This window comes from Nyctereutes procyonoides, unplaced genomic scaffold, assembly GCF_905146905.1.
Source record: "Nyctereutes procyonoides isolate TBG_1078 unplaced genomic scaffold, NYPRO_anot_genome, whole genome shotgun sequence".
NCBI lineage: Eukaryota > Metazoa > Chordata > Mammalia > Carnivora > Canidae > Nyctereutes > Nyctereutes procyonoides.
Window position 1 is genome coordinate 16,153,408 of NW_026575037.1, and position 72,089 is coordinate 16,225,496.

General features: G+C 40.4%; 1 protein-coding gene and 1 pseudogene across 2 annotated transcripts; one reads left to right on the forward strand and one right to left on the reverse strand.

Annotated features, from left to right (window-relative positions):
* Positions 1–5,503: 5,503 nt before the first annotated feature.
* FLVCR1 (FLVCR heme transporter 1) lies at positions 5,504–44,679 on the reverse strand. Of its 2 annotated transcripts, XM_055319407.1 has the most exons (11): positions 43,921–44,679; positions 38,583–38,727; positions 37,936–38,052; positions 31,659–31,799; positions 21,891–21,958; positions 20,543–20,646; positions 11,262–11,372; positions 10,603–10,708; positions 10,299–10,410; positions 8,646–8,713; positions 5,504–8,493 (listed from the first exon to the last, which is right to left on the reverse strand). In XM_055319407.1, exons 1-11 carry the CDS (start codon positions 44,656–44,658, stop codon positions 8,416–8,418), a joined length of 1,788 nt encoding a protein of 595 aa, XP_055175382.1. In that variant the 5' UTR covers positions 44,659–44,679; the 3' UTR covers positions 5,504–8,415. The 2 variants fall into 2 exon arrangements, with proteins under 2 accessions (XP_055175382.1, XP_055175383.1); XM_055319408.1 differs by lacking the exon at positions 37,936–38,052.
* LOC129506001 (60S ribosomal protein L38-like) lies at positions 23,125–23,380 on the forward strand (annotated as a pseudogene).
* Positions 44,680–72,089: the final 27,410 nt, after the last annotated feature.

The window sequence follows — 72,089 nt, forward strand, 5'->3', positions numbered from 1 at the left end:
TTTGCAGGATTCAGGCTTTTCACTGAAAAAGAAATCACTGCCACTGTCATTTCGCTTCACTTCTATGCATGATGAGGCTTTAGGAAAATTAATCTTATCAGTTAATCTCGGGGGTTAGGGGGTCACTTCAGTCCTTGGAGGAATCAGATATTTCTCTATGAGCCCTTCAGGCAGCCTTTATTAATCAAGACCTAGGGGCTCAGACCCGAAATCAAGTTTCTACTGGCTTCTAACAGTTCGCTCTCAAGACAATGACCATTTCATCATGTAACACATGAAAGGGGAAGAGGAAATGAATACATAAAACAAGATTAGGCAGGGGCCTAATACATCGTTTCTCTAAGTGGAAAATGAAGCTCACTTACCTTGTCTTAATGAGTCACCCCCTCCCTCCATATGATTCTCCTCCTTTGTCAAGGTTTTAGGGCCTCCGGACCACATCTCCTCCTCCCTTCCATTCAGACCTGCTCAGGGACATCTCTAGACCCTAGGAGAGATCGAAGATAAGGTGTGCCCTCTAGGTGGTCAGTGTGCTTTGAAACCCTACCTCTCTGTAGGGACTCAAAGACCCAAAGATGTATTATCTCCTGTGAGGGGTCATAAAAGCATTTTCCAGGCACAGGATCCCATCAAGAACCCTGAAGTCACTTCAGGGCAGGTTGTCACCTGCACAGATGACAGAGGGGGAGGGACAGTGTGCCATAGGCAGTTTGTCTGGGCTCCTTGGTCCGAAGACTGAGACCCGACAGATGGGTTACAGGAAAAATCAACAGACTTCAGAAATGTGTCACTAACCTCAATAGCTTTGCCTGCTGTGGAAAATAAGAGTTTTTTTTTTTCTCCCTGTATGGAAGTCATTTTTTTTTCCATGGAAAATCTAAATGTCATTCTAGTGAAAGGTCTTAGATTTTAAAGCCCCTGTTTATTATAGGGTGATGGTAACAGATACAATGCTATGGACTCATTTATCTTTCAGTTTCATGACTTTGTCCTCTCATTTAGCTACTTTAAATAAACTGGAAAGTTCATCTTGAAATAGGGCACTAATTATAATTAAAATTGTATGAGAAGAGGTACTGGTAACATTTTTATGGCTTCCAGTTTGTATATGGGGTAGAGTCTTTGCAGCTGCCAATTCTCTTCTCTCAGGCTTCATTCACACAACTACCCAGTTTTTGCCTTTCTTTCCCACAGGCTCTTTCTGTCTCCAGTGACTCTTCTTCCATTCCATCCAGGCTCCTCTTGAGAGGCCTTTGAACTTTGATCCTATTCAACTGTCTACTCTCCCTAGTTTCTCACACTGCCAATCACTGATCTGTGTTGATGACAGCCAATCTCTTTTCTAGAAGAGTGGTTCTCCCCTTTCATGAAGATGGCCCCGAAGGCGAAGAAGGAAGCCCCTGCCCCTCCCAAAGCCGAAGCCAAAGCAAAGGCTTTGAAAGCTAAGAAAGCGGTGCTGAAAGGCATGCACAGTCACAAAAAAAAAGAAGATTCGTACATCACCTACATTTCAATGACCCAAGACCCGAAGGCAGCCCAAATATCCTTGAAAGAGCGCCTCAGGAGAAACAAGCTTGATCACTATGCCATCATCAAGTTCCCCCTGACTGAGTCAGCCAAGAAAATAGACAACAACACACTTGTGTTCATTGTGGACGTCAAGGCCAATAAGCGCCAGATCAAACAGGCTGTGAAGAAGCTCTAATGACGTTGATGTGGCCAAGGTCAACACCTTGATCAGGCCTGATGGAGAGAAGAAAGCATATGTTCGACTGGCTCCTGACTATGATGCTTTGAACGTTGCCAACAAAATTGGGATCATCTAAACTGAGTCCAGTCGGCTATAAATCTAAATATAAATTTTCTCACCATAATAAAAAAAAAAGAAGAAGAAGAAGAAGAGTGGTTCTCAAAGTGTGGTCAGTAGAACATTGAGAGTCCTCAAGAACTTTTTGGGGGAATTCATGTCAAATTCTTTATTTATTTTTATTTTTATTTTTTTATTTATGATAGTCACACACAGAGAGAGAGAGAGAGAGAGAGAGAGAGAGAGAGAGGCAGAGACACAGGCAGAGGGATAAGCAGGCTCCATGCACCGGGAGCCCGACGTGGGATTCGATCCCGGGTCTCCAGGATTGCGCCCTGGGCCAAAGGCAGGCGCCAAACCACTGCGCCACCCAGGGATCCCCGTCAAATTCTTTAAAATATAAAGAAGGGATTTCCCAGGGCACTTGGGTGGCTGTCAGTGAAGCATGTGCCTTCCACCCAGTCACGCTCTTAGTGGCCTGCTCAGTGGGGATCCTGCTTCTCCATCTGCCCCTTCCCCTGCTCATGTTCTCTCTCATAAATAAATAAATAAATAAATAAATAAATAAATAAATAAATATATATAAATAAATAATCTTTTTTTAAAAAGGGGATTTGCCTTTTTCCTAGCACTGACATATGCTCTGATGGTGCAAAAGCAGTGCTGGATGCAACTGCCGATACCTTCGCACACAGGCAAGGTCGAGGCATGAACCTGCACTGGTGCCCATGGGATTCTTCACCATCATGCATCGACAGTTAAAAAAAGAAAGTCAGCTCCACCAAAGAATATCCTTGCTGAAAAAAGTAAAAGCTATTGAATTCGGATCCTTGAGCACATGGCTTTTAATATTGTGTGACGAAATGGAAAGCACACATGACACACTCCTGCACACACCCAAGTATGAGGGGTGTTTCAAGGAGAAGCACTTACCTGTACATTTATTTGAGATGCAAGCTGAAGCAGAGGTTTATTTTCACAGAACATGATTTTTACTCAAAAGGATGGTTGACAGAAAAATTATGGTTATTCAGATGGCTGTTTGGCAGGTATTTTTTTCAAAAAGCAATGGAGCGAGTCCATCACTTTGAGAAACAACTGACAGGTTGTTTTTCTTTTCCTCCGATGGTAGGAATCAAATTTTCAAATTAAAATTAGCATCCTGGAAAACCTGCATCTGCCAAAACAAGTTTTAGGAGACTTGTATGAGCTTGACTGCTTCCCAACACTTAAAATACTGTCTGATGAGACCAGATGTATAAACGAATGTGATTTATCTGACATATAATGATATATACCAATATTTGGAAGAGCTGCATAACTCAAGTGAAATACGTTGAAGTACAAGACAGACCATTAGATTTAATGTTAACAAAGTAGTAAGAGTTTATTGATATGGCTCCAGAGTCACATAGCAACTAATCTTTAAGATACTACCAGTTCCAACTTGCTATAGTATTAAAGAATATCCACAATCATCTGAAAAGGCTATTAAAATACTTCTCCTTTTCCAATTGCACATGTGTGCAAGGCTTTTCTTCAAACATGTCAAAATAGCCTATCTCTGGGCTGCCTGGGTGGCTCAGTCAGTTGAGCATCTGCCTTCGGCACAGGCCGTGATCCTGGGGTCCTGGTATCGAGACTCACATCGGGCTTTTTGTTCAGCAAGGAGTCTGCTTCTCCCTCTGCTCCTCACCCCTGCTCTTGTGCTCTCTCTGTCTCATCTTGCTCTTTCAAATGAATAAATAAAATCTTAAAAAAAAAAAATAACCTATCCCTACAGATTGAATGTAGGATCTGGTATGAGAATCCAGTGGCCTTCTATGAAGCCAGACATGAAGATTTTTGCACATTTTTTTTTGCATATTTTTAAAAAATCTTTATTTTTTTAAAGATTTTATTTATTTGTTCATGAGAGACCCAAAGAGAGAAGCAGAGACACAGGCAGAAGGAGAAACAGGCTCCATGCAGGAAGCTCGATGTGGGATTCAATCCCAGGACTTCAGGAACACACCTTGGCCCAAAGGCAGGCACTAAACCTCTGAGCCACCCAAGTGTCGTCCCTGCACTTTTTTTTTTTTTTAAGGTTTTATTTATTTATTCATGAGAGAAACAGAGAGGCACAGACACAAGCAGAGGGAGAAGCAGGGTCCCTGCAGGGACCCAGACATGAGACTTGATCCTAGGACTACAGGATCATGACCTGAGCCAAAGGCAGACATCCCTATTTTTGCACTCTTCAAACATTAAAAAGTGTTACTCTTCTCACTGTTTGTTTTGGAAAAGTTATTTTTCATAAAAATGTAATTTATTAGGATGTAATTAAGTGGGTGCCTGGGTGGATCTGTCAGTTAAGTGTCTGCCTTCAGCTCTGGTCCTAATCCCAGGGTCCTGGGATGGAGCTCCATGTCAGGCTCTCTGCTCTGGGGGGGGAGCCCACTTCTCTCTCTGCCTGCCATTCCCCCTGCTTGTGTGCTCTCTGTCAAATAGGTAAGTAAAATATATATTTTTTAATGTAATGGAGTTATTTTTAAATGAATGAAATAGTTCTTGGGATGCCTGGGTGGCTCTTGGTGTCTCTCATCAATAAATATATAAAATATTTTAAAAAATGAAATAGTTCTGTTTTAGTTTCTAGTATGATATTGACAGCTGTAACTCAGAAAAACAAGTTGATTCTTTTTTTAAAAAAATATTCAGTATCTTTTTCTTTTTAAAGATTTTATTTATTTATTCATGACAGACACACAGAGAGAGAGAGAGGCAGAGACACAGGCAGAGGGAGAAGCAGGCTCCATGCAGGGAGCCCGATGTGGGACTCAATCCCGGGTCTCCAGGATCACCCCGGGCTGAAGGCAGCGCTAAACCGCTGAACCACCTGGGCTGCCCAAGTTCTTTGATTCTTAAGCTAAAAGAATCCAGAGACCAGAACCTTTGGGAGTCACAGTCCTAGACTAATCTCTCCTCCAGGCTCCAGGCTCAATCAATGACAATTTCCTTAAATGTTGCCAACCAGTTTATTTGCATGCAGGACTAGCTTCAGGGGGAGGTCCAGTGGGCAGCCCCCTGCCTGGTCCCATGTGGACAATGTGGCTACCGCTCTCTTCCTCCCTAAATATCTTCTCTACTGTCCTTCTCTAGGACCTCAAATTTTCCTCATTGGTATTCTTTTGATGTAAGTCACTTGGAACTTCTCTCTTCAAATCCAAATACTTTTAAGTGGTAATATGTTGCTAGTTTCCAATCATCAATGCATAAAAATAGTAGCCAGAACTTTTGAGTGTTGGCTACATCAAGCTTTCTGCTAAACATTTTGTATATATTGGGACGCCTGGGTGGCTCAGCAGTTGAGCATCTGCCTTTGGCTCAGGGTGTGATCCCGGGGTCCTGGGATCAAGTCCCACATCAGGCTCCTGCAGGGAGCCTGCTTCTCCCTCTGCCTATGTCTCTGCAAATCTCTCTGTGTCTTTCATGAATAAATAAATAAAATCCTAAAAAAAAAAAAAAAAGCCCTTACTATGTTGCTGTGTTGGCCCTGACCCAGGTGGTCTTTGTCTCCTTGTGTTCCACAAAACACCTCACTCTCCCCCCTTGGCTCATTTTGAAATATTCTAGTCCCCATATGTACCTATGTACCTAAGCATCAGACCTAAAAAAAAAAAAAAAAAAAAAAAAAAAAGCCATACAAAATTAGCATTAAAAAAATAAGTTTATTTCAGGTCTGTAACACTGAAGAATGAGCATACAGACAAATAGTACAAAAAGCAAAACTTAGAACATGAAAGATGACTTAATACAGACATACATTCTTCTGGCAATTCTCTTGAGTTTACACATAAACATATTTTTAAATTTTTTCCCAACCTTCACAAAAGGCAAAAGCTAGTGTTTTTGTTTTTGCAACATTTATAAATGAAACTGCTTTTGAAAGCATCCAATTTCTTTCTAAAATCATTTCATTAAAATTCACTCAAGTGCTGGTTACCCAACTCCATTTTCCAAGACAGAATTATGACATTCTTGTCTGACATGTTATAGACAACTTTAACTCAAAATATAGAAAAAACTATTAATCCATTTTGTGTTTTATGATATCATATTTCATCCTTTTTCTAATCAACAAAGATACACATGACAGATATGTATGCTTTTCAGAAACAAAGTCTCCTAACTTTTATTTGTAATTTTTGTCAAAAGCTCAGAAACTCAAAAAGTACATGATTATTTTAAACAATTGATGGTTTAAACATAAAAATAATTATTTAAGAGGGATCTTAGAATATATTTTTGGCCATAAAACCTGCGATATAATTGTCTAAGGAAGTTAATGATTCAGCATATTATGCTTGAGCTATCATCAACTGAATAAAAAAGCAAAAAAACCGATTGTAAATTCCCCAAATCCACAAAGTATCAATCACAGCTGTTCATTCAATTCTCCAGGGGATACTTCTCTGGCTAGATTTAAGTTCCTGTGGCTCAGTGATTTGGTCTACCGCATGGTGAACAGTATTTAAGACTCAAGATCTTTATTTATTTATTTTTTTCAAAAAAGATCTTTGAGATCAAAGTGAATACATTCATTTTATGGAGGAGAAAAATGCTGGCCGGAGAGTGACAGGGACACCTAGAAACAGATCCAGGTCACAGACCCAGAGCTCCTGATTCCCAGCTGGGTTCTTCCAGTGACAGATTCTCCAGGGTAAAATTCTACATAATTTGCTGTCTCTTGATTAAAGAGAACGTTATAATTTCAATGTAAGGTGATGCATATAAAATGCCCAAATCAGAATCGCTAATTTGCTTCCAAGAATATTCAAGGGTATCCCCTGACCAGCTTTTTTTAGGGTTGATGTGGACATAATGTACATATTATGGTTGTGTATATGTCATTATTGTAAAGATATTCCCTAGCAGCTTAGAAAGTCAGGACAGGAACAACATTTAAATTCTTATTGTAAACAAAACGCAGTGGTAGGCACTGTAGAAAGACATTTGGTCCTATGTTCCTTACCCTGAGCATGTAAAACAGCAGACTTTTTTCCCAACAGTATGGAGACCGGGTACACTCTGGTGAAGAAAAGAATACAATCCCCCAACACACTGAGGGAGCATGCACCTGGACACAGTGTATTCCTCGAAGGGGAACGGTCATACAAACGATAGTGCAGGACAAAGACACCCTTTCAAGAGGTCTCCACCAAATGAAAACACCAGGGCTATGTTACCATCAATTTCTTTATCTCCACAACCTTCAAGCCAAAGTATTACGCTATGAGGTGCGATACAAGAAATCACGAGAAAGCCAACAACACAGAGGATGGAATTTTCTTGCTTGAAAGTCATACACAGGCATACCTCATCTTATTGTGCTTTGATGTATTGCCCTTCACAGATGCTGCATTTTTTGTTTTTTGTTTTTTTAAACAAGTTGGAGATTTGTGGCAACCCTGTATCAAGAAAGTTTTTGGTGCCATTTTTCCAAAAGCTCTTGCTCGCTCATGTCTGTGTCACATTTTGGTAATTCTTGCAATATTCCAAACTTTTTCATTATTATTCTATTTATTATAGTGATCTGTAATCAGTGGTTATGACTTGCTAAAAGCTCAGGTGATGGTTAGCATTTTTTAGCAATAAGTCTTTTTTCATATAAGGTATGTACATTGTTCTTCCAGGCTACCACACACTTAATCGACTACAGAAGAGTGTAAATCTGACTTTTATATGTACTGGGAAACCAAGGAACTCATTTGAATCACTTTATTGTGATATTTGCTTTATTCTGAATGGTCTGGAGCTGACCCTGCGATATCCCCAAGGTATGCCTGCATTGAAAAAAAGATAGTGGACAAGGCAGTGGGTACAAAATCCCTCTATTTCAAGTTGGAGTGAAAAAATAGTATTTGCATATCCAACCATGATAGGAAGGTAGTGCAGAGAGCTCAAGACAATGAGCCTATGTCTGCACTCCTTAGCTTAATTAGAACACAAGTCTAAGACCAAAGTCATGGGTTCAGTGTGTACACAGAACAGTTTTGACAGCCATTGACAGTACATGTTACAAAGCCTTGTTTAACAAGAATATAAGAAAATGGAAAAATCTTAGAGGTTCTGTGGAAGTCTCATCCCAGTGCTATCCTTTAGGGGGTCGGAAGTGCCATGTTGGTATCTCCCACTGAGGCAGATTGGACAGTTGGTCAGAATAATGGAAAGGGAGCTAATTAGGAATATAATGCACATTTGGTTCTAAATTCTACGTACTCCTATGTGACTTAAAGGGATTAGACCTCCACATTATCATTTTAGAAAGCCTTTTGACCTTCCACTTTCTATAAAAAAGAAAACATTTTTGGAAAGTACACATTAAGAAGCTTACATTCTGATCGACAATAGATTAACAATGGGATGCTTGGTAGATAAATGGTAGTGTTATTACGATGTGAGCCAAAATATTTTAAGCAAAATCTTGCTCACGTTAATATGAAGGTGAAAACAGTAACTGTATTCAGAGGTCACATAATAATTTTCAAGTTAAGTATCCATCTCTCGTACATATAAACCAAGCCTTACTACTCATCTACCACATGAGGTTAACTTCTTTTTTCACTTCAGATTGCCGATTCTGACTGCTTGGACATCATCATGGTTTTTGATTCTTGATCTGTGGGACTATCTTCAACTGGTACCTAGAAAGAATCAGGAGATAAAAGAAACTTACAGCATCTGGTATATGCCATTATGACAGATCAACAATTGGCTCGGAAACCCAAACTAGCTGTCTAGACAGATTGATTTCACACATTCCTCAATAGCATAATCATAAAAAATTATTACTTACAGCTTTAATATCACCGTTTGCAATTCCTATATTTATATTGTGTCTTTTGAGATCAGACTTGATTAATGCTGAAACAGAGAAACATCAATGGAGTTACCAAAGAGTCTTTGGAAGAGTCTTTGTACTGTAAACAGAACAAAGTCTTTTTTGATACTGTCACATTTAGCACACTGTAGTACCATAATATTCAATAGCAGCCTTGTAGCATGAAAAAATGCCAGTGCTTCTCTAAGCCACTAACCTAATTAGCAAGTCACTCATTAGTGAACAAATACACGATGCTAGGAACCAAAGATACAAAGATGAAAAACACAATTCTTTCCCTAGAGCACCCTCTAATCTAAGGGAATATTGACATGCAAACAATTATACACTGGAGGATAAAATGCAACAACACAGGTATGTAGAAGGTATAGTAGGAGCATGCGAGAAAAAAAAAATGCCTATGTCAGTCCAGAGAAAATCCAGGAGGGCTTGCCAGAGGAGGGAGACACATGCAAACTGACACTTGAAAAATGAGGGACGCCTGAGTAGCTCAGTGGTTGAACATCTCCCTTTGGCGTAGGGCATGATCCTGCGGTCTCAGGATCAAGTCCAGCATGGGGTTCCCCGCAGGGAGCCTGTTTCTCCCTCTGCCTCTGTCTCTGCCTCTTTCTGTTTCTCATGAATAAATAAACAAAATCTTAAAAAAAAAAAAAAAAGAAAAGAAAGAAAGAAAGAAAGAAACTTGAAAGATGAGAAGGAACTTGTCAAGCAGATAAGAGAGAGGAAGGCATTCTAGGCCGGCAGGAAACAGTATATGCAAAGAATGCGAGACAGGAATAGAATAGCCAGGAAGCTGGACCCAGAGGTAGTTTGGAATCACTGGAGCAGCAAGTACAAAGGGGAGGCAGGATATGTGGCTTGGCTGGTAAGTACCGTGTAGCCTGCACAAGAGAGTTTATACTGCCGTCTGAATAGGGAAGAGGAATCCAGAAAGAAATTAGCAAAGTGAGATGAATGATAGGAGAAGCCTACGTGAGTGTCTAAATCCATTTTTACGCTAATGTGCCTGGACAAACCACGGATAAAAGTCCTTTTACGTGCTCTTCCTCCAGCAGTTGGGCACTATCTTGTTCCTGCCCATGTCTATTCTGATAATACCTAAGAAATAAGAATTGGCTGAACATTCCCTGTGCCATTTCCACCACCACACATTATAATAATTGCTAACATGATTAGGCACATTCTAGGTGCCAGACACTATGCTAGGAGTTTCATGAACCACCTTTTCAATACCCTATTATATGAATGAGAAAAGGAGGATCTGAGAGGTTAAATAACTTGTGTAAAGTCACACAGCTAGTGCGAAGCAGGTCTGCCCACTTCAGATCTTTATTGACTTTTGATACAATGGTTTTGTTTTTTATGCATGGTGACAGTACTGAAGTTAAAATATGAAAAATGAATTAATAGATTCATATCCTTGGAAAAAAGTAATATCCTATTTTTTAATCTTTTTTCCCCCTTGAGTTCTGCTAAGCCACTGAGAATCAATATACATGAGAATTAAATATAAAGACAATATGACATAAGTACTTTTGCCAGGAAAATTTACCTGTTAAATGCCCTAATTTACCTGTTAAAATTTACCTGTTAAATGCCCTAATTTACCTGTTAAAATGATGCCTAGAAACATCCAAGTACAGAGGAAAATGTTCCCTGCCTTGGGACCATAGTCTGACGTGAGCTTCCCTTGAGCCAATGTGAACAAAATTCCAAATATCTAAAATAAAGTAGGAGAAATTATTGTTAAATTTGCTTCTTTGAAATAAGTGCAAATGTTTTCCCCAGAACTTTTCCTATTTTATTCATATGATCTAGCTTCTAGAAGCATTCATCGAAAGGTGAAATTTTTCATCCACTATATTACTTAGCAAATGAATCACCTCAGATTTAAGAGAACTCAGAGATTTACCTGTGCAGAAGCATTAAGAAGACCAGATGAGGTACCTTCAGATTCAGGGTAAGTGATTTCAACAGCAAACTCAAAACCCAATGGGAGGTAACCAGTCATGAAGAAACTGGGAAGATAAATCCAAAATTATAGAGAAAATTCACTGAGGGACAGTATCACATGTTGAGGCAATCATTCTCCTTCTCCGGCCTAGTCTAGTGATCAAATAACGGAATATTTTGAACTTAATGTGTCTAAGTAAAGCCCTATTATTATTCACCAATCAGCCCAAAGACAAAAGAACTGAGAAATAAAGCAGTTCCTGAATTTTTCTTTTTTTTAAGAAAAATGTACCTCTGATTTGCTAAGTCAATTGTTTTTCTAACTAAATAGAGTTACCCGGACTAAGTAAGGCTAATCCATTTTTCACTTATCATATATACCAAAAAAACATAAACAACTTTTTTTACTCCTAAAAATTACTCATATATATGCATAGGATAGATTCTTAAAACTTAAAATATTTATATGCATGGATAGATTTATACGCACAGGATAGATTCTTTAAAGTTTAAAATATTAAAGGGCATTTGAATGAACTAAAAATTTAAAACCACAGTAGTAATACTTCAGAATTGTAACAGCATGCTATCACCCTCCTAAACACATATGATGCTTACCCGAGTACCCCTCCAGTAATAAACACAATGATAATGTATCCAAGGTCCAACGTGAAAGTAAATACAACCATTCCCAGAAAAGACAAAATGTAAACTACCAGAGTAGTCTGTCTAAAACAAAAACAAAATTGTTAGTATTTTGTCCGATTTTCCTAGGTATATAAAAATCATGTCACTAACCATTGCTCTGTTCATACAGTAACAAATTCCTTTGTTTTCAAGATTGGGTTTCCCTAGGGATGCCTGGGTGGCTCAGTGGTTGAGTGTTTGCCTTGACTCAGGGCATGATCCCGGAGTTCCGGGATCGAGTCCCATATCAGGCTTCCTGCATGGAGCCTGTTTCTCCCTCTGCCTGTGTCTCTGTCTCTCTCTGTGTGTGTTTCTCATGAATAAATAAATAAAATCTTAAAAAAAAAAAAAAGATTGGGTTTCCTTTGTATGGAAAATGTTTCCACCAAAGCATGGACTTTAAAGCTTACATTTAAGATTCAACAGCAGCAACCAACAAAACATATCCTATGTTCAGATAGGAAGGAACATTCATATGGATAAAATCATTTTTGTGTCACTGAGTGGGATAGTTCCCTATCTATATCTCACCATCACGGTCAAATTCCATCTCTTCCAAGATGCCTTTCCTAATCACTGCAACTTAGAAAATTGTCTTTTCTTCTAAACTCCCTTACCATCTTAGTATCTACATAATTGTCTAATGACAGACATCTATTGGGCATATGACATCTATTTTAGGCTGTTATATTATTATTTTTCATATATGAATGCTTTATTTTCCCCATTTACACCACAAATGTCTCAAGGACAGAGACCCTATACTGTTTGTCACAATCCCTAGCTGAACTATGTCCACAAAACAAGTTTGGTGAATGAATGGCAGTTACTCTGAGAACAAAATCTGGGCAAGAGAAAACACATTGCTATGCCTATCAAGTTTTCTAATTGTAAAGTGGACCAAAGACTAGTAATAACTTTAAACCTTTACATATGTTCCCTTCATCTACAGATTGAATGGGTTTAGGCTACCATTTCATAATAATAAAGCCACAGCAAGTGCTGTCTTAAATTATGGGAGAGCTATCTTGGAGAATTCCAACATGAGAGGGCTTTGGAAGAGCTTCCATGATGATATCAACTATATCTTGGGCCTTGAAAGCATATAGGATACATAGGTGACAGTTCCTTATTTCATTCATTCATTTTATTTCATTCCATTCATTTATTCACAGTTCCATTGATTCATTTCACTCAAGCAGATGAGAATATTCTGCCTGCTAAAAAAATGTAGCTATTTTTGGCTAAAGAGCCCAAGATGGCAGCCTAGGAAAACCCTGAATTCATGTCCTCCCACAGACACACAGACTGCAGAGAAAGAAATTCCTCCTGAAGAAGAACTGAGGACTGATTGAACAGCTTCTGCAGAATAAAGGGTAGAGGGACCACAGAGAGAACAGCAGGAGAGACAGGGACAGGATGACAATGGCAACCCCACTGCAGACCCTATGACCTACAGGAGGGAGAGATATCACTGAGCTGTCCTTGCAGATTCACCTGCCTTGGGGCACAGCAAAAACCAAAACCAAAACCAAAACAGCAGTTTAGAGGGCAACAAGACTATGAGTGAAGGAAATCCATTTAGTAATCCTAGAGTATCCACCAAAGAGTAGGAGAACTTGTAGAATTCACTCTGGGGATGGAGATGCTGGTGACAGCCACTGTTTACATTTCTCCTCCCCCTTGAGAGCATAGAAGGGAACAGAGTTGAGGCCCCTAGCCATCTGTCCTACAAGGGGAGACTTCCCAGACTGCATCTGTTCCAGGTCTAATTGTCACACCTGGGCAGCCCCAGTACAGAGAACCCCAGCCAGCACTCACTCTAGCTCCAGCCACCCTGCCAAGACAGCTAGGACACAGAGTTCCCTACAAATGCCCCAGGACCCCTGGCTCATGCCTACTCCAGGTCAAGCTATCCTGCCACGTGGACTTGGCATGAAGGCCCTGGCACCACCCAGCCCAAATGTGCTTCAGCTCCAGCCATCTCACCAGGATGGCCTCCAGCATGGAGTACCCCAGGACCTCTGGCCTAGACAAAATCCAGCTCCTGCTGACCATCCAAAGCAGCCAGCACACACAGTCTGCACAGGGGACGTTCCTACATGAGGCCACTCCTTCAAGGCCGGAAGAGATAGCTGTTCCACCTCATACATAGAAACAAACACAGGAGGACAGACAAAGTGGGAGAGAAGAATATATTCCAAAAAAAAGAACAAGACAAAAATCTCAGAAAAAGAGCTAAATAAATCAAGTAATGTACCTGATAAAAAGTTCAAAGTAATGCTCATAAAGTTACTCATTAGACTTGAGAGAAAAAGTGGACGAACTCACTAATAACTTCAACAGAGATAGAATATATATATAAAAAATCAGAGGTGAAGAATGTAATAACTGAAATGAAAAACAAACGTGACGAAATCAACAGCAGATTAGAGGATGCAGAAGAATGAATCAGCAATCTGGAAGACAGGGTAGTGGGAAGCACTCAAGCTGAAAGACAAAAAACAATTTTTAAAAATAAGGAGGTTAAGGGACCTTTGGGACAACATCAAGCATACTAACGTTTGCACTATAAGGGTTGAGAAGGAGAAGAGAGAAAGGAGACAAAAACGTATTTGAAGAAATAATAGCTGAAAACTTCCCCAACCTGGAGAAAAAAAAAACAGACATCCACTTCCAGGAAGCAAAGAGAACCCCAAAGAATATGAACCCAAGGAGGACAACACCAAGACACATAATAATTAATGTCAAATAATTCATGTCAAATGTGAAAACTAAAAGATAAAGAATCTTAAAAGCAGCAACAGAAAAGTATATACTGAGGTACATGGGGAACTCCATAAAGCTATCAGCTGATTTTTCAGCAAACATTTTGCAGGGCGGAAGGAAGTAGCCTGATATATTCAAAGTGCTGAAAGGAAAACACCCACAATGAAGAATATTCTAGCTGGCGAGGCTGTCATTCAGAATTAAAGGAGAGATAAAGAGTTTCCAAGACAAACACAAGTTAAAGGAGTTCATCACCACTAAATGAGCCTAACAAGAAGTTTCTCTAAACAGAACAGAAAACGCCATAACTAGAAGAAAACTATGAAAGGAAAAAATTTCATTAGTAAAAGCAAACATATAGTAAAGGTAGTAGATCAATCACTTATAAAGCTACTATAAAGGCTAAAAGACAAAAGTAGCAAAATCAATTATATCTACAAAAATTAGTTGAGGGATACAAGAATAAAAAGATATAAAACATGACTTCATATACACAAAACATGGAGGGTAGAGTAAAAATGTAGTGCTTCTAAAATGTATTCCAACTAAGCAACCATCAACTTAAAATAGCAACCACCAACTGGACATATATACATACACACACACACATATATATATATGTATATATGACGTTATACAGAAATCTCATGGTAACCACAAACCCAAAACCTATAGTAGATACACAAAAAATTTAAAGGAAAGAAATCCAAGCATAACACTAAAAGAAAGTCATCAAATTACAAGGGAAGAGAGCAAGAGAAGAAAGGAACAGAGAACTACAAAAATAATCATAAAACAATTAACAAAATGGCAGTAAGTACATAAAGTACAATCACTTTAAATGTAAACGGACTGGGCAGGGGACACCTGGGTGGCTCAGTGGTTGAGCGTCTACCTTTGGCTCAGGTCATGATCTTGGAGACCCGGGATCAAGTCCCACATCGGGACTCCCTGCAGGGGGCCTGCTTCCCACATCGGGACTCCCTGCAGGGGGCCTGCTTCTCCCTCTGCCTGTGTCTCTGCCTCTCTCTCTGTGTGTCTCTCATGAACAAATAAATTAAAAATCTTAAAAAAAAAATAAAATAAATGTAAATGGACTAACTGCTCCAACCAAAAGACAAAAGTTGAATGGATAAAAAAACAAGACCTATTTATCTGCTGTGACCAAGAGATTCATTCCAGACCTATGAAACATACAGATTGAGGGTGAAGGTATGGAAAAATATATTCCAAGCAAATGGAAGCAAAATAAAATGTTGGAATAGCAATACTTAGGTCAGAAAAAATACTTTAAAACAAATGTGATTAACAGGAGACAAACAAGGGTACTACATAATGATAGAGGGATCAATCCAACAAAAGGATATAATAATTGCAAGTAACTATGCACCCAAGATAGGAGCACCTAATTATATAAAGCAAATATTAACAGAAAAAAAGGGAGAAATTGACAGTAATACACTAATAGTAGGGGACTTTTCAATGCTCCTTCTAACATTAAACATTAAACAGAAACTTAATAAGGAAACAGTGGCTTTGAGCGACATATTTAAACCAGATGAACTTCCGATATAGAGAGAGCATGCCATTCAAAACCAGAAAAATAGATTCTTTTCAAGTGCACATGGAAAACCCTCAAGATGTATCACATGTTAGGCCACAAAACAAGTCTCAAAAAACTCAGGAAGACTGAAATCATATCAAGCATATCTCTTCTGACTACCACGGTATGAAACTAGAAATCAATTACAAGAAAAAACTGGAAAAAAACACAAACACGTGGAAGCTAGGCAATATGCTACTAAACAACAAATAGGACAATGAGGAAACCAAAAATAAAATTTTTAAATATCTAGAACAAATGAAACACAATGGTTCAAAATTTTGGGGACATAGAAAAAGCAGTTCTAAAAGGGAAGCTTATAGTGATAAAGGCCTACCTCAAGAAGCAAGAAAAATTCCAAACAATCTAACCTTATACCTAAAGGAACTAGAAAAAGAACAAAGAAATCCACACTGAGTAGAAGGTGAAGAATAATAAAGAACAGAAAAAATAATAATAATAAAGAACAGAACATAAATAAAAGACATAAAGACTATGAAAACATCAATGAAACTAAGAGTTGGTTCTTTGAAAAGATATACAAAATTGACATACCTTTAGCCATACTCATCAAGAAAAGAGAACACTCCAGTAAATAAAGTCAGAAATGAAAGAAGTTACAACTGACCCCAGAGGAATATGAAGGATTTTAAGAGAATACTATGAATACGTGAAAAATTATATGCCAACAACTGGAAAACCTAGAAAAATGGAGAAATTCCTAGAAACACAGAATCTTCCAAGATAGAATCAGGAGGAAATAGAAAAATGTAAAGACTAACTACTAGTGACAAAATTGAAACAGTAATAAAAAAACTCCCAGCAGGCAATGGACTAGAACCAGAGGGCTTCACAGGTGAATTCTACCAAACATTTAAAGAAGAGTTAATATCTATACTTCTCAAACTATTCCAAAAAATATAAGAGGAAGGAATGGTTTCCTTTTTTATTTTTTTTTAATTTTTATTTTATTTATGATAGTCACACACAGAGAGAGAGAGAGGCAGAGACACAGGCAGAGGGAGAAGCAGGCTCCATGCACCGGGAGCCGGATGTGGGATTCGATCCTGGGTCTCCAGGATCGCGCCCTGGGCCAAAGGCAGGCGCCAAACCGGTGCGCCACCCAGGGATCCCAGGAATGGTTTCCAAATTCATCTTTTAAGGCCAGCACTACAATGCTACCAAAACCAGACAAAGGCTTTCCAAAAAAGAAATTTACAGGCTAAGATCCCTGATGAACATAGTTGCAAATCTTCAACCAAAATATTAGCAAATGAAATTCAACAGTATGTGGTCAATATGTGATCAAGTAGGATTTACTCCATCGATGCAAGTATGATTCAGTATCTTCAAATCAATGTGAGGTACCACATTAACAAAATGAACAATTAAAATGTATGATCATAGTTGCAGTAAAAGCATTTGATGAAATTCAACATTCGTTCATGATAACTCTCAATAAAGTGGCTTTAGAGGGAATATACTTCAACATAATAAAGGCCAAATATGAACAAAACACAGTTAACATCATACTCAGTGATAAAAAGCTAAAAAGTTTTTCTAAGATGAGAAACAAGAGAAAAATATCCACTCTCACCACTTTCATTCAACACAGTATTGGAAGTCTTAGCCACAACAGACAAGAAAAAGAAATAAAAGGAATCCAGGAGGCCTAGATGGCTCAGTGGTCGAGCGTCTACCTTTGGCTCAGGGCATGATCCTGGAGTCCGAGATCAAGTTCCTCATCAGGCTCCTTGCAGGCTCCTTGCAAGGGAGCCTTATTCTCCCTCTACCTTTCTCTCTCTCTCTCTCTCTCTCTCTCTCTCTCTCTCTCTGCCTCTCATGAATAAATAAATAAAATCTTTAAAAAAAAAAAAGAACTAATACAACTCAACATCAAAAAAAACAAACAAATAATTCTATCAGGCTCCTTGCAGGGAGTCTGCTTCTCCTTCTGCCTAGGTCTCTGCCTCTCTCTGTGTGTCTCTCATAAATAAATAAATAAAATCTTAAAGGGGATCCCTGGGTGGCTCAGCGGTTTGGCGCCTGTCTTTGGCCCAGGGCGCAATCCTGGAGTCCCGGGATCGAGTCCTGCGTCAGGCTCCCGGCATGGAGCCTGCTTTTCCCTCTGCTTGTGTCTCTGCCTCTCTCTCTCTCTGTGTCTATCATAAATAAATAAATAAATAATAATAAATAAATAAATAAATAAATAAATAAATCTATCTTAAAAAGAAAAAAGCATAAGCTTATTTAAAAAAAAATAAAATTTAAAAAAAAATGCAAGAGGGCAGCCTCGGTGGCGCAGCGGTTTGGGGCCGCCTGCAGCCCAGGGCGTGATCCTGGAGACCCTGGATCGAGTCCCATGTCAGGCTCTCTGCTTGGAGCCTGCTTCTCCCTCTGCCTGTGTCTCTGCCTCTGTGTCTCTATGAATAAATAAATAAAATCTTAAAAAAAAAATGTCGTAAAAAAATGCAAGAAATATCAAGTGTTGGTAAGAATATGGAGAAAAGGGAACCCTCATACACTGCTGTTAAATGTAACTTGGTGCAGCCACTATAGAAAACAGTGTGGAGGTCCCTAAAAAAATTAAAAATAGAAAAAAATTAAAAATAGAATTACTGGCGGCAGCCTGGGTGGCTCAGCGGCTTAGCGCCGCCTTCACCCCAGGGCATGATCCTGGGGTCCCGGGATCCAGTCCCCACATCGGGCTCCCTGCATGGAGCCTGCTTCTCCCTCTGCCTCTCTCTCTCTCTCTCTCTCTCTCTCTCCCTGTGTGTCTCATGAATAAATAAATAAAATCTTTTTAAAAAAATAGAATTACTAATAATCCAGTAATTCCACTTCTGGGTTTTGCCCACAGAAAAGAAAAATACTCCTGTTTACTGTAGCATTATTTACAACAGCCAAGACATGGTAGCAACCTAATTGTCCATTGATAGATGAATGAATAACATATATACATTTTATGTATATAAGTGAATAAAGAATACACACACGATAGAATATTAGCTGTAAAAAAAGAATGAAATCTTGTCACTTTAAATAACATCAATAGGCCTTGAAAGCATTATGCTAAGTGAAATGAGACAGACAGAAATATAGAAATAACATATGATTTAACTTCTATGTGGCATCTAAAAAGCAAAACAATTGAACAAACAGAAACAGACTCATAAATACAGAGAACAAACTAGTGGTTGGTTGTGGGAGTCAGGGGCTATAGGCAAAACAGGTGAAGGAATTAAGAAATACAAACCCTCAGTTATAAAATAAATAATTCATGGGGATGAACTATAGCATAGGAAATATAGTCAATAATACTATAATCATTTGTATGGTGACCGATGGTAGCTACATTTATCATGGGGAGCATTTAGTAAAGAAAATAATTATTCTCCTATGTTTACTGCAGCATTATTTACAATAGGCAAATTATGGAAGCAGGCCAAGTGTCCATCAATAGATGAATGGATAGGGGATCTCTGGGTGGCTCAACGGTTTAGCGCCTGCCTTTGGCCCAGGGCGTGATCCTGGAGTCCCAGGATCAAGTCCCACATCAGGCTCCCTGCATGGAGCCTGCTTCTCCCTCTGCCTGTGTCTCTGTTTCTCTCTCTCTCTCTGTCTCTCATGAATAAACAAAATCTTTAAAATAAATAAATAAAATTTAAGAAAACAAAAAACAAAACCAAAGAAAAAACCATTACCAACCCTCAGAAGATCCCTCCAGTCTTACAGCTTCCCTGCCTCCAAGAGTAGCCACTCTCTTGACTTCTAACAATATAAATATGCTTTATATAAATGGAATAATACATCATAAATAAACATATATGGCTATTCTTTTAAGGCCCAATGCAAAACATGCTGCCCCTGAAGCCCCTTTCTCAGTCTCCTCATTTGTATTACTAAGTTCTTCTTTTGTATTAGCATTTTGATCATATAAATGTATAATTAATATAGCATTTTCATATTATGTATTATATTATAGTTAAGTGGTGCTATAGTGTGGGGCACTTTAGGCAAATACTTTTTTTTAAAGATTTTACTTAAAAAAATAAAATAAAAAATAAAGATTTTATTTATTTGAGAGAGAGAGAGAGAGAGAGAGAGAGACAGCATACAAGCAGGGGGAACAGCAGAGGGAGACGGGAGAAGCAGACCTCCAACCCCAGCAGAGAGCCAGATGTGGGGCTCGATCCCAGGACTCTGTGATCATGACCTGAGCCCAAGGCAGATGCTTAACCAACTGAGCCACCCAGGTGCCTTGAGGCAAAGACATTTAAAGACTTTTTTTTTTCTCAGATTTACTTTATGTATGTATTCGTATATGTATGTATGTATGTAAACTCTACACCCGATGTGGGGCTCGAACTCATAACGCTGAGATCAAAAGTCACATGCTCCACACGGAGCCAGCCAGGCACTCCTAGGCAAAAACTTCTTACCAAAAATGTCTTATGCTCAATAACAATTTTTTGGTAGGAAACACAACTTTCTGTTTGCTTTTAAGCCTATAAAATGAGAAAAGAACAAGATAAAGTCTCTATCAGAAGTCAAATGTTTCTTAGAAAGGGCTTCTGTAGAACAGCAATGATCCCTTCTGAAGACATATGTGTTATTATTAGAGGGGAAGAATCTTCATAAAGTATCTAAATTCTCAAAATCAAAGTATGACTGATAAAATATATAGACTTTATTCAGAAGTGAAGAGAATCCAAGAATGTCTAGAATCCATGTCTTACAGTAATAACACTATTTAAATGTGTGAAAATAAAAAGCAAAGTTTCCGTTAAATCCAAAATACCCTAGGTTGTACATCATACATTTACCTACTATCACTTACTTGTATGTTTTGGTATGATCTAGCCATAAGCCACAAAGAATAGAACCCACCATTCCAGCTACTACCAGTGTTAGCCCAATCCTTCCAGCATTGACTTCTTCTCCCTTAAAAATGTTTTTCATAAGAAGTTAGTCAGATACTTATTTCAAATAGATCTTTCACAGTCCCATACATTTCATAGTCAAAAGAAATAATCAGATAAAGTTAAGCATACGATATAATAGGAAATTTAGAACATTTGTTAGGGTAAGGGGATGGAGGGCAAGTAAAGCACATATGAAGGACATTCTATTTTCAAACCAGAAAAAAAAGAAAACCTAAAATATGGGAGAAATAAAAGAAATTTTTCTTGATCCTCCATGGCTGTTAGAAAGTACAATGATTTTTGTTAGAATTCTCCTGTAATTCACAGAAGTCTAAGAAGGAGATTAATCTGATAGTCTTTATATATTACAATTGCTCTCTCCTTTCAAAAGTGAAGAGACGTCACAGCTTGATATTTACTTCTTATATTTGGGTTGGTTTCTTTTAAAATTGTTTCTTTAGCTTTTCCCATATAACCAGACATATTTCTTTTAAAAAGTATTTTTAAAAGACTTAGGTATTGGGGTAGCCCTGGTGGCTCAGTGGTTTAGCGCCACCTTCAGCCCAGGGCCTGATCCTGGAGTCCCGGGATCGAGTTCCACGTCAGGCTCCCTGTGCTTCTCCCTCTGCCTGTATCTCTGCCTCTCTCTCTCTGTGTCTCTCAAGAATAAATAAATAAAATCTTCAACAACAACAACAAAAAAGACTTAGGTATTATCACAGCAATAATAACTTCTCTCCATTCTGTGTGTTTTATAAATTGGATGAAATGTATTCTCAATTAGGTGCGCCTGGGTGGCTTAGCCAGTTAGGCATCTGCCTTTGGCTCAGGTCATGATCTCATGATCCCAGGGGTCCTAGGATGAGTCTTGAGTCTCATTGTCAGGCTCCCTGCTCAGTGAGGAGCCTGCCTCTCCATCTCCCTTTGCCTACTTTTTCCCTCTCTGTCTGCCTGCCACTCCCCCTTGCTCATGCTCTCTCTCTCTGTCAAATAAATAAATAAAATCTTTAAAAAAATGTATTCAGTTAAAACAAATACAAATCTTTTAAAGCAACAAAGTCATTAACCTTTTTAAAAAAGATTTTAAGTAATCTCACAACTGATGTGGGGGGCTTGAACCTACAACCCTGAGATCAAGAGTCCTTATGCTCCACCAACTGAGCAAGCCAGGTGCCCAATAAATCTTTAATTGTATGATCATGCTAACAGGAAGTACACTGCTTAAGAAACATTCTTAACCATTCTGTATAAACAGAAACTTACCTCATAATGCATCAGTATCATTTGATTTAATAATGTTGAGACTGAATAAAATGCTCCAGTCATGATACCTATAATAAGAAACAGAAAATTATCAATGTACCATTTACTAGTTTGGTTTTTTAGACTTATTTATTTATTCATGAGAGACACAAAGAGAGAGAAGCAGAGACATAAGCAGAGGGAGAAGCAGGCTCCTTGCAGGGAGCCAGATGTGGGACTCGATCCCGGATTCCAGGATCACGCCCTGGGCCAAAGGCAGGCGCCAAACTGCTGCGCCACCCAGGGATCCCAAGATTTATTTATCTTAGAGACAGAGTGTGCATGAGTAGAAGGAGGGTCAGAGGGAGAGAGAGGTAAAGCAGACTCCCCACTGAGCTGGGAGCCCGAAACTGGGCTTGATCTTAAGACCCTGAGATCATGCATGACCTGAGCCAAAACCAAGAGTAAGACGCCCAACTGAACCACCCAGGTGCCCCAGTGCTTATCATTTTAGATATTACAATATGTGTATCCATAAATAACAATTAGAATTATTCTGCATGTAATTGAACTTTATACAAATAATGTATTTTTGTATCTATCTGTAGCTTGCTCTTATCACTCAATAATACAATTTTGAGATTTATGTGAGTCAGTACTTTAAATTCTAGTTTATTAATTTTCTCTACTATAGGATAGCCCATTATGTGAATATACTTGTTTATTTTTTTTAAATTTTATTTTATTTTATTTATTTATGATAGGCACACAGTGAGAGAGAGAGAGGCAGAGACACAGGCAGAGGGAGAAGCAGGCTCCATGCACCGGGAGCCCGACGTGGGATTCGATCCAGGGTCTCCAGGATTGCGCCCTGGGCCAAAGGCAGGCGCCAAACCGCTGCGCCACCCAGGGATCCCCAATATACTTCAGTTTAATTACCTCTTGCCCAGTCAGTAGACACTTGTCTTTTTCCAGTTTTGTACTCTTTAAAACAATACTGCAATGAATATTATGTTTTTGTTATCACATATAAGGATTTCTCTAAATGTGTATCTAGAAGGAGAATGTCTATTTTCTGGATATAGTCAAACTGCTCTTCAAAATAGTTATATTGGTTTATATTACCAGCAGAGTTCCTTTACTTCAAATTCTTGCCATATATGTTTTCACCAGCTAAAAAAATTTTGGTGGGGGGCCGCCTGCTGTGAGTGTCTCTGCCGGTGCCAGCCGCGTGCTGCCCCCCACGCCCGTGTAGCCATGCCTCACAAAATCAAGGAAATCAAGGACTTCTTGCTGACGGCTAGGCGAAAGGATGCCAAATCCGTCAAGATCTAGAAGAATAAGGATAATGTGAAGTTTAAAGTTCGATGCAGCCGGTATCTTTATACTTTGGTCATCACAGACAAAGAAAGAGAAGGCAGAGAAACTCAAGCAGTCTCTGCCCCCAGGTTTGGCAGTGAAGGAGCTAAAATGAACCTGGCCCACTGATTTGAACTGTATTAAAATTTTTAAAATTCAAAAAAAAAAAAATTGGGGGGGGGGGAATGCCTGAGTGGCTCAGTGGTTGAGCATCTGCCTTTGGCTCAGGGCATAATCCTGGGATCTGGGATTGAGTTCCGCATTGGACTCCCTGCGAGGAGCCTGCTTCTCCCTCTGCCTATGTCTCTGCCTCTCTCTCTCTGTCTCTCGTGAATAAAGAAAATCTTATAAAAAAAATTTGCCAATTTGAATGCATGTGATATCGTATCTTACTCTGGTTTTCATTTGCATTTCTTTCATTTAGGAATCTTGAGTAAGGTTCAGCATCAAAAATGAGCAATACACAAACACAAAAATGCTTTCTGGTTTCCTTAATTTCTTTGCTATTTTCTTAGTATGTGGTAGGAATTATTTTTACATTGTAGGTACTAAGCCTTTGTTGGTTATATGCATCGCAGACATTTTCTCATAGTCTATGTCTTGCTTTCTCTGTTTATAATGTTGTTTTGGAAAAGACCATTATTGGGTTTTTTTGTTTTTTGGGTCTTTTTTTTTTTTTTGAGAGAGAGAGAGAGAGCAGAGCACGAGCAAGCAGGGTGGGGAGGGAGAGGGAGACAGAGAATCTTTTTTTTTCTTTAAGATTTATTTTATTTATTTATTCATGAGAAACCCAGAGAGAGAGGCAGAGACACAGGCAAAGGGAGAAGCAGGCTCCATGAAGGAAGCTCGATGCGGGACTCAATCCCAGATCCCAACGCTGAGCTGAAGGAAGATGCTCAACCGCTGAGCCACCCAGGTGTCCCAAGACAGAGAATTTTAAGTGGGCTCTATGCCCAGTGTGAGCCCCACACAGGGCTCAATCTCATGACCTTAAGATCATGACCTGAGTCAAAATCAAGAATCAGACGCTTACATGGCTAAGCCACCCAGGCACCCCTAAAAGACTATTGTCTTAATGTAATCATGTTTATCAATCTTTTTCTTCAAGAATTGTGTTTATTTGATTATTTATTTATTAATATTTTATTTTGGGGACACCTGGGTGGCTCAGCGGTTTAGCACCTGGCTTTGGCCCAGGGTGTGATGCTGGAGACCCGGGATTGAGTCCCACATCGGGCTCCCTGCATAGAACCGGCTTCTCCCTCTGCCTGTGTCTCTGCCTCTCTCTCTCTGTGTCTCTCATGAATAAACACATAGAATCTTTAAAAAAAAAATTGTATTTTGGGAGACACTTGGGTGGCTCAGCAGCTGAGCATCTGTCTTTGGCTCAGGACATGATCCCGTGGTCCCGGGGTCGAGTCCCATATCGGGCTCCCTGCATGGAATCTGCTTTTCCCTCTGCCTGTGTCTCTGCCTCTGTATGTGTGTGTGTCTCTCATGAATAAATAAATAAAATCTTAAAAAAAAAAAAAGATTTTATTTTTAAGTAATCTCTACATCTAACTTGGGCTCGAATTCACAAGCCCGAGATTAAGAGTCACAGGCTCTACTGACTGAGCCTGTCAGGCATCCCTTCTGTTCTGTTACACTAAGAAATTCTATTCTTTTCTTTTTTTTTTTTAGATTTTATTTATTTATTTGAGACAGAGAGAGTGATAGAGACAGCACAACCAGAGGGGCAGAGGGAGAGGGAAAAGTGATTCCCCTGCTGAGCAGGGAGTCCAACTTGAGGTTCTATCCCAGGACTGGAGGATCATGACCTAAGCTAAGGCAGATGAGTAACTGATTGAGCCACCTAGGTGCCCCAAGAAATTATTTTAAGAATACTAAAGCTAGGGTAGCCCCAGTGGCTCAGCGGTTTAGTGCCGCTTTCAGCCCAGGGCATGATCCTGGAGACCAGGGATCGAGTCCCACGTCGGGCTCCCTGCACGGAGCCTGGTTCTCCTTCTGCCTGTGTCTCTGCCTCTCTCTCTCTCCGTGCCTCTCATGAACAAATAAATAAAATCTTAAAAAAAAAAAAAGAATACTAAAGCCAGTTTCCTACATATACTTCTAAAACTTTAAAGTTCTCATTTTCGGGATCCCTGGGTGGCGCAGCGGTTTGGCGCCTGCCTTTGGCCCAGGGCGCGATCCTGGAGACCCGGGATCGAATCCCACGTCGGGCTCCCGGTGTATGGAGCCTGCTTCTCCCTCTGCCTGTGTCTCTGCCTCTCTCTCTCTCACTGTGTGCCTATCATAAATAAATAAAAAAAAAACAAAAAAAAAATTTTAAAAAAATAAAGTTCTCATTTTCACCCTTCAGTCTTTAATCTACTGTAATTCATTTTTTTCACGGTATGATATAGAGAGCTAATTTTACTTTATTCTTCCCATAAGGATAATCGATTATCCCAGGACAATTTACTATACGGTTTCTCTTATAAGACATCTAGTTTTTATATACACACATTCTAATTATTAGAGCTGTTTGCAAACACAGTAGTCCCCTCTCATCTGCATGGGTTATGTTATAAGTCCCCCCTGAAACTGCAGATAGTACCAAACCCTACATATACTATGGGTTTTTTTTTCCTGTACATACATACGTACCTATCGTAAATTTTAGTTTATAAATTAGGCACAGTAAGATATTAACAAAAATAACTAATAATAGAATAATTATAATAATAGAATACAAAACTACAGTAATAAAGGTTATGTAAATGTATTCTTCCTCAAGATATTATTGTACTATATTTTTTCTTATTATTATTGTGATGATGTGAGATGAAGTGCCCACAGGATGAAGTGAGGTGAATGACATAAACCGTGTGACATAGTGTGAGGCTACTGCTGACCATCTGTGATAGGTCAGAAGGAAGAGCATCTGCTTCCTAAGTGTGGTTGACTATGGGTAACTGAAACCAGAGAAAGTGAAACTAGAAATAAGAGAAGATCACTGTATTCTAGTACTTCTCTTTCCAGACACTTAACGGCACGGACATATGACTTTAAATGTAAATAAAAGTGACACTTCCCATTTGCTGCCCTAGTAATCATCATAGCATGTGCCAAGACCTCATTCTGGATCCTGAGCTAACTCTGATGAACAGAACCTTGCTGGCAGTTCACACTGAACATGTAGAACTGGTAATAAATGAGTTTGTGACATGTTAGGCCACTGAGAATTTTTTTAAGCAGAATTTCATTGCTATAATACAACCTAGCTTGCAAACGGATACGGAGAAGGAGGTCACTAGCATCTCTACTCTGTTCAGTAATCTAATAGTCTACCCCTTGACAATACACAGCATCTTAATGATTATTGTTTTATAAATTCTGATATCTGCGAATGTGTGCCTCACCTTGTTCTTCAGCGATGCTATCTTTGTCCTTGGCCCTTACTTCTTTCACAGGAATTTTAGAATTAGTCAAGTTCCATTACAAACCCGGTTTAGGGACACCTGGGTGGCTTGGCGGTTGGGCGTCTGTCTTCAGCTCATGGCGTGATCCTGGTCTGGGGATGGAGTCCCACATCAAACTCCCTGCAGGGAGTTTTGCTTCTCCCTCTGCTATGTCTCTGCTCTCTCTCTGTCTCTCATGAATAAATAAATAAAATCTTAAAAAAAAAAAACCCGTTTAAAGGGAAGATTGCAGGATGAGATCTATGGCTATCTAAACATCATATCAGAAAACCCTGAGTAACTGGCCTTTAGTTTCTATAGTAATAATGGCATAGGGAAGGATCTCATTTTCTCTAAATAGCTCTACCTCCAAAAAATGTTAACTTAGCTTTGGACACTGTATATGATCCTGAAAACCCGTACTAGGAATGCAGTCCCTATCTAGACTATCCCATGTGCAACTGCTCCACCTTTATATATAATACTAGTCATAGAGGGAGACAGGTACATGGTCAAAAGGTGTGATGTGACTCACTCATTCAAATCATGATCCCTAAGTAGGCACCCCTTTGGTGAAGAATACGAGGTCAAGAAAGTTTTCCAACTGTTCCAAGGAATATTACCAAACTGTCCACAGTGTTTCCCAATGCCTTCTGATTTTTTTTTGAAAATTTATTTATTTATTTTAGAAAGAAGAGAGAGTGTTGGTGGAGGGGGAGGGGAGAGAGAGAATATCAAGTAGACTTCCTGCTGAGCACAGAGCCTGATTGCAGAGCTCAAACCCAACACCCTGAGATCATGACCTGAGCCAAAATCAAGAATTGGGCATTTAACCCACTAAGCCACCCAGGTACATAGAAATTCCTTTTTTAACTCCTTCAACAAGTAAACTCTTTTTAATTTCCTAATTACTGCCTATATCCGGCTCTTCTGTCAATCCAAATCTGCAACTGTCACTTATTAATGCAATGTTCTATAACGTTAACTGGTTTATCACTATAATCTCAAGCCTTGCATAAGTGTGGTATAGCTCTCCACTTAATTTAGGTCTTCTCTTGCCTTTCAATGTTTTATAATTTTATAATTTATAAAGTTATTTTCTTTTAGATTTATACCTATTTATACCTATTTTATACACATACTAAGGTATTTATACATCTTACAGTATTGATTGCTATTAAAAAATCTTTTATAGGCATACAATTCCTATAAATACACAGGAATGTAGCTGGTATTTTCACATTGTCAGATTAGTAATCTTGCTGAACTCATTAGTTTTAATAGTTATCTGTAGGTTCTTCTGCATTATTTTTGCAGATCGGGGTCAGAAAAATTTCCTGTAAGGGCCAAAGACTATACATTTTTAGCTTTGCAGGCCATGTGGTCTCTGATGCAACTACTCAGTGCTGCCCTTGCAGCTCAAAAACAGCCATAGACAATACGTAAGCAAAAAAAACTTTACTTATAACAACAGGCAACACACAGAGTTGACTCATAGGCCACAGTCTGACCACCTTTGGTGCACGTAACCATATCACCTGTGAATAATAGCATCTTTTATCTTTCCAACTCACGTACTTTTTTAAGTAGATTCCACATCCAGCGTGGAGCTGAATGTGGGGCTTGAACTCACAACCTTGAGATCAAGACCTGAGTGGAGATCAAAGAGTCAGAGGCCTAACCAACTGGGCCACTCAGGCACCCCCAACTTATAGACTTTTAATTTTCCTTGTTACTGAGCCAGCCAGGACTTCCGGTTGTGTACTAAATAGAAGTGATAACGACAGACATCCTATTGTAAAGGATACTTCTTACCGTTTCTTTAGAAAAACATTTCTAAGGTTCTGACTTTAGAATGATGTTTGCTACAGAGTTTTCAGAGATAAACTTTATCAGGTTCATAAAGTTCATTTTACTTCACAGTGTGCAAAGTCTTTAATCAATGGGTATTGAATTCTACCAAATACATTTCCCTCAGATATTGATTGAGTAAAATTTCCTTTTTGATCTATTATTGTGATAAGTTATAATCATAAATTTCTAGTGCTCAGGTTAGCACAAAAATCATTCCTTAAACTAATCTTGGCCAGGATGTATTATCAGTTTTCCAATTTGCTGTGTTAGGTTCACTAATATTTTCTTTTGCATTTTACATCTAGTTCATAAGTAAAATTGACCTGAAATTTTTCTCTTGCACTGTTCTTGTCTGATTTTGACATCAAGGCTATATCAGCCTCACAAGTAAGCAGGTGATACCAGTGATTACCTCCACGGAGGGGAACTGGGTGACCTGGGGACAGAGATAGAGGAAGACTGGTTTTACATCATATATCCTTTGTACCTTCTGAATTTTATACTATACGCACTTTGCATCCTTTGTACCTTCTGAATGTTTTTTTTAAGATTTTATCTATTTATTCATGAGAGACACAGAGAGAGAGGCAGAGACACAGGCAGGGAGAAGCAGGCTCCTCACAGGGAGCCTGATGTGGGACTCAATCCCAGGACCCAAGGATCATGACCTGAGCCAAAAGCAGATGCTCAACCACTGAGCCACCCAGGCGTCCCTATACCTTTGAAATTAAAAAAATAAATAAAATTTAGAATTCAGAAAAGAGAACTCTAATTCTTCACTTATAAAATAGGTATAGGGATCCCTGGGTGGCGCAGCGGTTTGGCGCCTGCCTTTGGGCCAGGGCGCGATCCTGGAGACCCGGGATCGAATCCCACATCGGGCTCCCGGTGCATGGAGCCTGCTGCTCCCTCTGCCTATGTCTCTGCCTCTCTCTCTCTCTGTGACTATCCTAAGTAAAAAAAAAAAAAAAAAAAAAAAAATTTAAAAAAAAATAATAAATAAAATAGGTATAATAATATTTCTATCCCGGGATGCCTGGGTGGCTCAGCGGTTAAGCGTCTGCCTTTGGCTCAGGGCGTGATCCTGGAATCCTGGGATCGAGTCCCAATTCGGGCTCCTTCCATGGAGCCTGCTTCTCCCTCTGCCTGTGTCTCTGCCTCTCTCTCTCTCTGTGTCTCTCATGAATAAATAAGTAAAATCTTTAAAAAATACTACTACTAATATTTCTTTTTTTTTACTACTAATATTTCTATCTCAGAAATTTATATGAATAATACATATGGAAGTTCTTTATAATTTAAAAAAACTCAAACACTTTCACCTTATTTAAGTATAATCAAGGAAGTAGTATATGATGTGATATAAAAGAAGTAAACATTCCACAGAGAGGGGAGTATCAGAGAGAGCACCATCTACGCACCTTTCTCATGCTATTCTCTATCCAAATCTAACCCAACTTTCAAGGCCAGGCTTAACCACATCTTTGCCATGATGATCTCCCTTGCCAGCCCTTCCCTTCATTTATCCTGTGCCAGTTATTTATTCTGAAGCCTTCAGCACACATTTGCCATACAACTCAACAACAAGGTGTTGTTACCTTTTTGATAACTCCTAAGCTGTCATTCACTTTTTTGGTGTTTATATTATGTCCCCAGTTGGATACTAATTACTTCATGGAGAAAATCACCTATCATGCTTATTTTTTGCCCACATGATATATATGGCACTACTGTATATTTAATTGATTTTAATAATTATTGATGGAATAAATGAAGAAACAAATAACAAAATGAACAGTAAGTTAGGAAAACATTAAGCCAGCTCTCGTAGGATTGCTTAAGGAGAAAAAAAGGAACACGTTTCAGGTAAAAGGATAACAGCACAAAACTAGGGGCAGCCCCGGTGGCTCAGTGGTTTAGCGCCACCTTCAGTCCAGGGCCTGATCCTGGAGACCTGGGATCAAGTCCCACATCGGGGTCCCTACATGGAGCCTGCTTCTCCCTCTGCCTGTGTTTGTGTCTCTGTCTCTGTGTGTGTCTCTCATGAATAAATTTTAAAAATCTTAAAAAAAAAAAAAAACACAAAACTACAGAGACTAAAATTCACAGTGTAAATGCATGTGCAGGCATGTTTGTGAGTGTGATAAGGGGTTGGTTATAAGTTGGCTCAAAGAAACTTTTATTTTGGGAGACAGAGATAAAGAAGGTAGGAATCTTTTTCCTTAAATGACAGGTTACAGAAATGAATTTTCTCTTATAGATAATAATCACTCACTATATTTTCTCTACTTCCTAGTTATGTATTTTAGGTTTAAGCTAACCAATGGAGGTAACCTGCAAAATTAAGAAAAGAAACTATGGGGAGCACCTGGGTGGCTCAGTGGTTAAGCATCTGACTTCGGGTCAGATCTTGATCCCAGAGTCCTGGGATTGAGTCCCGCATCAGGCTCCCCATGGGAGAGCCTCTGTGTGTGTGTCTCTCATGAATAAGTAAATAAAATCTTAAAAAAAAAAACAACTAGTGAAAGTCATCCATTAATGTCTAGTTTTGACTGAGTAGTCAAAAATAGATGCCAGTTTGCACAGGGTCAGAGAAAGGAATTGTAGATAACATTTCCCATATGCTTATGGCCGCTTATAAAGGACTTAAAACACTGTGAAACTCAAAAAAGAAAGTGCTTGTCCATTTGAGATCTATTATATTATATTTTACAGATAGGTAAAAAAATTCATCCTTAAGTTTTGCTTTATTTCAAAATTTAAGTTTATGACTATGTCATCATTATTTTTTTTTAAATTTTTTATTTATTTATTTATTTATGATAGTCACAGAGAGAGAGAGAGAGAGGCAGAGACATAGGCAGAGGGAAAAGCAGGCTCCATGCACCGGGAGCCCGACATGGGATTCGATCCTGGGTCTCCAGGATCGCGCCCTGGGCCAAAGACAGGCGCCAAACCGCTGCGCCACCCAGGGATCCCGTCATCATTATTTTTATAGTTAACAAACCTATCTCATTAAAGCTCAAACCAAAAAAATAAAAGATAAAGTTCAAACCACTAGACTAAATGAAAAGAATCTACAATGCTCAAAGTTTTATACAGAAATCAAAGAAAGTAAAAGAAAACCACTTACCATATGTGATCAACAGAAGGACAAAAGGAATGTTTTTAAATAAGTTCCTTATTGATTTCTTATAGGAGTACTCAGCAGGAGGGCTGTTTTGAAGAACTGCTTGAGCCTGACTTGGTGGATATGGAGGTTTTTCTTTGAATGCTGGAAATACACATGGAAAGGCAATTAAATACATGTATCTTGCTTAGTGAGCAGACTAAATTAGTTTAAGCTTAAAGATGTAGTGAAAGTCTTATAGGGAGGCTGTTTCATTAATTTCTGGAGAATCTCCTCTCAGTTTTCTGAAACTGACTATAACTCAGAGGCCAATTCACATAACTTAACTGCAAAACCATCAATATGTCACACCCTTGCCCACTGATTATTCCCTTTTTAGTTAAGCAAGATGAATTTTTGTTCTAGTAAGTATTCAGCAAATTCATTTCTAAACTTAGTTCCATTTGTAATTACAGTTAACATCAGCTATAAGCAAACCAATATGTTACTGAACTTTTAGAGGATTGTCCTGAGTTGGCAACTATTTTCTTCGAAGATCTGATAAAAAAAATTTATCATCTGATCTATCTATACCTCTAGAATGGAAAAGGTCCAGAAGGATTCATGGGAGCAGAGCTCACCAAAAACACTGGTTAATTATGATATACTGAAAACTTATCAAACTAAAACAGACTTCTATTTTTACAGGTGTCACAACTAATTCAAGAGGAGACAAACTCATGAATATTTACTTTTTAATGTCCTTATAGCGGAGGACTGGTAGACATAAAATGTTTAAGTTGTTGCAACTCCTCCTCTTCAGTCACCCTATCTGCTCCTTGCACTGTTGAGGATGTCTGTTGTCCTTTCCTGAAAGTCTCTTTGTGTCCTAGTTGAGATAGGAGATATCTCTTTTGTTAATATTGGTAAGGTACAACTCACGCAATTGTAAAACAAAGTTTCAGAATGTAAAAACCATGCTTACAAGGTAGTCATGGGGATTGAGAAGGAGTCTTACGTCTCTTAGTCTCTTATTTAGGTTTTTATTTCCTCTGGTAAAGTAAGTATAAATGGCACAGAGTTGAACTCAAATGCAAAATGAAAACAATTCTTACTAATCTTCAACTCCACTAAACCTATTTTTTTTTTTTAAGATTTTGGGTATTTATGCATGAGAGACACACGGAGAGAAGCAGAGAAGCAGAGGGAGAAGCAGGCTCTGCAGGGAGCCCGATGCAGGACTCAATCCCAGGACCCCAGGATCATGACCTGAACCGAAGGCAGACGTTCAACCACTGAGCCATCCAGGTGTCCCTAAACCTATTTTCTGAAGAAAACCTATTTTCTGGTTATCTTTTAGTTTCAGGTAGTCATCTGCCCTATCGGACAAAATCAGGCCCATATCTGTCAGCTATACAACACACTAAACCTGGTTTCAGTTGGTACAAAGAAAAGGAAACAGGAACAGAAACCCACTGGTCTCTGACCCTGTTTATTCTGCATTACTTCCTTCAAAGGATGAAATACAGCTTCTTCTTTCTCCTCTGAAACTGAGAAGCAACAGCCTTTTTTCTTCTCCCCACAAAAAAAATGTGTGTTGATAAAATAATTAACTCTTGGGGCCCTGGCTGGCTAAACTGGTAGACTATGTGTCTCTTGATTTGGAGTCATGAGTTCAAGCCCCATACTAGGGTACTATTTTTTTTTTTTTTTTACAGGTAGAGAGAAAAGATAAATATTTTAATTTGTTTACAAAACAGCATTTTCATACAATTTCTGTAAGTTATAGATATCTCTAGAGACCAGTTTCCTTCAATCTGGAGGAGCAAACATGAGGGGATCAACAATGTTTTGAACAAGAGTCATTAAAAACAGTCATCATTGTCCTTAACTCATTCAGTTCCATGTTGTTTCTTTTTGTTCTGTTTAAATGCAGCTTTTAGTTCTGACAATTCATATTTTAGTTTTATGATCTCAGGGTGACCAGAGACCGGTATTTGTCAAAAGCCCTTTTTGTGAATCTTCTTGAAGCTGGACCATATTTTTGCAAGAGCATCAGAACAACACCTTGATAGAAGTGTGAAATCTTCTCACTGTAGCATTCCAGCTGTTCTCTCTTTAAATCTCAAGCCAAATTCGTAGGTTTTCAGGATGATTTGAAGGTTATCTAGGTAATTTGGTGGGGACAGGTGACTTGGGGAATCCTACTCTTCCGCCATCTTGCCCCACCTCCATACTAGGGTACTTAAACACATGAGTGCATACAATAATAATAATAATAATAATAATAATAATAATAATGTATGAAATGTATGAAAGCACATGTTAGTAGTAGTAGTAGTAGTAGTAATAATAATAATAATAATAATAATAAACTATCAAAGCAGTTATTCTCCAAAGTAGCCAAATGATTTGGGGGCACCACATTCAAACTTTATCTTCCATGATAAATAAGAAGGAAATTTATTGTGTTTAGGACTACTTCTACTTTTTAAATTAGATAACTATAGAAGGGATCCCTGGGTGGCTCAGCGTTTTAGTGCCTGCCTTCGGCCCAGGGCGTGATCCTGGAGTCCCGAGATCGAGTCCCACATCAGGCTCCCTACATGGAGCCTGCTTCTCCCTCTGCCTGTGTCTCTGCCTCTTTCTCTCTCTCTCTCTCTCTGTCTCTCATGAATAAATAAATAAAATCTTTAAAAAACAAAACAACAATAGAGTTCCCTGGGTGGCTCAACGGTTTAGTGCCTCCCTTCAGCCCAGGGTATGATTCTGGGGTTCCAGGATTGAGTCCCACATCAGGCTCCCACATGGAGCCTGCTTCTCCCTCTGCCTGTGTCTCTGCCTCTCTCTCTCTCTCTCTCTGTGTCTCTCATGAATAATTAAGTATAATCTTTTAAAAATAAAGAAATAACATTATCTTTTGATTTCATTATTTGTCCCTGTATGATTCAAGCAGATATTCCACATATTAACTTATTACAAGACATGTATAAGTTTGAATACTGGCTCTGCCTCATATCTTTGTATAACTCTGAAGAAGTCAATTTCCATCTCTCAACTGTAGCTTTCTCATACATAAAATGGAAAAACAAGTTGTTATGAGGATTATATGATATAATATATGCAAAATAATTTTATAATTATTGAATGCTACAGAATTCAGTGTCATTTTCAGGAATACTTTTTTTTTTTAAGATTTAATTTATTTATTCATGAGAGACACAGAAGAGAGAGGCAGAGACATAGGCAGAGAGAGAAGCAGGCTCCTCGCAGGGAGCCCAATGTGGGACTCAATCTCAGGACTGCAGTATCACACCCTGGGCTGAAGGCAGGCGCTCAACCACTGAGCCACCCAGGCGTCCCAGGAATACTTATTTTTTTTAAAAGATCTTACTCATTTATTTTGAGAGAGAGAAAGCACAAGCAGGGGAGAGACTCAGACTCCCCGCTGAGCATAGAGCCTGATACGAGGCTCGAGATCATGACCTGAGCTCGTCAGACACTTAATGGATTGAGCCACCCAAGTGCCCTCAGGAATACCTACTTTTAAAAGTCAGAGACTTTATCTCAGGGGCTTGAAATTGTTATAGACTAAGTAAAACATACTTCTATTAAAAGTTTACAATAGCAGTCAATATATAAATATCCTGAATATAAGAATCAAAAGTAGAATTATACATACATGTTATACACTCATGTGTTTAAGTATTTTAACATTAATTAAATATTTTGATTGCCATTGCTTCTGGTTTCTCTTATGTACCCATGTTAGTGAATCAGGAAGGTAAAGATTTTAATTTGCACACTTGAGTTAAGTGATAGAGTTTGCTGCCATCCTGCCCAAGAAGAGCTTTCAAATACAACAGCATTACCACTTATACCAAAGAAATTTGAACTGGAACAAAAACAAGACTAATTAAAAAATAAAATGGCAAATTTTTATACGTTAACATTTTAAATATGGAGTTGGGGTACCTAGGCTCAAATTTCATCTTCAGTTATTTACTGTGACCGTGGCTAGATTAAAACACTTCAATTCTGTGTCCTTCTTTTGTCATCTATCAAATGGGAATACTAATAGTACTGCCTTCACATGGCTATGAGGATTAGATGATATAGCATATATTGTGCCTTTAAACATGTTTGGTACTTACCAAACGACCAAATGGTAGAGGCCATAATTGTGTGGGGTATGAAGAATGAGGTATTAGTGTAAAATTCAGTGGAAGGCTTGGGTTAATTCCTATAAGTGCTAGATGGATTACATTCATCAGTAAGCTCCAGGAGATCAGGTAAGAGGGTTACATGGCATGAAGTTTCAAAACAGTATTTTGGAAAGACTGCTGAATACCAATTTAGTATGCATCACGTTGCTGAAAAGCAACAGCAGAACCAATTTACTTTATAAAATTTGGTTGGACTTTCAAAGTATTTGAGGGTAGAATTTAGAGGGAAGTAGGATTATCTCTTAGTAATTAAGGACATTTAAAAAGTAGGAATTTTTTTTTTAAATTTTTTTTTTTTTAATTTTATTTACGATAGTCATACAGAGAGAGAGAGAGGCAGAGACACAGGCAGAGGGAGAAGCAGGCTCCATGCACCGGGAGCCCGATGTGGGATTCGATCCCGGGTCTCCAGGATCGCGCCCTGGGCCAAAGGCAGGCGCCAAACCGCTGCGCCACCCAGGGATCCCTAAAAAGTAGGAATTTTTAAAATAATCCATATCTTCCTCAATAGCAAATATTTGTATATAAGGAAAATAGATAATTTTTGTTTAAATGTCACAATTTTCAACCTAAGACATTCATGTCACAAATGTATATTACCATGCTTATATGTTTGTTATCATAACGTTAAGATTAGAGGCCACCAAGCAAAACTTAATAGTGAGCCCTTTCTTCCCTGCTCCATCTCCACAGTCTAATCAGAAGCTAATGAGTACACAAATAAGTAATAATGGATATGAATAGGTTTCTTTTAATTTCTCAAATAACACAGGAGCTAGGTCAACAGTCACATCTATTATTACTGCCTTTTTATCCCCTTCCTTTAAAAAATAAAAATCTTATATTTGTAGGCTATCATACAGATCTGCTTAACCTCATATGTGTCATATATATAATTTCACATATATAGGTATCTTACATAGAAACTGTTCTTTCATTTCTTCCAAAGAGACAAGTAATGAAAGACAATTAAAAAAAAAAAAAAAAAACAAACCCAAAGGAATTGATGTGAAGATAAATAAGCAATCCTAGGAAAGAGGATTTTACATTTTAATAATCCCTATAGCTACTAGAGGATCCATTTTTGCAAAATATATATGAACTATATTTCATTTAGCAAATCAAATATGGCTACCAGGGAAGTAGTCTTAAGTTTATTTTTAAAAAATATACAGTTGACCCTTGAACAACATGGGTGTGGGTTAGGGACATCAATCCCACACACAGCAGAAAATTCATGTATACTTTTGACTCCCCCAAAGCTTAACAACTACTGTTGACCAGAAGCCTTACTAACAACATAGTCAACTGACGCCTACTTTGTATGTTATATGTGTTACACACCATATTCTTAAAATAAAGTAAGCTAGAGGAAAGAAAAAGAAATCATAAGGAAGAGAAAATACATTTACAATACTGTAAAAAAAATACATGTAGAAGTGGACACATGCAGTTCAAACCCATATTATTCAAGGGCCAACTGTAGATTTCTTTTAAAACTTTGATAAGCTGCTGAAATAGTACAGGAATAATTTGTCCTTTTTCCGTAGTCTGTACACAGCAAAAATGTCACTCCCTAATTGGAACAAAAAAAATAACCAAGAGTGGATTTGGCATGTAAGAATATTTTATATGCTACCAAAAGAATATTTTTTCATTATCTGAAAGGAAATTAAACGTATGGGCAGTTCATCTATGAAGGCAGTCTCTATCAAAATAGTCTTCAACCTACATGTCTTTGAAAACTAAGGATTTCATATCTGGAGATCACAAAATTTGAATTTTTTATTACTATTATAGCCATGGTAAAAATTAATCTATAAATTTTAAAACTCCAGCTATAAAAAATAAAAAAAACTCCAGCTATAATGCAATGTAACGTAAATATTAAGGATTAAGAGACGGCCTTTCAACTTTAAAGTTGCTTTCTTCCACGAATCAATTTAAGAGTGCCTAAAGAGCAATATTACAGTTATGTCAGCAACCATATTACTTAAAAAAACCTATATCCTTCTCCCTGAAATCAAAATTGTTTCCCATTAAGAATAAACTTGAAAAAGCAGACCTTCCCAAACCTTCTTCCAAACTGATGATGGCTGCTTGCAGCGGATTTTGACTGACTGCTTCAAGACACAGGCCCAGGCGAGAGAACTCAGTGACGGGTGGTGACAGCAGTGCTTTGCTGGAGTGGCCTAACAAGCAGACAGTTGCCAGTCTGAGATTCTGCTGAACAGCTTGCCACTGCCCTGAATCATTCACTGATCAACATTTTCAGATCCAGTTAATTGTTAAAATGGGCATCCTTGGAAGGATTTACCATTTAAAAAAAAAAAAAAAAGGTTGTAGCCTCTTTGCATCATTTCAAAAGCATGATAATCTGTTCCTGGCTATAGGAGCATAAGATGCAGAACATGTAGTGGAATATGCAAACAGGAGACAGGTTATAAGTTTGAAAGAACAGTTATCAGGGAAGAAAAGTTAGTAGTGATATAAATTAGATGAATTAGTCTTCAGACCTTTATGATATTAAAATAGTAGCAGACCAAAACATACCTCTAGGGGCATAGCATTTGTTATCTGAACAAAAGTGCAATAGCAAGAATGAAACAAGCAAATGGCACTAGAGATATTATCATAAAAATGTTCAGGATTAGTTATTTTTATTTTCATATGTTTGCCATGCATTTATCTATTTAAGCAATAGGGAAAATAATTTGCTTACCAATGACTGTTAAAAGACATAAAAATGTGGCGATGGATGATGTTCCATAAAACATAGTACTGATATTACACTCCAGAAGATCCGTGTTATTCTGTGTGTTGGGCACTAAAACTGGTGGTAGCAAAAAGCCAACTGCAGTTCCAAGCTGTAAAACAAATGATCCTGTTCATAGCTATTATTAATAAGAGAAAAAAAGCACATACTGGCAATTAATATAGAGAAAACAGTTTCTTTATTAAGGTATAAGGTGTAAAATCTTAAAAAAACAAAACAAAAAAAAAGGTGTAAGGTGTACATCCTAAAGCTCCATGTTCTGGGGTGCCTGGGTAGCTCAGCAGTTGAGCGTCTGCCTTCGGCCCAGGGCATGATCCTGGAATGCCAGGACTGAGGCCCACATCGGGCTCCCTGCATGGAGTCTGCTTCTCCCTCTGCCTATGTCTATGCTTCTCTCTCTGTGTCTCTCATGAAAAAATAAATAAAATCTTAAAAAAAAAAAAAAAGGTGTAAGGTGTACAACCTAAAGCTCCATGTTCTGGGGTACCTCGCTGGCTCAGCTGGATGAGCATGCAACTCTTGATCTCGGAGTTTTGAGTCTGAGCCCCACACTGCATGTAGAGATTACTCAAATAAATGAATATTTTAAAAAATCCACTAGGTTCTAATTTTTTTTTTTTACTGTACCATTAAAGGGTAGTTGCTGACAAACACCTTTCCTGTTCTACTAATTCCTTGTAGCTGAATAATTCTGCTGTAAGGATGTGTAAGATACAATCCTTACCCTTCAGATGCTTACAATCAAAAACAGGAATAAGAATATGCAGATGAAGGCTGAGAAAAGAGGACATATAGAATGGGAGAAAATATTTGCAAATTATATATCTAAGAAGGGTCTACTATCTAGAATATATAGAGAACTCTCACAACTCAACAGCAAAAAGGCAAATATCCAATTCAAGAATGGGCAAAGGACTTGAATACACATTTTTCCAAAAAAGATGCCCAATAAGCATGTGAAAAAAAATACTCAAAATCATTAATCAGTAGGAAAATGCAAATCAAAACCATAATGAGATACCACTTCATACCCACAAGGATGGCTGTAATTACAAAACAAACAATTGGAAAATAACAAACACTGGCAAGGTGTGAAAAAACTGCAACCTTTGTACACTGTTAGTAGGATTATAAAATAGTGTGGCCCCTGTGGAAAACAATTTGGTAGTTCCTTAAAATATTAAACACAGAAGTACCATATGACCTAGCAATTCCACTCTTAAATAAATATTCATGGACAGCCTGGGTGGCTCAGTGGTTTAGCGCCGCCTTCAGCCCAGGGCCTGATTCCTGGAGACCCAGGATCAAGTCCCTTGCATGGAGCCTGCTTCTCCCTCTGCCTATATCTCTGCCTCTCTCTCTGTGTCTCTCATGAATAAATAATAAAATTAGATCTTTTAAAAAATAAATACTCAAAAAACTAAAAACAAGTACAAATATCAAATATTATACATGATTATTCATAAGAGCCCTATCTGCAATAGCCAAAAGGTAGAAACAAACCCAAATGTCCATTAGTGGATGAATGGATAAACAAAATGTGGTATATCTATACAATGAAATATTATTCAGCCCTAAAAAGTATAAAATACGTATATGGATGAACTTGGAAAACATGTGAAGTGAAAGACATCAGACATAAAAGGTCATATTGTATGATCCCATTTTTAAAGAAATATTTAATTTATTTATTCATGAGAGACACAGAAAGAGAAGACAGAGACACAGGGAGAGGGAGACTCCATGCAGGAAGCCCGATGTGGGACTCGATCCTGGTACTCCAGGATCACGCCCTGAGCCAAAGGCAGACGCGCCCAACCACTGAGCCATCCAGGCGTCCCCATATGATCCCATTTACATGATATATCTAGAACAGGTAAATCCATAGAGAGAAAAAGAAAATTAGTGGTTGTCTGGGGACGAAAGAAGGGTTGAATAAGGAGTGACTGCTTAGTGGGTATTGGGTCTTCTTTGAGGGTAGATGAAAATGTTTTGGATCTAGATAGAGGTGATGGTTGTACATTGTGAATATACTAAATGCCACTGAGCATTTTAACTAATTTTAACTATAGTTTAAACTATAGTTTAAAATGGTTAATTTTAGGTGAATTTCACCTCAGTAAGAAAAAACATAAGGTTGAATATGATAATCACAATGAAAGAAATAAAACTAAAGATAGAGAACGTTAAACAGGTAATAATGAGAGTGTGGTAAGTACAGTGATGAAGAGGTAAAGGGTGCTTAAGATCCGGATGATCATGTGATCTATCATCCAAATAAGAACACTATTCAGAGTGAAAGGGACTAAATGAGTAATTAATGTTTTGGGGTTTTTTTTAAAGATTTTATTTATTTATTCATGGGAGACACAGAGAGAGAGGCAGAGACACAGGCAGAGGGAGAAGCAGGCTCCCCTTAGGGAGCCCAATGTGGAACTCATCCCCAGACCGGGGATAGGGATAATGAGTAATTATCCTAATGAACAGCTTTACTCCTGGATTATCCCAGGCAAACTGGAACATATAGTCACCTTAGCTAAGAAACTGCTTTGAAGGAGCACCTTGCATAGACGTGGGGTTCAAGAAGTTTCTGGAGGAAGAAAGATCTGAAGAGATCGGAGTTAGCCAAGTGAAATCAGGGTGTTCTCAGCTAAGGGGACATCATGTACAAAGGAAGAAGAGACCATGACCTTGTGAGAAGCTGTAAGTAGTGGACAATTCCCCTCAGAGCAGAGGAAGAATGCAGATGTGAGGAATGAGGGGTGTGGATAGGAAAGGAGTAATAACAATATATAAAGATAAATATATCAGAGAATATATATAGAGAACTCTCACAATTCAATATATATATATTCATGAGAGAGACAGAGAGAGAGGCAGAGACACAGGCAGAGAGAGAAGCAGGCTCCATGCAGGGAGCCTGATACAGGACTCGATCCCAGGACTCCAGGATCATGCCCTAGGTGGAAGGCAGGTGCCCAACCACTGCACCACCCAGGCATCCCAAGGGAAGAGTTTAGATTTTATTTTAGCACTATGGGAAATCATTGGCGAGTCCAAAGCAGAGCAATGACAGGATCTGATCCATGTTTTAAAAGGGTCTCTCAGGTTAGAGACCGGGCAGTAGAGGTGGATGGTGAAAAGCAGGAATTAGACAGACTTGGGTATGAATGTTGCCACCATTTAGCTGTGTGATTTCTGAAAAATAATTTAATCTCTTCAAATCTCAGTTTCTGCGTCTGTAAAATGGAGAGACTAATGGTTCTTACCTCATATTGTTAAATCCAAGGGCACAATGCGTGCAAAATACCTGGCATGGTGCCAGGTTCTTAGTGAGTGCTTAATAATGTTGAATATTACTATAAATGATCACTCCATAATCTAGGCTGAAAATGGAGGCCATGAACAAGTGCACAGCTACTGCAGCCAAGGAAGGATAAGAACACCAAGGGAGAATGTAGGAAGAAGGCAGAGGTGTGCTGAACATCAGAGGGATCCGCCTATGAGAAAGCATCTCCATTTATTATCCATAAATAGATAATCCATAGATACGGAGTTAATAATATTTCAGTCATGCTCAATGAAGTATGAAAGGGAATATCATTTTATAAATGAAAAACACTTTAAGAAAACAGTTCCTGGGATCCCTGGGTGGCGCAGCGGTTTGGCGCCTGCCTTTGGCCCGGGGCGCGATCCTGGAGACCCGGGATCGAATCCCACATCGGGCTCCTGGTGCATGGAGCCTGCTTCTCCCTCTGCCTGTGTCTCTGCCTCTCTCTCTCTCACTGTGTGCCTGTCATAAATAAAGTAAAAAAAAAAAAAAAAAAAAAAAAAAAGAAAAGAAAACAGTTCCTATCTAAACATATGGAAGCAACCAACAAAAATATCATAAATCATTTTGAATACATAACAATTAGATTCAAGCTACCCTTCTGTACTTTTAGAGAAAGATAAATGTAAAGTAATAAACATGTAGAGCTAGTCTTTTTATGGATCTTAGCTAAATCTTATTGTGATCTTGAAACAAGTATTAGATTGGAAGTAAGAGAGTAACATTCTTTTGTTACATAGCATGTAGGAATATAGGTATAGAGAGAAGTGAAGTTCTTGGTATATAGATTTTTAACTACATTCTCCTCAAGTTGAATGAACACTCAATACAATGTATATGAAGCATCACAGAACTCCAGATGCAAATTTTAAATGACAATAAAAGGATCAATCTGGGAACGCCTGGGTGGCTCAGTGGTTTAGTGCCTGCCTTTGGCCCAGGGCATGATCCTGGGGTCCCAGGATCGAGTCCCGCATTGGGCTCCCTGCGTGGAGCCTGCTCCTCCCTCTGCCTATGTCTCTGCCTCTGTGTGTGTGTGTGTGTGTCTCTCATGAATAAATAAATAAAATCTTAAAAAAAAAAAAAAGGATCAATCTGCAATTACAATATACACACACACAATATTCTACTTAGTAATGTTACTGAATGCTACTGGAATTTGAACCTATGGTGTTAGAAGGATGAGGAAGCACTTTAAGGGAGAAATGGCAAAAAAAAAAAAAGCCACCTTTTTATCATGGGTTCCATGATCTGTGATCTGTCTTGCACTTTCTTACTGTTAAAAATTGGTAAGTGGATCAATAATGTTGTGAAGCCTCTACCACCAGAACATTTATTTAGCTGCCATTTATAAGTGTCATGTGCTAGGCCCTCTGCTAACTGCTAATATGTAAAATTAAACAGGAGAGGGGCCTGACTGGCTCAGTTGGAAGAGTGTACAACTCTTGATCTCAGGGTCCTAAGTTCTATCTAGCCCCACCTTGGGTGTAGAGATTACTACAAAAAATAAACCTTAGAAAAATAAATAAACAAAAACAAAATAAAACAGGAGCAGCTCACACGGATCACTCAAAATGAGCACTACCCAGAATCCAACAACCTTCCTGTTACAAAGAATACGCTGGGGGCAACAAAAACACCTACCCAAGTCTCATGGGTTATTACACTGGTAAGTTTTCTATCATGTTAGGGATATAGGGGCGAGCTCGATTAATATTTTATAGGTAACTCTCAAAGCAAGATGATAAGTTGGTCATCTCAAGCTGGTTTGGAAGTTCTGTGCTTACAAATAAATCAAAAACCATCTTCAATCCAAAACTGTTTCCTATCTTGACTACACATCTCCGATCCTTCATTTATACACAACTGCCTCCTTCCTCTTCCCTCAGGAGGAAGAGGTCCTTTACCTGGTCCTTTAAGGAGCCGATTTTCATCTATCACTCTAGTTCTTACCTGATTGCCCAGCACGGCGGTGGCACAAGCTGTGGACACCTCCTTGGGGCCAAACCACACCGAGGCGATGCGGGAGGGCAAGCCGAGGATGAACACCTGGGCCACGGAGCACAGGCACTGGCCCAGCATGGTGACCCAGAAGAGATGCTGCTGGACACTGCCGCACTTGACCCAGGCGCCCAGGCAGTTGAGGCCGGAGCCCAGCAGGGCCGTGAGCCTCAGGCCTCTGGTGTCCAGCAGCCACGTGGCCGGGAAGATGAGGGGCACGTAGGCCAGCATGTACACCATGGACAGCCAGTCGATGTGCAGGAAGGAGACGCCGTAGAAGTCCCTGAAGACATTGCTGATGATGCTGTACTGGATCCACTGGAAGGCATTGACCAGCGAGTACAGGCTGAAGATGAGGAGCACCACAAAGCGCCGCGCGGAGAGCGCCGTCTGCGGCACTCGGGCGCCCTCGGCCCCGGGGGTCTCCTCCCCGGGGCCCCCCGGCAGCAGCCGGGTCTGGGTCTCCTCCTCCGGGGCCAGCGGGGTCCGAGGCCTGTCCAGGGTTTGCACGGCGGCCGCGAGGCTGTCCCGAGACACTCCATTCAGGGTCAGGCAGCCGGCCTTGGGCCCGTTCTGCGGCTCGGCGCTCAGCTTTCCGGGGGGCTCGCCCCCCGGGACCAACAGGTACCCATTGGCGGGCGGGTGCCCGGGTGCCCCCGCTGCCCCCTCCTCAACGTCCAGCTTCGCCATGTCCCTGCGCTCCCCCGCGCCTCCTCGCTCCCCGGCCCCCGCTCCTCCCCGTCCCTGCACCCCCGGCCCCGGCCCCGGCCCCGGCCCCGAGGCCCTCCCTGCACCCCCAGCCCCAACCGCTTGGCCCACCGCTCATGCAACCCTCTCCCTGGCCGAGGGAGCGCGGCTGCGAGCGGCGGAAGGCAGCCCGCGCTGCAGGGAGCCCGCGGGCGAAGGAGGCTCTCTGGCTCCGAGCCTACCTCCGGGCGGTCACCCCGCGCCGGGCCCCGCCCCGAGAGCGGGTCACCGCGGGTGACGGCCCGGCGGCCAATCAGCGGGCGTCCTCGCCCGGCGCGGGGGCCAATCGGGGAGCTCCCCTCAGGGTGGAGGCGGGAGCAATGTTTTCGGAGGGGAGGGAGGACGGCGGGCCTGCAGGTGGAGGCGGACGGTCCTCCGCCCCCCGCCCCCCGCCCCCCCCCCCCCGAGGCTGCCAGGCTGCGGGGCTGCAGGCTGTGGTCGCCAGCAACCCTGCCGGGGAGAGGGCGGGTGGGGGTGCGCAGAGGGTGGGCGCCGTGAGCGAGCGAGCAGGCGGGCGGGGGCCGCTCGGGGCTGGGAGCCATCGCCCTCTCCCCGCAGAGGGGCTCCCCTGGGGCCCGGTGGGCGCTCCGGCGGGGGGCGAACCTGGCCTCGCCCCGACTCGGCCGCCCGGCCGGAGGGAGCGGACCCGACCGCCTTCCCGAAGCTCGTGCCCCCTCCGCAGAGGAAAAACACCAGGAGGCATTTCAGCCCGGATACAGAGGTTTCTTATTTTATTTTACTTTATTTTATTTTATTTTATTTTATTTTATTTTATTTTATATTTATTTTATTTTATATTTATTTTATTTTACTTATTTTATTTATTTTATTTTATTTTATTTTTTATTTTTTATTTTATTTAATTTATTTTTTTGGATACAGAGGTTTCATCAGAAACCTCTCCTTGTGGGACTCCTGGGGGGCTCAGCGGCGGAGCATCCCCCTTCGGCTCAGGTCCTGATCCCCGGTCCCGGGATAGAGCCCCGCATCGCATCGCCCCCCTCCCCCGCCCCCGCAGGGAGCCTGCCTCGCCCTCTGCCTGTGTCTCTGCCTCTCTCTCTCTCTCTCTCTCTCTCTCTCTCTCTCTCTCTCTCTCTCTCCCCCTGTGTCTGTGTGTCTCATGAATAAATGAATAAAATCTTTAGGAAAAAAAAGAAAAGACCTCTTTCTTCCCTTGTGAAGTCGGAATCCTGCAACCCTGAGCGGACCCGAGGCTCCCCGCTCTCCCTCGGACCAGCCCCTGCAGTCCGCCTCGCTGGACGAGCGCAGCCGGTGGCTTCAGTGGGTTCCGGGTCCCAGGCTTGTTTGCTGTGTTCCAGACACTGTCGTGCCCTCCGGCATTAAAAAATGAAACCTGCTCTCAAGGGCACGTACACGTAGCCTTGAGAATCTTCTAGAGAAATGTGTGCCCCTGCTCCTGCTACTGCTTAGGCAACGAATTTTGAAACAAGGCAAACCCGATGAGACTCCAAATAGTTAAATCGAAACCCGAGGTGTCTAACTATGGGTGTTTTTTTTTTTTTAAGATTTTATTTACTTATTCATGAGAGAAAGAGAGAGAGGAGAGAGAGGCAGACACACAGGCAGAGAGAGAAGCAGGCTCCACGCTGGGAGCCTGATGTGGGACTCGACCCCAGGTCTCCAGGATCACACCCTGGGCCAAAGGCAGGCGCTAAACCGCTGAGCCACCCAGGCGTCCCTAACTAGGGGTTTAATCTAAAAAAGTGATGCAATCTAGAAGCCTTAAAACCCTGTGTATCTTCTTTTTAATGACTCTTAATATTATTATTTTGGTGATGTATATCTGATGTATGCCTCAGATATAGATATAGATATAGATCAGACATTGATCAGACATTGATATGACATCTCTCATACAGGTGAAATATTACAAAATCCTAAACTTTAAGGAATATGTACATTTCAACGTCTTCCTTGGCCACCCTATATAAACTGCCACAGGCCACCACAACCACCACCACCCAGTCCCCTCCCCTGCTTAATTTTTCTTCTTAGTGTTTACCACTATCTAAATTATCCTATATTTTACTTATTTTTTTTCCTGGTTATTTTCTCCCTTCCCTCCCCACTGGAAGGTAAGCTCCATGAGGGTTAGTCTGAAAATTTATTGCTATTTCTTGAATGACTGCAGCTAACAAGCATTCAATTACCATAATATTTTAAATAATTACTTGCTACGTAAATGAATCCATTTCTTTTTTAAAAACATGCAAGTTTCCTCTGCAACTATGATTTTCTAAACATTTATTTAGATAATATTTCGGATTATTAAGCTGTGTTCTCTGAATGAACACGTAACCAAATGTGGAATCCAAAGGACTTCAGTCTCAGTTAAGGAAGTTTATCATTGGGCACCTGGGTGGCTCAGTGGTTGAGCATCTGCCTTTGGCTCAGGTCATGTTCCCAGGGTCCTGGGATGAGTCCCACATCAGGCTCCCTGCAGGGAGCCTGCTTCTCCCTCTACCTGTGTCTCTGCCTCTCTCTGTGTCTCTCATGAATAAATAAATAAAATCTTTAAAAAAAAAAGTTTATCGTATGGGTTTCTGAAAAAGATACTAATCACATTGCTTATTATTCAGCACAACTTATTATTCAATATTCAGAGGCATTTTTTAAATACCTTTATGTACCGTGAAACTTTCTCTCTCTCTTTTTTTTTAAGATTTTATTTATTTATTCATGAGAGACACAAAGAGCAAGAGAGGCAGAGACACAGGCAGAGGGAGAAGCGGGCTCCATGCAAGGAGCCTGATTTGGGACTCAATCTCAGGACTCCAGGATCACACCCTGGGCCAAAGTCAGGCACTAAACTACCCTAAGCCACCCAGGGATCCCCCTGTGAAACTTTCTACATAGCTCACAGAAAACCGTCTAGAAAGGGCATCCAATGGGTACAATTTTAAATGGATTCTGCCTGCCCCAGTCATACCTCCATTCCAGATCCCAGGTATTTATAGTAAGCATTTAGATATCTGCAAACTTCCCACCCCCTTTTCCGAAACCAGAAACTGGCAGATTATATTAGGCCTCACTTCCCCATTAGAGATTGTCTTCTGCCAAATCTGAAGGATAATTTCCCTCTTTGCACAAAGGCAGCTTCCTGAATGTATTTCTGCAAGGAGGCCATTCTTACCAATTGTGTAGGCTTCTGTTTAGAAATAATTTGCCTTCTTTATGTCCTTAGCAAGAAGGATTAGGTTAAGAGTCCTCTGGGTATCCTGCATCTAAGCATCTAATTTCCCTCCACATTTTTGCCAGCTGGCACCTATACTGCTCTCACCCACTTTGTTATTTGCCTTCCATGCCCATGGCAAAACTCTGTATATGATACTATCATCATCTGTGTGAAGCAGAGCATCAAGGGAGTTTAGAGTACTGGAGCAAAGCATATCCAGAGGCAGGCTACCTGGATTTGAATCCCAACTTTAGTACTCACTAACTGCCCAAGTTGGGCAAGTTACTCAGCTGTTTTATAATAGTACATGCTTCATGTGATTGCTATTATGAGGAATAAATGAGTGAATGATGCCTGGCACATGACATTCTTAGTTATAGTTATTAGGTAGTTTATATAGTGGTTAGAGGCCAGGCTCCAGATCCAATTGGCCTGGATTCAAATCCTAGCTCTTTTACTTACCAGCTGCATGACTTTGGACCAATTACTCTGTGCCTCAGTTTCTCCAACTAGAAAATGAAGACAGCCTTCTTCATGAAATTGTGAGAAATAAATAGCTAATAAGTACAAAGTGCTTAAATAGTACCTAATCTCTGATCTATAGTAATCAGTAATATACTCAATAAATGTTACCCAAAGCCATTATTATCAACACAAGTCTGCCCTCACTGTTATCTTATTCTTATGTTGTCTTAGATTTGACCCCATTTTGCCTATTGAAGCTTGCTTGCATTGTCCTGGGGTTACTCCAAGCTCTCTCAGACTGAATTTATGATTGTAGAGCCCTTCTCCAGAGGGTGCTTTGAGAATGTCCTGAAAGGACAGCACACAGTGGTGTATATTAACTACCGCTGGCCTAACAAGAGGTAAATTTTTTCTTTATTTTTTAAGATTTTATTTATTTATTCATGAGAGACACCCAGAGAGGCAGAGACATAGGCAGAGGGCAGGCTTCTTGACGTGGGACTCGTTCCCAGGACCCCAGGATCATGCCCTGAGCCAAAGGCAGACGTTCAACTGCTGAGCCACCCAAGCATCCCAAAAGGTAAATTTCTTTTTTTTTTTTCCCAAAAGGTAAATTTCTTATCAGAGGTGTTCAACAGTTTAGTAGACCACAATATCCAGACAACTGATGCTATCTATATTGGATCAGGTGTGTTGAGGACAGGATGCCAGAATTTCATAGGAAATTGAACTATATGGGCCTCCTGGCGTGGTGCATTTGTTTGAGCATCTGACTCTTGATTTTGGCTCAGGTCATGATCTTGGAGTCATGGGATGGAGACTTGCTTTGGGCTCCAAACTCAGTGCAGGGGGTAGGGGGGTCTGCTTAAGGATTCTCTTTCCCTCTTCCTATACCCCTCCCCCCTCAAATGAATAAATCTTAAAAAAGAAAGAAAAGTTGAACTATGTGAGATTCAAGATTTCTTTTGACTTGAGGGCACTTGATGGGATGAGCACTGGGTATTATACTACATGTTGGCAAATCGAATTTAAATAAAACAATTTTTTAAAGATTTCTTTTGACTCTAACTTTCTATGATTTATGAAAAGTAAAATATGATATTTCCAAAGAAAAGATTAGACAAAATTCATATGCTTTGTCTGAAAAACTTCCGTAAGTAAAAAACGGAGGACAGAAAGAGGAAAACTCAGCAGTATCACCTTGTAGTATCATTCTAGTCTCTTAACCTTGCCTCCTCTGTCTTGAAGCTCCAATAATAGATACTTATTAACCAGTTTAGGTATAAATCATACTTTATATCATATGTTTGGATGTATAAAACATAAACCTTATTCTCTTCCAGAGAGGATAGCCCTGGGAACATCACTTGGCTGGGAGTCAGGAGGAGATTGAGCTACATTATGGGTGTGGAATGCCAAATCTGAGAGAAATTTGAATAAGTAACAGTTCAGCAATATGAGATCTGAATGGCATCCAGGAACCAAGGTCCAGGATGCTATCAAGACTGATGTGGCTTCTCCTGAGCAAAAGTTTCCTGCTGTCTAAGTAGATATGATGCAAACCATGCTACTAGATATAAATGATACTAGATGTAAAAATCCACCATTTTCCCCTTCTTGGGGCAGGGGGGTAGATTTTAGCAGGCTTGACTTCAGCTTACACCACTATTACCATGCTCTGTCCACCTGCCTGGTCAAATCTCTATTGTTGCGCTCTGTGGAAAGATTAAGTTGGGAGTGGAGGAATAGAGGAGGCTGGAAATCAGAATCCTCTCATATGTACTTTATTTTCCTCAAGACTTTGTGTTTGTGTGTGTGTGTGTGTGTGTGTGTGTGTCTGTAACATTTGTAGAAAAGAATCTCAGGGTTTTCCCTTCGGTGTATTTTCGTCTTGCTTCCTTTTGGTCATCATGCCAGTTGATTTCCTAAAAGAAACCAGGGACGCTACTCAGCGGTTGAGCATCTGCCTTCATTCAATTCAGGGCATGATCCTCGAGTCCTGGGATCGAGTCCCACATTGGGCTCCCAGCATGGAGCCTGTTTCTCCCTCTGCCTGTGTCTCTGCCTCTCTCTCTCTGTGTGTCTCTCATGAATCAATAAATAAAATCATAAATAAATAAATAAATAAATAAATAAATAAATAAATAAATAAAAATATTAAAACAAATTAAAAAAGAAACCAAATGGAAGGGGAGGAATGGGGCGCTGAAATTTCCAAAACTTCACTCAATTGATTAATTTCCCTGGCAACCTGCCCTCATCCCTAAGTACTTTCCAAAAGTCATTGTATTAATATTACAAGGAAATCATCACAGGAAAGTCCCAAGGTTTGAGAAGCTCTGTGCCAGAAACTTTGTTTTGAAGACCAAAACTATTGTTCTTACTATAAATTACAAAACACACTAGCACGGTAGTTGGTATGTATTAGCAAGTCTAATCCCTTTATTTATTTATTTATTTATTTATTTATTTATTTATTTATTTACTCTTGAGAGACAGAGAGAGAGAGAGGCAGAGACACAGGCAGAGGGAGAAGCAGGCTCCATGCAGGAAGCCTGACATGGGACTCGATCCCCCGTCTCCAGGATCACGCCCTGGACTGAAGGCGGCGCTAAACCGCTGAGCCACCCAGGCTGCCCCCCCTCCTTTTTAAAAAGATTTTATTTATTTATTCATGAAAGACACAGAGAGAGAGAGAGAAAGACACAGGCAGAGGGAGAAGCAGCCTCCTTGCAGGAAGCCTGATGTGGGACTCGATCCTGGGACTCCAGGATCACAACCTGAGCCAAAGGCAGATGCTCAACCACTCAGCTACCCATGTGTCCCAGCAAGACTAATTCCTGATCCCCAGGATTGGGACTGGGAGGTTGCTAAAATACCACACCTTTGGTGAGGATTGCTGAAGAAACTGGGTGTGGCTGAGTATGCAGATTGGAGGCCCTACCAACAGCCTAGAAGAGCAGAGAAGAAATCACACCACATCAGTCTACCCAGTGCCTCTAGTGTGCCACGTTCATGTCTGCCGTGCAATCTGATTCATGATCTGCTAAGAAATGCTCTCCATCTTCCCTTCATTTGGCCAAATCCCACCCATCCTTTATGGTCCAGGTCAGCTCAGTTCCCACTCCCTTCTTTAGTCTATCTCCATAATTGGAGCCCCTAGAGATACCATCCTTTTCTGACTGTTAACACCCTTGGAGCTACTCACTGAAGTAGCTAAGCACTTCCTGGTATTTACCTAGCTTTTCTTTCTTTCTTTCTTTTTTTTTTTTTACCTAGCTTTTCTTTGCACAGTTTATCTCTTATCTAGATTTGAGCATCTTGTGTACTCACTTGGCAGCACATATACTAGATTTGAGCATCTTGAAGCCAGGGACTGGATTTTATGTCTTACTTTATTTTTTTTAAAGATTTTATTTATTTATTCATGAAAGACAGAGAAAGAGAGAGGCAGAGACACAGGCAGAGGGAGAAACAGGCTCCATGCTGGGAGCCTGGTGGGACTCGATCTCGGGTCTCTAGGCTCACACCCTGGGCTGCAGGCGGCGCTAAACCAATAAGCCATCCAGGCTGCCCCTATATCTTACTTTATAACACCCTCAGTACCTAGAGAAAGCTTTTCACTTGGCATTGTAAGGGCCAAGAGCAGGTTGCCCCCAAATGTGCCACAACGGCATGTTGATTACTTTGAAATAAAGCTACTGAAGGAAGAGCCAGTAAGAGACCTTCTGACCTTCCTCTGTCCTGCTGAAAATGGGAAATAAATCTCCCATGTGGAAGGTACCCTCCCTGTACCAGGAGCTGGAGAGATAGGGAATCTTTATCATCACAAATAGGGAACTTAGGGCAGCCCCAGTGGCCCAGTGGTTTGACGCCGCCTTCAGCCCGGGATGTGATCCTGGAGTCTCGGGATCGAGTCCCACGTCGGGCTCCCTGCATGGAGCCTGCTTCTGTCTCTGCCTCTCCTCTCTCTCTCTCTCTCTCTCTCTCATGAAATAAATAAAAATCTTAAAAAAAAAATAGGGAACTTAGAGCCAAGAAGGCCATATAAACAAACCCTATTACTTTTTACTAATTTATTACCTCAGCCCACATTCTGTTTAGAATTTCTTATTAATTGAAGCTCCTAAACCTAAGTTTTCTTTAACCTGTCTACTCCTCACAAATTTATTGTCTCTTTGACTGAAAAGTATAAAGACTGCTTGCTGTGGTCATTTCCTTAGGTCTCAATTTCCTTAGGTATCAATTTCATTACCCTCTGTGTACAAATAATTAAACTTTGGGGTTTTTTTTTCTTCTCCTGTTAATCTGCTTCACGTCCATTTAATTATTATTTTTTCTATTTTTTAATTTTTTTCCATTTAATTTTTAGATCAGATAAAAGAAACTTGAAGGGTACAGGAAAATTTCTACTCCCAGACAACAGTGCATTTAAGACAGAGTCACTGGCATCTAACTCAACAAATGTTTTTAGGTAGCAATGACTAATAGGAAAACGGCCAGCTCTATTATTGCAAAATTGTATAATTGAATTCGTGTCGGAAGTTAAGTCAGTCCATTTCTCCCTCTGAAATGTAACTAAACACACTTTGAATTCAATTTTACATATTTGGTCATGATTGTGCAGGCCTGGTGTTGTATCTTAGAGTAGAAATGAAGTAAGACCTTCGTGAAGGTTTGAAGTGAGTAGGGACACCTCGGTGGCTCAGCAGTTGAGCATCTGCCTTTGGATCAGGGTATAATCCTGGGGTTTTAGGATTGAGTCCCACAATGTGGCTCCCTGCATGGAGCCTGCCTCTCCCTCTGCCCATGTCTCTGCCTCTCTCTCTGTGTCTCTCAATAAATACATAAAATCTTAAAAAAAAAAAAAAAGGCTTGAAGTGAGTAGCTATCAGGGAGGGGAAATTTCCCTGTTAGCCTCTTAGTCAAATTATTAAAATATTAAAACAACATAAGATAGATTAACAGGAGAAAACAAATTAACTAACGGACACATGGGGAATCCACATAAACATCAGAGATTCTAAAGGCAGCCGAAATGAGGCCTGTATGTTATCCTGAACTAAGGAAAAGGGTGTAGGTGTCTAGTAATTCAAAAGAAATGAAGTGATTCACAGGAAGATGAAACAGCAAATGTCTGGTGAACAGATGTTTTCTGGGCCATACAGAAACAACGGGATATAGGAATTTTAACAAACCAGCTTGGCTAGGTTCCTCCCTGTCTACCACACCTAGTCCATGTTACAGTGTGGTTGTCTACGGTGATTGCATCTAAATTCTTTTCTTTTTTTTTTTAATTCAAAAATTTTGTTTATTCATTCATTCATGACAAACACACATACAGAGAGAGAGAGAGAGAGAGAGAGAGGCAGAGACACAGGGAGAGGGAGAAGCAGGCTCCATGCAGGGAGCCCTACGTGGGACTCGATCCTGGGTCTCCAGGATCATGCCCAGTGCCAAAGGCAGCGCTAAATCGCTGAGCTACCCAGGCTGCCCAGTAAGAGGCTTTCTGTGAGAACAAAAGAAAAACAGTGGTTAATGATTGGAGTAAGTTGTGAACCAGTTTCTGAGTTCTGAGGGTCACCAGTTGAGAAGATTTCTAGATGTAAAGCTTGAAGCATTTCTAGATGGGGTGAGATCCGACAGTGGTAGTCTGATAGTTTGCAATTTATAATGTCTCTGGTAATTTTTCTGAGTTGCCCCCGCAGCAACAGGCAACAAGAATTGTCCATACATGAGCTGTTGTGATTCCCCTGAAGTTTGTTTGCTTGTTTGTTTATTTATTTAAAAATTAAATTAAATTAATTTGTCAGAGAGAGAGCACACAAGCAGGGGGAGCAGCAAGCAGAGGGAGAGGGAAAAGTAGGCTCCCCATTGAGTAAGGAGCTGGTTATGGGACTCATCCCAAGAGGATCCTGTGTAGTTAACACCAGTATTACATTAGTTTCGGGTATACAATATAGTGAGTGAATCAATAGTTCCCTACACCACTCAGTGCTCACCATGGTAAGTGTCCTCTTAATCCTCTTCACCTATTTCACCCATCCCCCCAACCACCTCCCCTCTGGTAACCATCCTTTCTCTGCATTTAAGAGTCTGTGGCTTTGTTTGTCTTTTTTTCTGTTTGTTCATTTGGTTTGTTTCTTAAATTCCACATATGAGTGAAATCATGATATTTGTCTTTGTCTGACTGACTTATTTTATTTAGTGTATTATCCTCTAGGCCCATCCATGTCATTGCAATTGGCAAGATTTCATTCTTTTTATGGCTGAGTAATATTCCATTGCATATATTATATGTTATATAATATTTATTATATTCTTTATAATATCTTCTTATAAAGAAGATAGTACCACATCTTCCTTATCCATTCATCTATGGATGGACACTTGGGTTGCTTCCATATCTCAGCTATTGTAAATAATATTGCAATAAATATAAGGGTGCATATATCTTTTTGAATTAGTGTTTTCATTTTCTTTGAGTAAATACCCAGTAGTGTGATTCCTGGGTCATATGGTATTTCTTTTTTTAATTTCTTTTCTTTTTTTTTTTTTTTACGAACTTCCAAACTTTTCCACAGTAGCTGCATCAGTTTGCATTCCCACCAACAGTGCATGAAGGGCCCTTTTCTCTACATCTCACCAACACTTATTGTTTCTTGTGTTTTTGACTTTAGTCATTGTGACAGTTGGGAGGTGATACCTCATTGTAGTTTTGATTTGCATTTCCCTGATGATGAGTGATGTTGAACATCTTTTCATGTGTCTGTTGGCCATCTGTATTTCTTATATTAATTAAACCAACAAATTTAAACTTAGCTTTTATTTACTGAAAATTTTCCTGGATCACATGAACTTGAAAAACAGGTTAGTTTCTATTATATCTTTGAGATTAAAAATGCTTAATCTGGGGGCAGCCGGGCTGGCTCAGGGGTTTAGTGCTGCCTTCAGCCCAGGGCTTAATCCAGGAGACCCGGGATCGAGTCCCACATCGGGCTTTCCTGCATGGAGCCTGCTTCTCCCTCTGCCTGTGTCTCTCATGAATAAATAAATAAAAACTTTAAAAAAGAAAATAAAAAATGCTTAATTTATAAGTGCTTAATTCTAGGCCAATTAAATAGAGCTCTCTTACAAATTAATTTTGGGAATACTATCTGTGGGTAGGCAAATACCATATGTATAATGTATAAAACAGAATTTTTATTGCTTTCCATTTAAAAATTTTAACTATGAATCAGGTATAACAATATAAAACTCCCTAGTGTGTAAGTTAAGTTTATCTGCTTGCATAGCTAAAGCTTTTTACTAGTAATATTTGTGGAGAAAGCACATGATTTATATTTGTCCTTGACAAGTAATCTTATAGAAGCAGTGGAGCACTTTGTGTTTTTTAAAAGGTCCCTACTCCCCTCTCCCCTTTAGTCTTAGGGTTGGCATTGTTTTAGATATCTCCTGGGATGTTTATATTTCAAATACAAGGTAAGATTTATATCTTGAAAGGACAGAGAAAGAATGTAAGTTCCTCCAAGGACTTTGGTTTTTTAAGGCCAGTAATTTTATAAGCCTTATGAGAAAAATAAGTGAAGTTTTAGGATCAGTAAAAAGGAATAGATGGACTTTGTATTGCCTCTAGAGCAGCATTTTTTAAAAAGATTTTATTTATTTATTCATGAGAGACACACAAAGAGAGGCAGACACACAGGCAGAGGGATAAGCAGGCTGCATGCAAGGAGCCCAACATGGGACTCGATCCCAGGTCTCCAGGATCACGCCCTGAGCCAAAGGCAGACGCTCAACTGCTGAGCCACCCAGGCATCCCTAGAGCTGCATTTTTTTAAATTTAGTAAATTTAGTAATATAAGGATAGTTGCTGTCTATTCTTTTCCCCAAGGAATTGAGTTGAAGCATAAATGATAATAAGGGGTTGATCTGCCCATCCAGTTACATTAGCTCCAATTTCCTTTATTTCTCTGGATCGTTAAAAAGAAAATCACAGGCTCAACATGGTGTTGCTGAGGTTAAGTCAGTAAACCAAGGCTTAATACCTAACCTGAACCTTTAGCCAGTCAACACGGGAATTTCCTGGTTAGCAATAGGACGTTTACTTAAGAGGATGACCTTGCCCAAAACAATGAATTCTTTGCTAATAATTTCCTTTTTTCCTACTCCCTCCCTACTTTAGAAAACCTTTCCTTTTCTGTAGCCTGTTGGAGCTCCCCTCTACTTGCTAGGTGGGATGCTGCCCGAATCATGAATCAATTAATAAAGCCAATTACACTTTTAAATTTTGAATTTTTTTCTGTTAGATTCGGTGGCAGTAGTGGAATCCAAAGTGAACCTCTGGCAGCATTTGGGGAAACAGGTGTGGTATCCACGGACACTTTGAGTTCACTCTCTTTCTCATGTTTCCAAGGGCTATCGTTGAGTTCCCCTTGGTTCTGAGCTCTGCTCTTTGTGTTTGAGCTCCCTATCTAATTGGCTTTCCTTTACAGGGAAGGTCAGCTTGAGCTGCCTGGAGCCAGCTGAGCTGGCATAGTTTCCTGGAGCCCAGTTGAGCTGGCAGTTCTGTCTGGAGCCCAGCGGAGTTGGCAGTTCTGCCCAGAGCTCAGTAGAGCTGACAATTTTGCTTGTGGCCTGACTGAGCTAGGAAGGGTCTGCCTGGAGCCAAGGTTCTAGCCTTTCAGACCAGAGATCCCCAGGGGAAAACCTCAGCAAGATTCCATGGGAATTGGTGGTATGCACACTGGGCCTTCTTGCGGTCAGGATGAAGTAACATCTCTTGGTTACTGCCCATACTTTAAGGTGCATATGTTTGTTTGTCTTGTTTTATGGAGATAAAGGCTACTGCTAGAGGGGACCTCAGAGGCCCTAAAAGCCACTAAAATGGGTGGGCATGGGTCAAGCATTTAAAGGCTGCTAGAGTTCTAGCCACCTCAACAAGACTCCTGTGGTAGGATAAGCTGATCACAGAATGGTTTAGATTGACACTAGGTTAGCTGGCAACCTCAAGAAAATTTCAACGCAATGAGGTACACTGCAAAACACTCACAACCTCCAATCCAATGGCATGTTCCTTTTAAGTATTACTTTGTCTCTGAGAAACCCAAAGGCTTAGTGATTGGTATTCTTAAATCCTAGAGTCCAGTGTGACACTTTTCAGCATACCTGCTTACTTTTTATATCTAAGAACTATAGTCCCAGAAATTGCAAAACCAGCAAATCTTACTAAGCTTCTTTTGTGTCCTGAGGAACTTCTGTCAGTAACCGTCAGGTTGAGGATCCCAAAATAAGCATGGACAGAAATGTCTGTTGGTTAACTCCATTTGGAGCCAAGGTCCTACCAAACTGCTGCCAGCCCTTTTATGTTTATTAAAACATAAAATCACAGCGATCCCCGGGTGGCTCAGCGGTTTAGCGCCTGCCTTCCACCCAGCGGGTGTGATCCTGGAGTCCCAGGATCAAGTCCCATATCAGGCTCCCTGCATGGAGCCTGCTTCTCTCCTCTGCCTGTGTCTCTGCCTCTCTCTGTGTGTGTTTCTTAAATAAAAATTAAAAAAAAAAAAAGCGCAATGGCCATTATGGGGAAGGTTCCAATTAGATACAATCATTTAAGAAATGCACTTGAAAGCAAGGGTTCTGGGCAGCCTGGGTGGCTCAGTGGTTTAGCGCCGCCTTCAGCCCAGGGTGTAATCCCAGAGTCCTGGGATCAAGTCCCACATCGGGCTCCCTGCATGGAGCCTGCTTCTCCCTCTGCCTGTGTCTCTGTGTGTCTCTCATGAATAGATAAAATATTTTAAAAAAATGAATTAAAAAAAATCAAAGCTGTAAGAGGTACTTAACAGACCATAGATTGACTTAACTCCTGTTGGTTCCCTCTTTCCTCCTTGGAGCGCTCATTCTAATCCTGTCTAAATTGTTTTTCCACTCTAAATAGACTACACAACCTTGAAAAGAACTTCAGCAAGTTAATGGCCTTACAGATACTCCTCTTCAAAGGAGAGCCCCCACTTGGTCCCTCCCAGAGTTATCAAAACTGAGGGATTTTCTGGAAAACTACTATGTTATTTCCTTAAACAGCCAAAGAGAAACTGGTAAATACCACAGCCTGCAGAGGGGATCCCAGAATATCTGGGAGAAGCCAGCAAAAGGTGTTATTTCTTAGCAGAATTAGCTCTTCCGAATCTCTCTGTGGTGCCCAGTCAAGAGAAGACAATAAAATTTCACATTGTCCCTTTGCTTCAAATCCAGACCTACTGATTATTGCTCCTTTCTCTCCCAGGGAAAGCTATTGTCTTCTTGCTTGATTCATTTTCATAACTGGGCCTGGCTTTCTTTCTGCCTGGAACATGCAGGTTGTTGATCTTTCTTTTGGCTCTCATTAGGAGCGACTCTGGGTTTTGGGAAAGTAACAAATATCCTTTGCACCTTCTTTGATCCTCTTACACCAAAGGGGGGTTATTCAATACTGTCAAAAATATTTAAAATTAAAATTATGTACCCAGAGGGAAAAAGTAAATTGAAGATAATATAGTTGAATAGATTACAAAACTGGAAATGCACCTCTAAAGGCAATTCAAAGTTTACCTGTTCCTTTACCAACCCAAAAACTTCCCCTACTACATGACTTGTAAATTACTTGCTTTAAGAAATCAAAGTCCAGGGGATCCCTGGGTGGCACAGTGGTTTAGCGCCTGCCTTTGGCCCAGGGCGCGATCCTGGAGACCCGGGATCGAATCCCACGTCGAGCTCCCTGCATGGAGCCTGCTTCTCCCTCTGCCTGTGTCTCTGCCTCTCTCCTCTCTCTCTCTCTCTCTCTCTCTCTGTGACTATCATAAATAAATAAATCTTTAAAAAGCTGTAAAAAAAAAAAATCAAAGTCCAGGGCAGCCAGGTGGCTCAGAGGTTTAGTGCATCCTTCAGGCCAGGTTGTGATCCTGAAGTCCTGGGATCAAGTCCCACATTGGGCTCCCTGCGTGGAGCCTGCTTCTCCCTCTGCCTGTGTCTCTGCCTCTCTCTGTCTCTCATGAATAAATAAATACAATCTTTAAAAAAAAATAAAATAAAATATAAATACAGCTCACAATTACCTGGGACTGAAGGAGGAAAAAGGGAAAGAGGCCTTTTTCACATACAAACTGCTGAAAGATCTCTTGTGTCCGAACTCTGGCAGTCTCCTTAAGATTAATTCCAGAGACATATAGAAATCTGAAAAAATCTTCTCCACAAAGACCCTCCACTGCAGGGTCTTTGCATCTGTCTGTGTGTACGTCTCTCTGCATACATATACTAAATGTGATATATTGTTCTACTTCCGGGTAGTACTCTAAAGTTAATTTGCCCCCCCAAAACTCTATTTTGTTGGCTTAAAGGCCAGCACTTATAAGGACTGGACATCCTAAAACTCTCAGATAAAAACTAACCCAAATGAATTTTTTCCAAGTTCTTGTAATCTGGGAAAATACTGGTTTGGTTTGTTGATTTAACTGAAATAGATGTGTCGTTAGAGGTATCAGCATTAAAATTAAAACTTTAATTCTTGGGACGCCTGGGTGGCTCAGTGGTTGAGCATCTGCCTTCGGAGATCCCAGAATCCTTGAAGGGAGCCTGCTTCTCTCTATGTTTGTGTCTCTCATGAATAAGTGAATAAAATCTTTAAAAACAAAAACAAAAACTTTAATTCTGCCTGGGTTTACTAAAAGTAAAATAAGTTGATGTAATCTCTGTTATAAAATGTAAAAAAGAGGGCAGCCCGGATGGCTCAGTGGTTTAGAGCCGCCTTCAGCCTGGAGTCTGATCCTGGAGACCCAGGATCAAGTCGCACATCAGGGTCCCTGCATGGAGCCTGCTTCTCCCTCTGCCTGTGTCTCTGCCCCTCTCTCTCTCTTTCTGTCTCTCATGAATAAATAAAATCTTAAAAAAGTAAAAAAAAATAAATAAAATTGGAAACCTCAGGGGCACCTGGGTGGCTCAGTGGTTGAGCATCTGCCTTCAACCCAGGTCCTAATCCTGGGGTCATGGGATCCAGTCCTGAATCAAGCTCCCCTGGGAGCCTGCTTCTCCCTCTGCCTATGTCTCTAACTGTCTCTCTGTGTCTCTCATGAATAAATAAATAAAAAACCTTTTTTTAAAAAAAGGATTTTATTTATTCATGAGAGACACAGAGAGAGGCAGAGACACAGGCAGAGGGAGAAGCTGGCTCCATGCAGGGAGCCCGACGTGGGATTCGATCCTGAGTCATCAGGATCAGGCCCCAGACCAAAGGCGGCGCTAAACCGCTGAGCCACGGGGCTGCCCCAATAAATAAAATCCTTAAAAAAGAATGGAAACCTCAGGACAAAATCCAAATGTAAAAAAGAAAATTGCAAAATATTTGTGAAAAAAGGATTTTTTCTTTTTTAAAGCCTGATGTGGGACTCAATCCCAGGACTTCAGGATCACTCCCTGGACCAAAGGCAGGTGCTAAACCTCTGAGCCATGCAGGGAGCCCCTTGGAAAGGAATTTTATGGGTGGTCGAGACTAAGATTTTACTTTTACTATCAAAAGTAAGTTGGTATAAAATTAAAATCTGTGGGCTTTTTTTTTTAAAGATTTTATTTATTTATTCATGAAAGATGCACACACACAGAGAGGCAAAGACATAGGCAGAGGTAGAAGCAGGCTCCATGCAGAAAACCTGATGTGGGACTTGATCCCGGGACTCCAGGATCACACCCTGAGCCAAAGCTGATGCTCAACCGCTGAGCCACCCAGGTGTCCCTAAAATTAAAATTTGGCTTTCTGTCTGTTACAAGAACAAAAGTTTGCTTGCTTTTTTTTTTAAGACTTTTAATCTGCTTAAGTTTTGTTTTGTTTAATTTATTTATTCATGAGAGATATATAGAGAGAGGCGGAGACAGGTAGAGGGAGATGCAGGATCCCCACGTGGAGCCTGATGTGGGAATAGATCCCAGGACCCAGAGATCGTGACCTGAGACAAAGGCAGATGCTCAACCATTTGAGCCACCAGGTGTACCTGCTTAAGTTTTTTTGACCTGGAACATTCCAAAAGATTTGCTAAACTAAGTAGGCTCATTTGATATGTTAAATTATTTGCCAAATAAGAAGTAATACTAAGTTTTCTTTATGTTGTATTTGTAAGATTTGGGCACATGTGACAAGTCCATTCTGCCTCTACAAGCAGTGGCCCCTCATTACCAGACTTTTGCCATCCTGATATCCTTGTAACATAGCAACAGTCTGCTCCTAAATCTGAGAAATTGAACAATGGCTATAAATTAAACAAACAATCAGGGCTATGGGAAAACCAGGACAACTGCTTGGTTTTTCCCAGCTCCCTGGCAAATCTCTTTTTTTTTAATTTTTGCATTCTTTTACCCACATTAAGGCATTTAAGATGACTCAAATTATAAATAGACATTGGTGGGAGGACTTTTATAATATTGCAAGGACAGACCATAAGCAATGTCTGACTTGTCAGGTCCATAATGCTAAAAAAATTGTTTTTGTTTCCAGAGACCGTAGACCTCTTCCCTTTGGGGCCTATGAACACCTACAGCTGGACTTCATCAACTGCCACTTGATATGGGCTGTCAATATGTCCCTGTTCCTGTTTGTATGTTTTTCTAGATGGGTTGAAGCCATTTACAATGGAAAAAAAAAATCTGTTTAAAAATGTACTTCCCATTTGGGGTACACCTTCTATAATCTCTAGTGATTGGGGCACCCACTTCCCTGGGCAAATCACATGAGCCTTAACAAAAGCCTTACAACTTCTTAAAATTCTAGCAGTATACTGCTTTCTCTTGACCGTTGTAGTCTTGTGCTACAATATCCAGCTACTGTTAAGTCACTAATGCCTGTCATCCACAGATTAAAGAAGCCTCCCTAGATTCCAATTCAAAGGATTCTGTTGGTCACGGTTTAGAACCTGACACTTAGGTAATCTGAAAATGTTATCAAGGAAAGATAGCTCTTGAACCCCATCGAAAGGGACTTTACCAAGCATTCCTTGATGGGGAACAGGGCTAGCTGAGGACAAAGCACAAACCCAGGCAGCACACTGACAAGTCCTTGAAAAAGGCAGAGGGACATTCCTCTACAGACTCAACTGCCTCAATGTTCATACTTTGCAATCTTAGCCCAACCCCTAGGAGCCTGTAAGTCTACTTTATTTTTTATTTTATTTTATTTTTAAAGATTTTATTTATTTATTCATGAGAGACACAGAGACACAGGCAGAGGGAGAAGCAGGCTCCATGCAGGGAGGCCGATCCCAGGATCTGGGATCAGGCCCCTAGCCAAAGGCAAACACTCAACTACTGAGCCACTCAGGAGTCCCAAGACTACTTTAATATACAAAAATTCCTTTAGAAATTTCCTTTATCTTTAACTCCCCCCAAGATTCATGTTGGCAATCATCCCCCAAGCACATGGCCCACCGATATACATCTGAAGGGTCTCGTGACCAAGGTTTTATTAGATGGTAATAAGTGATGTTTTCCCAACAATAGCTAGGCTCCTCAAGGTCCTGGAAACCTTGCTTCCAAATTCCTTAGAGTAGCTATCCCCAGACACCCCCCCCCCCAACTCCCAGGTGTATAATCAGCCACCCCTCACAAGCCTGGGGCAGCAGCTCTTCCTGCCCATGCCCTGTCCCCGGGCTTTGATAAAACTGCCTTTAGCACCAAGAATTCTTTCTTGATTGTGGGCTCCAGACCTCACCCCACCAAACCTCACCTATATTCCAAAACTTCATCATTTGGCGCCTGAACATGGGCTTTGAGTCTTCACATCTGGGCTCTGGTACAAAGTTGGAGAGTACTCTCTCTCCCTTTTACTCTCTTTCCAAGGGCCCTTCAAGGAGTATGGTCTTACTGGAAAACTTTGATGATGATAGTTCAGGCTGCAATCCTCTAACCCAGGGCTACTCTACAGGGAGGAGAAACCCTGCCTTTTGACTGTAAGTCAGTACCCTGGTTGGGATGGTATTAAGATCCAGAAACTTGATACCTTCTCTTAATTCCAGTCCTTTTTTTTTTTTTTTTTTAATTTACGATAGTCATACAGAGAGAGAGAGAGAGGCAGAGACACAGGCAGAGGGAGAAGCAGGCTCCATGCACCGGGAGCCTGACGTGGGATTCGATCCCGGGTCTCCAGGATCGCGCCCTGGGCCAAAGGCAGGCGCCAAACCGGTGCGCCACCCAGGGATCCCCTTAATTCCAGTCCTTATATAAAGTTTTCTGTCTTGGCCATGGGACAGCCACCTAAGTCACCAGGATGGCTGTCAGTCTTAAGACTCCCGTGTGAAGCTTCCTCCTCATTGGCCTAACGTGATCCCCTCCACATCCCTGGTCTAGCCACTTCTGGTCGCAAGACCTCCCTCCACTGGGAGGGGGCGGTAACCAGTAGAGGATTGAAGTAACCCCCCCCCAAAAAAAAGAAGTAAACCCAACTGGGGGCCGTTTCCTAGGGAACTTGGCTGCAAAGACTACATGTGCTAGAAAGTTGCTTAGACCATGATGAATTTCTAACTTTCCTGTTTTCTGTCAATGTCCTCTACTAACTAATTAAGCTACAGAATTGGGTAATTTCCCCTTGTAAATTTTTTCTAGTGTTCTTCATGGTTAAAAATGGCGGATTTTGGGCAGCCCGGATAGCTCAGTGGTTTAGCATCGCCTTCAGCCCAGGGTGTGATCCTGGAGACCAGGGATCAAATCCCACATCAGGCTCCCTGAAGGGAGCCTGCTTCTCCCTCTGCCTCTGTCTCTGCCTCTCTCTCTGTGTGTCTCTCATGAATAAATAAATAAAATCTCTAAAAAATAAAAAAAAATTAAAAATGGTGGATTTGCCATCAAGCAAGGTAAAATAAGGCATGACCTTTAAGGCACAGTATTTTGGTCCATATGCTGGCACCCATCCTAGCCTAGTATGTGATGGGGAAGTGGGGGTGGGGAGGGCAGGTCTCCCTCCTACAGGGGCCTTTAATGACTGTGATGGTCATAGTAGTTTTGTTCAGGGGATGCCTTGGGTGGCTTTGCCACCAAGACCTTCTCTTTTCAGTCCCCACGGACTCTCCCTTAGGGTGCCTTTTAACCCACTGGAGACAATTCGGATTGCAGAACTTAGGAAAGAACTGAACTCCTCTAACACTTCATGGCCTCAGTGGGATCCATCTGTTAGATCTGCTCTGCAGGAAATAGGGCAAATGGCCCAAATGTGTTGGCTAGTAAAATCCCTCCTGACATTGGATAATAATGATCTACATAGGCCTCCTCCGAGCAAATCAAGGGTGCTGGAGGAAACACAGGTCATCCCAGTCGAAGAGGACTCTGACTCTTATTCTCTCACTGTTCCTCCTAATAGTGGTGGGGGTTCCTCCCTCACTCATTTCCTGGTTAATGGCTATAATTGGAGTCAACTGTGGTTAGTCTACCTTAGGACAGGGACTTCAAGGAATATTCCCAAGCAGTTGCGGAAACTCTTTGTTTCAGGGAAATTCCTTGTTTTCCCTAGCCCAACTTGGAATGCATGTTCCCCCTGGTTGGCAGGAAAACATGCCATCTGCTCCTTTGTTGAAGCTGATGAGCTCTACAACCCGGAAACCTTTCTCTGCCCTCTGGCAGCACTTCATCTCTTCTGCTTCCCCCTCCTCCTTTTTCTGCACCACCTTGGGTGCAGCCTGCATAACTGGCTTCTATACCATCCTTGGTGTCATTGGCTACTACTCTAGCTCTCAAACAGCAAAGAAGAGTACCCCCTAGACTTAACACTGTCCACTCCGGATTTCCCCACTAGCGTCTCAGGTAAAAATTAGCAATGGGGAACAAAGTGATTTTTAAGAGTGGACCCAGGTTGCGATGCCTGGGTGGCTCAGCGGTTGGGCCTCTGCTTTTGGCTCAGGGCCTGATCCCAGATTCCCAGGATCAAGTCCCGCATCAGGCTCCTTGCATGGAGCCTGCTTCTCCTCCCTCTACCTATGTCTCTGCCTCTCTTTCTTTGTCTCTCATGAATAAATAAATAAAATCTTAAAAAAAAAAAAAAAGTGGACCCAGGTCAAACGTATTCAGTATTTGAACTAAAGTTTGTTGATTTAAGATAGATATGAAATGTTATTCTATCAAGGTTTGCTAAAGGTCAAATAAGCTCATGTTTTTGTTTTTGTTTTTTTAAGATTTTTATTTATTTATTCATGAGAGACACAGAGAGAAAGAGAGGCAGAGACATAGGCAGAGGGAGAAGCAGGCTCCATGCAGGGAGCCCGATGTGGGACTCGATCCGGGGACTCTAGGATCATGCCCTGGGCTGAAGGCAGGCATCAAACCTGCTGAGCCACTCAGGGATCCCAAATAAGCTCATGTTATCTCTGTTGCAATTTGTTAGCAAAAAGATAACTTGAAATGATGGTTAATTGTCTCAAAAGTTTTCATAGGTAATTGTTAAGATAGCTTTCAAAGTTTTTGGTGACCTACAACTTTATTTGCTTGGATAGTAATTAAGATTCAATTCATTGGATATCTAGGTCTTTTCCAAATAGGATAAAGTGCTAAAGCATTGATTACTGGATGTAGGTTTGTGCTTTTGATTTCTTATTGCAGAGAGACTAAAGATATTTGAGTCTGTTGGTAAACATGCTTTGTGCTTCATAGATCCATAAATTTGCCATCTAAAGAGTTTTGGTATAACAGTTCACTATTGGTTACTACTTAGTTTTTACTGGAGACTAAGGTTTCTAAGACTAAAAAATTCTGCTAAATGTAAATAAGACTGATGGAGGATAAGGGAAACAACTCTGTATAAAGGTCGGAGATATGTAAGAAAGATATAAGAATGGGAATGTATTTTTGTTAAAGGTAAAGGAAGGAAATTTTGTCCTAAATAAGACTTGTTTGAGAAGAAATGGCTTGGGGCAAAATCTGCATACAAAGGAAAGTTGTAGAAGGTTTGTGAAGGGAAATCTTTGGAAAGGAATTTTAGCTGTGGTCACGATGGACTGATTGAAATTAATTAATTTTAAAGGTATACAGGTGTAAGATTAAAAGTCTGCTTTCTCTTGGTTTGAAAAGTCAAGTTTTCTTGAATTGTTGGTCTGCTCTTAATAAGAAAATGTATTCCCTATTGGGATCTCTGGGTGGTTCAGCAGTTTAGTGCCTGCCTTCCGCCCAGGGCGTGATCCTGGAGACCCAGGATCAAGTCCCACGTCGGGCTCCCTGCATGGAGCCTGCTTCTCCCTCTGCCTGTGTCTCTGCCTCTCTCTCTCTGTGTCTGTCATGAATAAATTAATAAAATATTTAAAAGTAAATAAATAAGTAAATAAAACTTTCTAATGTTTTAACAAACTTACCAAGATTTAAATTGTATATAGAGTCTTTTTGACTCCTTAGGCCTTTTATTCGGTATATTAAGTTCTCAGAAAATACTGTTAAGCAAAAAACAATCCTTAGGTTACATCTGGGTAAATGCTATAAGTATTCTAGAGATACACAATTCCTAAAGTTTTAGTATATTTGAATATAAGGTCATCACTTGATATTTTTGTTGTGCCCAAGATTGCGAATCCGAGAAACCACCAAGGAGCCGACACCGATGCAAGTACACAAGTGTTTATTTACAAGCTCGACATTGGGTCCAAGTATACCTGACACAGCAGAGCAGGAACTTGGACCCTGAAATGGGTTACAGCTGGGTTTTTTATGGGCTGGTCTAAGGGATTTTCAGAAGGGGTGGAGGAATTTTTTTTTTTTTCCAATATGGGGGAAAGGGTGGGGGAGTTTCTTAAGATCTGATATGGGATTCTCTGCTGAGGGCAATTCTGAGCTCTGTTGTCTTTCTGATATGGGATCCCCTGCCGAGGACATTCTGCAGTTTTTCCTGTAAAGTTCAGTTCTTATTCACAGGGGCCTAAGATGGCTGTACTTGTGCTAATGCTAAACTTGAGGTGGAATGGCCTTAATTTTTCTCAGCCTCCACAATTTTGATCATTTAAATGTTATGTGTCACAGAAATAACTTGAGTTTCCTTATGAATTGCATCATAATGAACTCATATCCGATTATAACCATGCCCATTTCTAAGTTTTGTCATTTATAATTGTTCTTATTCTTTTGCAAAATGAGTTTCATCTTTAAGGAGATTCATAAAAGATCTTTAGGACAAACACAGGTATTCAATGTCTTTAAAATCCTAAAACTGAAATGGGTAAGAATTTCTAGAATTAAACTGCATTCAAGTTAAACAAGAATAGTAACATGGGACTAAAACCAAAAGGATGATTATAGTTTTGTGACCATTATTTGAAACACTACTGGTTCTCTAGTGTTTGCTGTCCCAGGTTAAAACTTTCTCTTAATAAACAAAGCAAAACAAAACAAAAAAACACTTTCTCTTAAGATATCTGATTTACAGAAATGTAATAAAGTATTCATTTGTAAACAAATTAAAGCATTAAATTTTCTCTTGCATCCTCTGAAATTCATTCTCTGAATTCTGAAATTCTTAGTAAGTGTTCTTTCTTCCAAGGTTATCATAGTCATTTGCATAAATTCAATAAGAATCTGTTCTTGTAATAGGACACCATCAGAAATCTTGGTTATTTTACCAAGGCTTTGACTGGAATGTCATATTTGAGAGACACACATAGACTCAGATATGACCAAACAGCTTTAAAAAACTAAGGTTGACTTTATGAAACCTGGAGTCATAAGCCACTTGGAAATGTACCTTGATACTTTGCTAATTGAGTTCCCAGCAGCCTCACCAGGTGAGTAAACCTTAAGTGCAGGAACCTTAGGATACTTTGGGGACCTTGAAGAGGAATCTGCCCAAGTCTACAGGTAATATAGGCATGTCTGATGGCAAGTACTTGGCTTGGCTTCTGGCCTGGAGAGGCTACTAAAAGTTTAACCTAGAGATTCCTTATAAAAAGTCCCAGCAAGGGACTTTTTTGCAAGCCCTGGTGGTGCAGCAGTTCCCATGTCAGGCTCCCTGCATGGAGCCTGCTTCTCCCTCTGCCTGTGTCTCTGCCTCTCTCTCTCTCTGTGTCTGTCATGAATAAATAAATAGAATCTTAAAAAAAAAAAAAATTCCCAGCAAAGCAGATTCTAAAAGATATATATGATCAATCATCATTCTTGCTGAACTTATGTAAATAATTAGGCCAAGTTTGTTAAAATTGGACTTGTTTAGCAAACAAATCAACTTGACTATCTCTGGATATGAGGATTATTTTAGAGAGAAAACTTGTTTTCAATGCACAGCTTTGCAAATGTAAAGTTCTATTTCTGATTGTCTTAAGTGTTTACTAAACCTAGACAACTTGAGGTAAACCTCAGAGAAATTGCCTCAATAGCTCATGTATAGGCAATCTTCTTGTTATTCTGTGGGGATAACAGGACTCCATGGACATATGATTATTTAAACAGCTTAAAAAAATGGGATTGATTTTCCAACAGTTGTATAACCCAGCTAGCACTCTAACCAATTCTCTGTGGCTGGGATGACAATCAGTTCCCTAAAAACTAGAACATACCCCACTCTAGAGTTAACTATGGACTTTATGGAGATAATGGATGACCCTACTTTCTTTCTTTCTTTTTTTTTTTTCAGATTTTTAATTTTTATTTATTCATGAGAGACACACAGAGAGAGAGGCAGAGACACAGGCAGAGGGAGAAGCAGGCTCCATGTAGGGAGCCACATGTGGGACTCGATCCTGGGACTCCCCCGGCCGGATCATGCCCCCAGCCGAAGGCAGGCGCTAAACCATTGAGCCACCCAGGCATTCCCCCCTACTTTTTTTATGATTGCATTGGATGATACAATTAAGGAATGCCCAAAATTGTATGACTGTCTTTTTTTTTTTTTTTTTTTTTTGTATGACTGTCTTCTAATGTGACCTAATGGCTATGCTACTCTAATTCATGGCCTTGGCTTCAATAGGCCATGTCTGGACAGGCCACCGTACTCCGGGGCTTTGCCTGGATACACACATGCATCATTACCATTACCAACCCAGCCAACCATCCAAATTTAAAACAACAGTGGACACATTTTGTTTCATTGTTATGACTACCTAGAATCCATCTTTGTTTCCTCTTTGAGACCAGAGGATGTCGTTTGGAACATGGAACCTCTTACTAAGCACATGGTCAAAGCCCTAAATGACACTCAATGTAGAATTTCTCTATTAAATACTAAAGTCATACAAATGCATGAAGCAGGTTTACAAAATAGAATGGCATTAGATGTTTTAACTGTGGCACAAGGTAGATTTCACACTATCATAAAAAACGGAATGCTGTGTATACATTCCAGATTACCACAAAAATATTTCTGGGCTTCTATCTAACATAAATACTCAAAATGGTGCTTTAAATAATCTCTTTCCTTTAGTGATTGCTTTAAACTCCTGGACTAGAGGAGAATTATCAAAGGTCAACTGTCAAAGAGCTTCACTTTCCCATTGTAACATTAACCTTGCTTTGTTAATCCTGGTGCCTCTCTGCCTACTGTGAAGACTCCTTCACTGCCTTGACTTCCAGCTGACAGATGATCCTATCTTCTCAAGGAGGTTCATGTGTTGTTCTCATTGGATTCAGCTGCCTTCTCTTTTTTTTATAAGTCCTCCATACCTTCCCCAACTGACCAATATTAACCATAGGTAGGGACATCTCTATGCCCCGACTCAGCAGGAAGAAGTTACAGAAGATGAGACCTTCCACCATCAACAATTGATTTAAAGGTCAAAATTGTTCATGGGGGGAAATGATGGGTAACAGGGCTAGCTGAGGACAAAGCACAAGCCGAGGGCAGCACATCGACCAATCCTAACCACCAAGCAAATGATCTTCCTAAGACTGGGACATCAGAAACAAGAAATAAAGAGAACAAATGACTGTAAAATTGTGAACCTAAAGTTGTAACCCATAAGTATTACAGAAGTTAAGCAAAATCATCAGGACTTGTGGATACCATACAAAGGGAAACATAAACTGCAAGAACTACAGAGCGGTGGCTGAGAGTAGTGCTAATGCTTTAAATTTTGATCACATTTCTCAGGTAAGCCAGAGTCTGATCAAAAGAGGGGAATTGTTAAAACCATAGTGGGGGGGTGCCTGGATGGCTCAGTCGGTTGAGTGTCTGCCTTTGGCTCGGGTCATGATCTCACAGTCCTGGGGTCTGTCTGTTTCTCCCTCTCCTGCTCCCCTTGCTCGTACTCTTTCTCTGTGTCAAATAAATGAAGGAAAGAAAACAATGAAAGAAAGAAAACCATCTGCCCCAGATGGCATCACTTATGTTAGGACCCCAAGTCAGTAAACCAAGGCTTACTACCTAACCGCTGCAGTTACAATCCCCACCCCCATTAGACCCTTAAAATTTCTTCAGTTGAATTTTTTAAATTTTATTCATGAGAGAGAGAGAGAGAGGCAGAGACACAGGCAGAGGGAGAAGCAGGCTCCATGCAGGGAGCCCGATGTGGGCCTCGATTCTGGGTCTCCAGGATCAGACCCTGGGCCAAAGGCAGCGCTAAACTGCTGAGCTAGCACAGCTGCCCAAGCTTGTTTTTCCTTCCAGCAAGTCATTAACATTAATTAATTACAAGCTTCCTGGAGGAACATTATAATTCTGCCCACTTCCAGTATCTGTCAATGGGCTGCAGGTTATAAGGACATTTAATTATTTCTACATTTCCTTCTGGAAGCTCGGCTATTGACAAAACTGCTTAGGGAAGCCCAGAGTGCCTGAGGAATGTCAGACACATCCCACCTGGGGAACGGGGGTTGCAGGGCGTGAGCTTGTCTTTTGTCCTTAGCTGGTCTTCTGTTCCTCATCAGTGAGAGTCTCTTTTTTGTTTCTCTTTCTATATTTAGATCAGCAGTAGAGAGTATTTGTGTAACTAGTTCCTTAGGCTTAGTGATTTTCGTAAATTTGGTAGAGTCCTTTTGGTTTTACTGATCCATTTCCTCCCAGGAATGGGCAGTTTTTCCTTGTTTTTGTCTTTTGTGTTGTTTATCATAAAGAGGAAACCGGTAGGGCAGAAATGCAGGCCTACTGGTGGGCTGACCTCACAGACCAGGGAGTTCATGTTTCTCACCAGACCGAATAACTAGACAAACGTTGCTTTGGGTTAATATGCACAAGAGGTAAAGGCTCTTGCCAAGGGACATCTTGGAATCCAAAGCCACAAAACTGGTGGGCACAGGTTGAGCACTTAAGAGCTGTTAGAAGGCTTACCTAATCCAAAGACACTGTGTTAGGATAAATTGGTCATGGAATGGGTTAGATTGACAGTAGGTCATCTGCAACCTCATTGATGAGGAACAGGGCTAGCTGAGGACAAAGCACAGCTGATAATCCCACAAGGGATCCCCAGCCAGGGTGGGATGTGTATGACTCCTCAGGAAGCTTCCAGTTGTTCGAAGTCAATGCCTTGCTAGAGGAAAAGCAATCTTTAACTTGGCAATGGCAAGGCCTCCCGTATCTTGTAAGTTCTCCTTAGCATATGAAAATCCTTTTCGAATCTCCCTTTTGCTCACCTTCTCCAACTCTCTGGGTATGTAATCAGCTACTCCTCACAGGCCCAGAGCAGCTGCTATTTCTGCCCATGGGTCCTGTCCTCCTGCTTTAATGAAGCCACTATTTTCCACCAAAGATTTATCAAGAATTCTTTCTTGGTCGTCAGTTCCGGACCTCACCTATATTCCAAAACTTGAT

Excerpts from the sequence above, each read along its gene's own strand:
- FLVCR1 (XM_055319407.1), bottom strand. The coding sequence starts at position 44,658 with ATGGCGAAGCTGGACGTTGAGGAGGGGGCAGCGGGGGCACCCGGGCAC. Across the intron at positions 20,647-21,890 it reads TGATACTGATGCATTATGAG|GGAGAAGAAGTCAATGCTGG; the intron begins GTAAGTTTCTGT and ends AACATTTTTAAG. Across the intron at positions 10,709-11,261 it reads ATTACTGGAGGGGTACTCGG|TTTCTTCATGACTGGTTACC; the intron begins GTAAGCATCATA and ends TTATCTTCCCAG.